The sequence below is a fragment of the Polypterus senegalus genome, chromosome 2, assembly GCF_016835505.1.
Source record: "Polypterus senegalus isolate Bchr_013 chromosome 2, ASM1683550v1, whole genome shotgun sequence".
Lineage (NCBI taxonomy): Eukaryota > Metazoa > Chordata > Cladistia > Polypteriformes > Polypteridae > Polypterus > Polypterus senegalus.
This window is the reverse complement of record NC_053155.1, coordinates 284,110,337-284,182,425: the sequence shown is the minus strand read 5'-3', so window position 1 is coordinate 284,182,425 and position 72,089 is coordinate 284,110,337. Positions and strand designations below refer to the sequence as shown.

Here is a 72,089-nt window from a genome sequence, read left to right as displayed (position 1 = left end):
TACAATTAAAGAATTTATAATTGGCGGAATTCCCGGTTTGGAGAGATATGAAAAAGAACTATTTTCATTCTTCTTGATTGTATTCATCGTAACGCTCCTAGGCAACTTACTTGTGTTTGCATTGATTGTCCTGGATCACAGACTTCATACTCCGATGTATTTTTTTATTGCTAATTTGGCTTTGGTAGATTTACTGACAACAACAACTATCAGCCCCAAAATGTTAGCCGTGCTTGTGGTACATGACAATGTAATTTCCTACCCTGCGTGTTTTCTACAAATGTACCTTTTTTTGTCATCCGAATGCACCGTTTGTTTTTTACTAGCGGTGATGGCTTTTGACCGCTACGTTGCGATATGCAATCCTCTCCGTTACAACAGCATAATAACAAGAAATGCATGTGTTTTGTCGGCTGCAGCGGCTTGGGGGTGTGGGTTTAGTTGTCCAGTTATATCGATATATCAGTCACTTCAACTGCCTTTTTGCGGTCCTAACAAAATACATTATTGTTTTTGCGATTTCCATCCAGTACTTATTTTGGCTTGCGCAGATACCTCCCATGTAATTCATCTGGGACTTACACTAGCCCTAATAATTATTTACGTACCTTTAATCTTAGTAGTATTTTCTTACATTAAAATACTGATAGCGATTTTTAGAATTGCGTCAAGTGACGGACGACGAAAAGCCTTTTCTACGTGTAGCTCACACTTATTAGTAGTTCTGACATTTTATATCGCGAGCGCGTTCGTTTATGTAATCCTTCTCACAAATGTCGTATCCCCCCAATCGAGAATGCTGGTGTCTCTTTTATACTGTGTGTTTACGCCAATGGTCAACCCTTTAATTTACAGCTTTAGGAATAAGGATATTAAAAGTGCTGTCCGAAAATTGATATGGTCAATTAATGTTCCGCCTGCATAAAAAGACTGATTCAGAATTCCAATTAATGACGAAACGGAACAATATTAAAAGCTCAGATTTTTTTCCTCTACAAGGTCAAGACGCCTTTCCTAACGTATTATTGATAACGCTTCTTGAAATAATGTTACCATATATTAAAACAACAGTTTATAATATAAGCGTGTTTAATTTTATAATATAATATGTTTAATTTAAAACGAAAAGCAAAATGCCTCTTAAATATAATGCAAGGTTAAAAAAACATATTTCAAATATGCTTTAATTTACTCAAACATCGTTAATATTATGCGTAACTGACAAACAGAAACGATCAATTAATACACTTAAAAAAAATCATTGTATTTTAACATTCTCATAACAGCCTTCTCAAACACGGTATTCAGCTACGCAGGGAGCCGCGGCTTATTGCGATATCATACCGCATAAACTATTGTTTTATGTTGCGTTTAATACGTGACAAGGCTGCAGAAAGAGACTCATCACCGACCCAAACCGCAATTTTCTTTAAATCTGATATATGCTGGAATATATTAAACGATTATGACAGTTATTTTTACATTTAAAGTGTTTTTTTTTTCATAATCCTGTACTGATATTGGAGGCCTAGAGGTTTACAATATTAACCAAAGAACAACAATAGCAGTTTTTTATATATCAAACGGATATTCATTTTATTATTACCATATATGAATTTTATTTAAACGAACGCTTCATTAGTTTTCTTGGTTATTAAGAGTAGTACTAGGGTGTTGTCCCGATTTAGCCATTATGGATGCAATGAGAAGTCAAGCAAAATTACAGTTTTTATTAGCTAACTAAAAAGATTACAGTTTGCAAGCTTTCGATGCAGCTTTGGCACAGACATACAGAAAGGTTACTAGCAGAAATACAAACGAGCAAAGTTAGTGATGTTAAAATCATAAAAGTTGACTGTAATAAACTTACTTAAAGCAAAATTGATGATTGATTGAGTTTTTTATAACCATAATAAATCGACTTTTAGATAGATAGATAGATATTTCTAGACAGATTACAATACATTGTCCGCATCCTAATGAAACCATAAAAAGTTAATAGCTTAAGATTACGAAAAAACCTTTGTGCCTATCTTTAGAGGCTGATTCAGTTACCAAAACGTTTTCGTTAATTAGTTTAGAATTCAGATGTATACGTAATATGCAAATTTAATTTAATAGCAGTTTCACCGATCTTTGTAATGCAAAGTTGAATATATCCTGTCTATGCTATGTGGCAGTCTTCCCAAAATAAAATTTGCCTTTAACTCCAGAGTGACTCGTCCCTTTGTGAAATTACGCAACATGTGACGCTTTTTCGATGGATTTATAATACAGTACTGGGCTTTTTTTATTGCTGTTCATGGCCGCGGAGTGCCGAAGAATATCTTCTCAGCTCCTAAAGACGTGAATGTTATTTTATTGACGATTCTAAATGGAGTCAGTAAGCTTGAGTGTGTGTGCTGGAATGGACTGACTACCTTATCCGGAATTCCTTTCTGCCTTGTGCGCAACGGCGGCAGATCAGACACAGACAACCCGCGGTCTTGAACTGGATAAATGGATGTGCATGGGAAGGGTGTATTGTGTATTGTTATTTTATCCATGTTTCACTGTGTATATCTATAGTGTATCTGAATTCAGGTTTTTTTTTATATATATTTTGCACTGTCATTTTACTTGCTTTATATTTATTTGTGTAATAGTGCTGAATATCTGCACAATAAATATTTACAATAATTGATTCTTTCTTATCATTTTTTTCGTCTTTTCTTTTTATTGTGCACATTAGAAATATCCTCATATATAACTCATATGCCATGTTAGTCATTGTGCACTCTCTTATAAGAGTGCAATGGTTTACAAGAGTGCAACGGTTTACACGTCACGTTCTGGGTCTTATGCGGTCTTCTTTTCATTGAGAAGTGAGCGTGTGATCACATGACTGTCTCCACAAATACAGGCGTTTCTTCGCTGCATAGTGCAGATCTACACATGGAAAATCTGCTGTAAATTAACAGACTGGCATGTTATAATGGCCTCACATGCCATCTGACACTGAATCCGAAACTCCAATGGGGCAGTAATCAAAGATCCACCAGAACCGATAACACGTTAAAATTATAATGCATTTATGGTGGTGAATGAACTCAGCCGCGAATTTGAATTGAGATTCCAAAGTACATTTTGAAGGCAGTTTTCATTGAAACCTTATGTGTCGGTGTCTTTCCTGCAGTCATCATTCGGTTCTCTCCAACTGCCTGTGCATTAAGAAAATATCAGCACAATGACTGCACATAAAATGTACAGTATATAGACGAATGTCCAGTGACAAAGATTATAAATCTTAAACTACAGACCAAAAGAACGGTCTTGACCCAGGAGTCGCTTGTTGTTTGGCGATACACTGTCAGGTCTTCTGTCCTGGAAATGGACTTGTGCGCATACACTGCACTGCACTTAAGGGCCGCGATCATGTATTACTTTTACATCTAAAGGTATTTATTGTTTTCTTGAACTGCCAAACAATAATGTACAGTATGTTCTTGACTAAACTTACATGAAAATGCATACTTGAACCTCTTAATGCATTTACTATATATATAATTGTTTCTTAAAATTTCATTATAAGGCAATCAAATACAACAACATGTGTAATGGATGTAATACTGAAATTGAGAAACTTACAGTGGGTATATAAAAGAATCACCCCCTTGGAAAATATTCACTTTTTGTTGTCCTACAACCTATATGAAAATGCACAAAAATATTGTTTAACTTTATTTACTCAATGTAATCCACAACATCACAAGTGAAAGTTATAATAGCAAATTAAAAAATGATAAAGTTTGAATTAGTAAAGGATCACAAACACACACACACATTCTCAAAATGTCAGCACTTGGTGGAATCATTTGCTTTAAGTATACTGTACAGCAGTGGTTCTCAACCTGTGGGGCGGGCCCCCCTAGGGGGGTGTGAAGTAACAAAAAGGGGGGCGCGAAGATCTGAAAAAAAGAAAACAAGAATCAAAAATATGAAAAAAACATCTGTTGAAACCAAAACAAATTAACTTAAACTACATTCTGATACTAGAAAAATAAATATAGAGTTAGATACATGTTGATAAAAGTTAAGTAGGTATAATAAAATATGCATCTACATTTCAAAAAAATGTTAGTGGGGAGATTAAAACTGTTATGAAAACTCGGTGGCAAATAATTAAAGGTTGAGAAACGCTGCTGTACAGCCTTGAGTCTCTTAGGATTCTTCTGCACCAACTTTGCACATCTAGACCAAGCAGTATTTGCTCACTTGTCTTTAGAGAATTGGTCTTTACAGAAATGATGACATTCAGTGAGATTGGATGGTGACCACTGGTGGCCCAAACTTCAAATCAGTCCACAGATTTTCAGTAGGCTTCAGGTCTGGGCTCTGCCTTTGCCACATAAGGACATTCTTTTTTCTCCTTCAGCCACTGTGTGGTCAATTTTGCTGTGTCCTTTGAGTCGGGAATTGTGTGTTTAAGGCGTTGGACTTCAAACTCTGTGGTTGTGGGTTCAAATCCTACTACTGAACCTATGTGACCATGAGCAAGGGACTTGACCTGTCTGTGCTCCAATTGGTAAACCAAAATTAATTTAAATAATTGTATCATAAATGTTGTAAGTCACCGTGGATAAATGTGTCAGCCATGTAAGCAAATGTAAATGTCATTGTCATGTTGAAATATGATGGTATTTTGCCCACTCAATTTTTCCTTCTAGCCGGAGAAGTGCCCCAGTCCCTCATCGAGCCCTAGGTTGTATCGATTAAATAAAGCTGAAAAAAATATTTTTGTGTGTTGCCCTAGTGTGACAGATCCACATTTTCTAATAAGATACTTATGCTTTTTCTGTATTTTCCTCAGACAAACAAGATAAACTAAACTTACGGGCGATTAACATCAAAGCATTTTATAGTCCTGAATTGTACCAGTAAACTATCAGCATAAAGCATATGTGTAAAGAAAGCAGAATACCAAGGAAATGGCTGTGAATGCCTCAGGTCATATTGATTATTTTATAACTTGGAAAATGGAGAAGCATTAAAAAATCAAAAACTATACTGATTATTTTATGGCTTGGGAAATGAAGAAGCTTAAACAAATCAAAAATGTTGGGCGAGTCATCCATCATATGGACAGCCAGCCAATCAAATGTTTGTAATATCACATGCTTTTGGAAACCAAAGTAATATTTAGGTCCAAAATATACCTAAGACATTATATATTGTCAATACCATGATAAGTATCTCTCTTAAAGTGCTAGGGAGTGACGGGCTGTGCAGGCATTATTCATACGGTGCTTGTGTGGTGTGTATGTGTATATCTATGTACAGTATGTGTTAATCTTAAGGTGCAAGAGTAGACAAATCCAGTAACGAACTGGGTGAGATCACTTATCCCTGGATAATATATCTAGGTCCAACAAGGAAGAAAGGGTAATCCAAGGGAAATGCCACAATAATACCGTGTGTTTTTCTAAAGAGGGTGAATCTTTTCCATATCCAATATAAACCTAATTAAATTTGATGTGGTTATAGCTAAGCCATATCACCTGCAATTAGGCGTTTTTGGCATTTTTGACACCAAGCTCAGCAAATTTATTGTACCTGTCACAGGCATTGTAAGAATGACAAAAAAAAAACAAGAGAAAGTTTGGGGGATCCACCCCCGTATATTTGAACAAAAAAAGAACGTTTGTATTATGCCAGAGTAATCACTTGAGACTGAGCCTAACATACAGAACATTTGACTGACTACTGAGAGGATATGGCAGTTTTTTTAGAGAGTCAGGAGGAAGAGACAGGTCCTTAAGACCAGAAGTGGAAGTGATGAAAGCCTTTGGGGTAGTTTTCTGGAGAAGGGACTGGAAGTGTCATTAGGTGAGTTTGGCTTGTGGGGATCTGCAGAAGAAGGAAGAAAGGCATTGTACACCATGTCAACCCCTGGTCCAGCATTATCACACTCTTAGTCGAGCTCATCGACTGCTTCTCAACACACGTGTGATATCATATAAAGCCTCCAATATGGTCTTAGAAGTGCAACCTACAACAGTGAAAGAGGAGCAAAGACTTTGTGGTTTTGGTCCCTGAAATAAAACATTGAACTTTTTAATTATAAATCTTTTATCAGATTAGGACAGCTAGATTTCATTTAAATAAAGAGAGGAAATTGCCCTATTTTGATGTTAAATATTTGTCACTTTGCAAAATCACACATTAAGAAACCTATGTTGTCTTTTTGTAGGCAGTTGCCTCCAATATTATCAGCTTATGAACAAAGTTGTTGAAAAAAAATATTTTTACTTGTTTTTCAATAGTGCCAAGCCACAACATCCAGATGAAACAAAGGACACCACTTGTTCAGTTTCACAAACACTGTTATATACAGTACCTGTAGCCCTTTTACTTACGTATTTAAAAATATTTTTTGTTTTCACATCCCATTTAAATTGTATTTCTTACAGAGGAGCTGGACGCTGGACATTAAGAAAATTCTTTCACAATTGTGTTATTAATTGGTTTAATAAGATATGGGAATAAACAAGGTTTTACCCAAGATGTAAAGCTTTCAATTATTGTTAATATAAATCTTTAATTATGTGTGAATGCTAAGATATACAAGAATTAAAAGAGTAAAAGCTATACATGGTCGCCACTGTTTATCTGTAAATCTGGATTTGCATAATAATCATGATAAGCTGATACAAGTTCTAGTTAACAGGATTTTCCAGACAGATCTCCAATCATGTAACTATTAAAACTGTACTGTTTCAGTTTTAATAGGCGACAGTCATTATATGCAATACTTCACTTTAGAAGATCATTTTTAAAACAAAGTTGATTTCTACAGTACACCATTACACAAAGCATGTAGTTCAAAATCACTTTACAAGTTGTAAAAAGAAAAAATAAATAAATTAGAATAAATGAGTATAATTAATAAATAAATTAAATATCAAAAATAGTTAATAAGAATAATCCAATACACAGTTACTTAAAACAGATAGATAAGTAATGAATAGTGTTGGGTTAAACTGCTTTTTTTTTGCGGTCAAAAAAAATAAAAAACATTGAGCAAACACGTTAGAGGAACTAACCGAGAAGAGACGTCAGTCAATAGGCAGGCAAGAATCAAAACCAGAGACGTGGCGACTAAACCAAAGGGAGAGGCAAAACTCGTAATTCAGAAAAGAAAACCAAGTAGGATCAAGATCGGAGAATAAACACGATTTTTTTTATTTTTAACAAAGATTTGTAAAGGTGGCCGGATATTTCTCCTGGTCGCTATTAGATAGATAGATAGATAGATAGATAGATAGATAGATAGATAGATAGATAGATAGATAGATAGATAGATAGATAGATACTTTATTAATCCCAAGGGGAAATTCACAATTCATTATTACAGTTGCGGAAGTGATGCGGGGGTTTGACCTACCAGGGGCACGACCCCAGCAACTGCCTAGCAACCAGTTACCAAAATTGCAACTTCCAAATAAAAACAAAATGGCGTCTCTGTATTTTTAAATACTAACATAAAAATAATCAGCAACTTTTTACAAGGCATCATATACTATTGCAATTCATAACCAAAAAGATTCCTAACAATAAATAATGTTAATACATCACAACTCCTGTTTAAGGAAAATGTATCCTTCCCAGGAATAATTAATAACAATATGGTTCATTACAGAGAAGTCTGATGCTATGATCAGATGGTCAGAGAGAACAAAAAATAAAATTAAAAATTCCAGCTGGCGAGATGCTGGAGAAAATAAAGAATCTGTTGGTCAAAAGACCACACACCCCTCACTGGGCAGTAAATGTTGTTAATTGTTTTTATGCTTTGTCCTATAGATACAATGCAATAGGGCTCATCAACGGTCACTTTTTTTTTTGTTTCCTAATTTCTCATTTAATGAGAAAAAGATGAAAGAGAATAACCATTGAGCAAGAAAAATGTTTAAAATAAAGAAAAGGATAATTTTTAAGTATTATCATTTTAATATACTATTGTATTGTACTATCACAAAAACTAAATAAAGAAATGGCAAGCATTTCTTTCACAGTATTTATTTTTAATTTTGCATTTTTTTTTACTTGTATTGTCTTGTTTTTGGTTACCATATTGTTATTATGGATATACTCTATTCTGGGCTGTGTGCCACTTCTGTAATTTGGTATCTGTTGGACATATGGTCTTCATCAGCAGCTGATGCCTTGTAGATCCTAATGTTTCACTTATGTCTTTTCATCCAAAATGAGACTAGAATTGACCTCTTCTCTCAGACAGTTTACTGGAGTTAGACAAAGCCTCTATTACTGGATGTTACCACACATTTAGTAGTGATGACATATGCAAATCCATTGTTACTAGTTCTACAGGTTAGGAAATTACTATGTGGTGCCTCAGTGACAATATTTTGTTCTTTTCAAAATGTCCAAACTTTTCATGACAAAACTGCAATGCAAGTCTTAATACTATTGTGCAGAAGAAGCTAAGTTAATAATAAGTAATCCTTTTGCACGTGACAAAGGACTCCATTGTTTGCAACTATCAACATTTTGCTTCTTTTTTTGCATTATTTTGACAAAGTATGGAGTTAAACATAACATAAAACATGATTTGTGTCTATATACATGAATGTGCTTCAAGTAAATGGCGACAGTCAGTTATGGACAGTATACTGAAAGTGAGAAGCAGCTGAAATATGTAGTACCTACATACTGAAGATAAATATCTTTTTTCTCTGAAGTATCTGAATTCAGCATATAGGTCTGAGTATAGAGAGTAACTTGTCTAGACTATTGGTGTAGCACTTATCAAAGTTTAGAAGCATCGACTAAATTAAATTAATTCAACAGATTGTAACTTCAATCAGCAACAATTACGACAACACTCTCAAAATGCTCACTCAAAAGCATCAATCTCAACAGGCCCATTCATGCATTATATTTTTCATTCCAACAGATACAACCAGCACTATAATCTAATAAAGGAAATTTTCAATAGAAAAAAATCCCATTGGACCCCAGTGATTACTACACACTGGAAATAAGTTAATAGTTTGACTATAGGGGTCTTAGATTTAGTCTTGAGTGCCCAATGTGCACTCTTTATAATTGTTCAAGGAATCTGTTGTTTAATTATATGACTGATTCCTGCTCTCATTTAACTTGATTTACAAGGGCAAACCCCATAGTGTTCAATGGGCTTAAACAAGATTAGTATAACCTATTTTATTCTTTATATTTCCTATATTTTTCTATTTAAACTTTACTTTATTAAGTTATAGTGTCAGTTTTCCTGTTCCTTTGGTTACACAGTATTTTGTGAAGGTTTCTCAACAGTAGTGCAGTGTCATCTGTTAGAATGAAAAATCTAATGTGTTTCGTTATAACAGGATTTATAAAATATACAACAAATTCATTGCAAACATTAACATTGAATACATGCAACAGAGTATAACTGCTAGCTGGAAGGAATTAAACTTGTAATATATTATATAAAAGAAAAATTATATAAAGACTGATAAAGTAAGCACTAATACCATTGGAGCTCACTGACTGTCTTACAGAGGGAATTAGCTGATGTCGTGACTGCATGGAGCTCAGACTATGGTCCTGGAAGGCCACCATGTGCTCTCTGTAGCTATCATTTTGTTATTTATCAATTTGTTATTTATTTCTGCTCCCTTTTAGTTACATTGAGGACAGATTACCAGAATGGTTAATGATCTTTTCTTTTTTATTTTCTATGTTTTTCCATTTAAATTTTCCACTATCAAATTGTAGTTTTAGTTTCTCTGTTGCCAAAATTATATGTCATTTGCTATAGGATTTTCAATTGCAGTGCAAATGTTTGCAATGTGCCGTCCTTTAGAATGAAAAATTAATTTAAGTTTATTATTAACCAATACATTCCGATAGATAGTGCATTGCAAACATTAAGGCTGAAGAATGTGACTGCTGGTCAGACAGAAATTGGTTTATATACTGTATATTCCAAACATTATCAAAATAAGAAAGAAGTAAAAGCAACTCTGACACAAAAAATACAGATAATTGTGGGAGTTCAAGTATACAGCATACTTACAGTATATTTTGTTGTTATTATGGACCACCTTGTCATATACTGTTAAGATGACTAATTCCTGCTTTTAATTCAGCAGTATGTTTCTAATAATGTTTTGTTTCTACGTTCAGTTTCAAAAGTCTGAACGCAGAATTCACTGAGCACTATTATGGACCTTAATGAACTGACTATTTATTCTTCTCCAATTAGTGGACCTAACATACACTGGAGCATCTATCCATCCATCCATTATCCAACCCGCTGTATCCTAACTACAGGGTCACAGGGGTCAGCTGGAGCCAATCCCAGGGCACAAGGCAAGAAACAAACCCCAGGCAGTGTGCCAGCCCACCGCAGGGTGCGGACACACAAACACCCACACACCAAGCACAATTTAGAATCGCCAATGCACCTAACCTTCATGTCTTTGGACTGTGGGAGGAAACCAGTGTACCCGGAGGAAACCCACGCAGGCACGGGGAGAACATGCAAACTCGAAGCGAATACTAGTCTCCTAACTGAGAGGCAGCAGCGCCACCCACTGCGCCACCATGCCGCCCCAGGAGCATCTAATTCTCTGTTGGTTCCACCTGTGAATGATCAAGTGCAGGAAGAGAGGTTTAAATTGTATTTTAAAATTTAAAAGATGCATAAAAGATGTAGAAATAAGAAAACAAAAGGCACACAGATAGATTTGTATATCTAACTTAAAATTCTTTGTGCAATCAATCTGATTAAACACAATATAAATAAAATGCAGAAGCTTCTATCTGATTATAACATTTCTTAATATGAAAACCTTAGTGATCTTTAAGTACAAAGGAAAATATTGCAATTCATAAAATGCAAACTTTTCTACAACTACAGATGTTTTCAGAGCAATCCTGTCCCAAATGAAATGATGATGATTAATCAAAGATTATCAAAAAAGATAGTTATTCCTATATACCCACATTTATTTATTTTTGAGTTACCATTTTATTTAAAAAACTAAGAATAAATGGCCCAGTGCGGCACAACTCAGGACTACATTAGGCAAAGAGTAAGTTGTGATAAACTGTGAATTTTGTAAAATATTTGAGTTTAACTAAAAATACATTTTTTAAGGCTGAATTTGCCACATGCGTCATCCAAATATTCATCAGTTTCTTGATCCTACTTGAATTTAGGGTTGTGTTGTTTTAGGAATGTTTTCTAACTTTCTTATATTTGTAGCACGGCACATACATCAACGGCTTCACAGATCCACCGTGCTGGGTTTGAATCCTGCACCAAGTCATTGTTTTTTATAGGAATTTGTAAGTTTCCCTCATGTCTGTGAAGTCTTTCTTTTTGGTTATCCAGTTTTCTTCCCACATCCCTAAAGTAATTAAAGTTTACAGATCATTCCAGACTGGCCCTGTTTGTGTGTGTGATCTCCTCAGGGATGTTTCCTATGGAGCACTGTTTGCACAAAGTTAAATAAACAAATAAATAAGTAAACAAACAAACAAACAAATACATAAAAGTAATGTGACAGTAAATACATAATAACAGAAAGATTGTGAGAATAAATAATTCAGTGTGTCACAAATTATGTTTATTTCTTTGTGTATTTAATTTCTGACTGAAACTGAAACAGCACGTAAAATGAAATAAGCCCTGGAATGAAAACCATCAGTTTTACTTGTCAAATTTGAGAGGGTGGGCTCTACAAAGTGCCGTTTATTGATTGGTGAATCACCTGCAGGGTGTATTTATACACTTTACTCTACTTAGGAATCTAGTGGCTTATAAGCATGCTTAAAGTTCTGACTGTGCATGTTGGATAGAAGTTGCCTAAAATTACTATGAGACTCTGAATTCATCATTGGAAGTTTGCATCTGAAGTGTCTGCTGTAAATATGGTCATTGACGATTGAAGGTTAACGTCCTCTCTATCGACGATTTACAAATCATAAAACAGTACTCGCTGGAACCCGCCTTCTCAACGCTGAAAAGTGAAACTGGCAGTTTTCATTTAACGTCTTATTTCATGTTGTGTATGTGTCCCTGAAATATTTCTATTAAGAAATAATTAAATACAGAAAGAAATAAGCAACACAAATATATTTTCGTGGCATATTTACTCACATTTCATGTTGCTATCGTCACATTTTGTAACTATTACTTGGGAAACTCCTTTATCCAAATCAACTTACAACATCAATCCATCCATCCATCCATTTTCTAACCTGCTGAATCCGAATACAGGGCCATGGGGTTCTGCTGGAGCCAATCCCAGCCAACACAGGGCACAAGGCAGGAACCAATCCTGGGCAGAGTGCCAACCCACCGCAGGACACACACAAACACACCCACACACCAAGCACACACTAGGGCCAATTTAGAATCACCAATCCACCTAACCTGCATGTCTTTGGATTGTGGGAGGAAACCGGAGCGCCCGGAGGAAACCCACGCAGACACAGGGAGAACATGCAAACTCCACGCAGGGAGTCTCCTAACTGCGAGGCAGCAGCGCTACTACTGCGCCACCATGCCGCCCGACTTACAACATTTCAGATGCAATTGGTTATATGTCTTTTGTTTGTCCAGTTGGAGCACATGCAGCTTAAGTGACTTGCTCATGGTCAAACATTAGCAGCATTTCAACCCAAAACCCCAGAGATGAAATTTCATATTCCTAACCTCTATGCCACACTATCAACCATGGCACACTTATTTATTTATTAGTCAATACTGTTCTCCCATAGCTTCCTGCCTTTTGCTCACAGCTGCCAGAATACGCTTGGGCCTCTGTGGCTCTGAATTGAATTAAACAGGTTTGAGTGTGTTACATTATTTTATAATATACTTTATTTAGTAGATTTAGTACATTTTACAGAACTGCTTTAAAATATATTCATCCCCAGTTTTTGACAGTTGATACCTTCAGTCCCAGTTTCCATTAAAGCTCAATGTTCTTGAGTTCTGTGTTGTTACTGTATCTGTCCCTGTTGCAGTCTATAGAATCTAATTAAGTCGGAATCCAACAGAGCGTTACAAGAGGGTAAAGAAGAAAAGCGAAGGGACTACCGTATATTCTGTAGGTGGGTGATACACACCAAAATGAAGGCTCGTAATGTATCGCGACCCCCATACTTGAGGAACGCCACTGCAGCAGATCAGCTGCATGTTGAGGACTCGGCCTTCCATGTCCCTGGTGTTCTACAGTCCACTCCACGGCCTCCCACAGTCCATAGGAAGAGAAGGAGAAGAGCAGTTGTATACAATGGATGTTCAAAAAGTATCTTTACTTTTTTAAACTCTATTTATTAAGAATTTCAAACATAAATCATATCACTTTCTACACAGTCACCTTCTTTTGCAATGCAATTTTCCTAGTGTCGTACCAACTTGTTAATGCCCAGTTACTACTCCTCCCGCCTTCACTGTTTCTAACAAAAATATAAAAGAGCGGAAACCTTTTGAACGTCCCTCGTAATTGATAGATTTTTGAATTAGAACTTTCCAAATACCTCGATAATCCTGGACTTTCCATTGTTTGGCAGGTTTTGCTATCTATAGATGCAACACAGGGTGTCTCACAAGTGACCATTTCCATTGTTGTTTTTGTTTAAAAGTAATTTTGAACAGTTTATTGTATATCTGTATTTAATCTTTTTCTTGGATTAATCTCTTACTCCTTGTATTAGGGCCTTCCAAGTAAAATTAATTTGTAAACATCACAAAACTATAAGCATAACCACCCATTTTATAAAAGATAAACTCAAAATACCTCACCCATACATACTATACATATTTATAAACTTAAAAGCACAAAAGTAATATCAACTTCTTGCAGGGTCAAAACTAGTGAGAACAGATAGATGATGACTTAAAAATGGCCAATGTTGGAGCCGACCTAATATAATAAGGCAAGGCATTCTGGAAAAAAAGGAGCAACCACCGCAAAAGCCTGAATCCCAACTTTACTTCAGCCTTGACCTCGGCACAACTAACTGCCTAGTAGACCGCAGTGTTCTTGTTGGCACATACATGTGAAGAAGTTCCAAAAAGTAAAATGGGGCTGTTGCATTCAAATATTTTAAAAAAAGTAATAGAATTTTAAAATCAATTCTGAAATGAACTAGAAGCCACTGAATAGAGGTCAGTTGGTCACTCTTACAAGAGCCAGTCAATAAGTGAGCAGCGATGTTCTGCATTAAGTTTAGGCCTTGTAACAAGCCTGATCAACACCTACATACAACGAATTGCAATAGTCCAAACGAGATATTATAAAAGCATGGACGGCTTTTTCAAGATCACTAAAAGAAAGAAAAGCCTTTACCTTATCTAAAAGTCTCAGCTGCAAAAAGTTGCATTTAACCACAGAATTTATCTTTTTGTAGAGTTTGAATGAGCTGTCAAAAGTATGACCAATGACCTAATAATGTTAATCTTATTTACAAAAAATATACCTCCATTTATCACATTTGTAGTTGTTGCCTCCACCCAAACAAAACATTTTTAAAGTTAATTTTAAAATCTGAATCAATATGTTACTTTAATGCCAAAATAAATTAAAGGCAGTCAGCTTTCAATAATGTAATTTTTGCATTTCTTTAGAAAAACATTTGCTAATATCTACAAAACAATTTAAGAGTAGGTCTGTGTCACTTTTTTCATAAGTACATAATAATCATTAAATACATTTGTTCAGTTGCATAACGTGCCTGGTGTCAACACATTTCAACATCCATTAAAAACTGGTTCCTACTTGTATTTATTTCATTTTTGAGTCAAAACCTGTATTTTCTGACTGAAGTGTGCCAGCCAACCGAGAGGCTATGCAAGTCCTTGATCTTCTGGCCAATAGGTGACTTAAGGCTGCTCTTTTAATTGGGTGCTTTCCGATTTTTCCAGATACACAACTCCTACATTTATTGGCAGCAATACTGGATAACTGGACAATCGTTGACACACTATTTCAAGTTCACGTCAATAGGCCATTAGTTTAATTACAGATGAGCAACATTACAGAGATGGCAACTTCAAGTGGAAGATCAGAAATCAAAGAAAATGTAGTCATTTCTTTAATGAATCATTTCATCATAAATAGTTTATATGAAGAAAAAAAAAGAAGATTAAGGAGTTTGGATCGGAACGACCTGACTTAAGAATTCAGCAGCAGGCAAGTGATTTAGGACAAGCTTACACACAGACTTTTCCCACTCTTGTTATGACAAATGGAGTTCGCTAACTCGATGTGGTGTAAGTAATGTCTTTTTTGCTGTCTCTGTTTGCCGTTTAAAAATGTTGAGGCATTGTGGACAATGACGGGGGGTATGAAAGTAGCCATAGTCACCTATCCATCCATCCATTATCCAACCCGCTATATCCTAATACAGGGTCACGGGGGTCTGCTGGAGCCAATCCCAGCTAACACAGGGCGCAAGGCAGGAAACAAACCCCAGGCAGAGTGCCAGTCCACCACAGGGCACACACACACACACACCAAACAAACACTAGGGAGCTAGACCAATGTTTTTCAACCAGTGTGCCCCTGCACAGTGCGCCGTGAAAATGATAGTGTAGCACACTTGGGTCTGAACCTGAGAGGGGCAACTCTGCAGGTGGTCGAGACCTGTCTGAGGAGGATAGGTCTACATGGAAAAGCTGGCATTAAAGCAGCTCCATGATCGCTATGTTGTGGACACGGCACTTTGAGCACTTTAGATGCGTCTCCAAACAGCTAGAGTCCATCTGCCCTGGGTGAGTGGGCAGCAGCGAGCCTCACAGCATTGATGGGTTGTGGACATACAAGTCGCCTCTGAGGTAGAGAGGAGTTAGCAAAAGGGAGAAGCAGCTTCGAGATGCCACCAAAATGATCTCTAAGTGTGGTGCCTGTAAACGCTGATCTCTTAGCTCTTTTTTTACCAGCTTCTCTGGCAGTTCCCCCCTTTCGGGCAGTTGAGCATGTGTATGAGATATAATGTATTTGTGGTTAGTAAGAAAGTGGTGTGCCTTGGGATGATTTTAGTTAAAAAAAAGTGTGCCACCACAGAAAAAATGGCTTAGAGAAATCACTCAATTTAATGAAAAAGTAGTTAAGAAAATGTCATGCCAGAAGGAAAAAAGGGTAAAATTTATGTTCAAGGAAATATAGGTATTATGGTCCCAAAGGTAGAATAAGATTTAGGTTGGTCTTCTTTAGGTATAGTACAACACAGGTTGGGGGGTAAGTTAAGTTTTAAGATGTGGGGGTCTGTGGATCTTACAGTGTGAGCATCTGGAATAACCAGGTAGATAGATAGATAGATAGATAGATAGATAGATAGATAGATAGATAGATAGATAGATAGATAGATAGATAGATAGATGTGAAAGGCACATTATAATAGAAAAGCGCTGCTTGAGTTCAACCCTCAATTTTTTTTCACCAGCCGGCACTATAAGTTAGGGTCCCAGTCTTTTTTCCTGTTAAACAGTTACACTTCACTACATGTGTGGTTTTTAAAAGTATAGTTTTGAGCATCGTTTCAGGCAGTGTACCAAAATCTCAAATGTATGTTTTATGCAATTATAGTAAAAGAACCGTATCTTATCTCACTCACTCAAGTGACATTATTTTAAAACCACTTACCAAATCCTTATTTATATGTAATATGTCTCTTTTGCTCCAATAATATTCACATGGAGAACAATTATGTACTAAAATTAAAAATAGGAAAACGTTTGAAAGATGAATAATTTCACTTAAAATTTATTTTTCATTTATAATTACAGTGTAGAACAAAACAATGGAGAATGAAGATCACCACGTAAGCTAGATCATTTCAAACATTTTACAATACAGTACAAACAATTTTTGAAAGTGTTTTTTTTTCTTTTACTAAGAGCTCAAAAGTTCAGACCTTCATTTTCGTGCCTGTTAATCATCCCTCATTTTGCACCATAATAAGTTAATGTCATTAACAGAACTTTCCCTTTTTTCAGCGATGTTCCAGAAATAATGTGAAAATGCATTTTTATATTCAGAATGATAGAATTCACTAAAATAAAAGTTATAGCAACCACTTGCATATTTATTATGGCGTTTCTGTAGTCTAAAAATAGGTTAGTCCTCTTTCTTTTAACTATTGCATCCTAAATCATATATTATAAAATTGATTTTTTGTTTCTAAAAAGAACTACGACAATAATATAAACAGAAACTCGGATTTGTTCCTCGTGATTGAAGGAATGCATATTAACAGCGACATCATCCTATTTTAAGGTTACGGGGTTAATCGGCGTTTCTAGTTCTGCAAAGAAATCAGTGTGACCGAGGAAGAAAGCTGAATGCTGGGGGCGTGGCGTGGAAGGCAGGGGGCGTGGGAGGCCGAATCTTCAACCTACAGTCGGTGGAAACTGTGCTGCAGCACCAAAATGCCGACGTGGCTTCCTCAAGGTCTGGGAGCTTGGGTTTGAATTAGGATACGATTACTACGCCAGGTGGGGTCAGCTGATAAGGAGCCCTCGGTACTTTAACAAGAGAAAAAGAGAGAGAAAGTATTAAACAAAAGCGTGATGTGCTCTATCTTTCCGTATTTCCTTAGAGTATGTATTAATTCATGCCGAAAACTCCTTTACACCATTTATTCAGTTTTACACTATCAAGGAGAAGAGGTTAATGCAAAAACTTTAAGTACAAAGCCAGATCACAGAGGATAAACAACGGACACTATTTTATCCATGAAGCAGTTCAGAGAATTCAGATTTAAATTTCAGGCTATAGCCAAGCAATCCTAAGAAACGTTAGGGAAAAGGACTTACAGATCAATACAATAGTTTCCTCATAGCCTTTTTAATTTCTTTATTTCTAAAGCTATAAATCAAGGGGTTAATCATGGGTAAAAATACAGCGTAGGACAGAGTGATGAGCGTTCTTGCCTGAAGAGAAACTGCTTCCGATCTGACGACTGCGTACATAAAAGCGCTGGACGCGTAACAGGTAAAGACCGAAAGCAGATGTGAGCTGCACGTAAGAAAGGCTTTCCGCCGACCATCTCTGGATGCAATTTTAAGAATCGAGATTAAGATTTTCGAATAGGAAACAATCACGAACACAAATGGGAAGTTAATTCCTACTAGCGCAAGAGTAAGTCCAAGCTGGATGACTGCGCTGGTGTCCGAACACGCCAGCAGCAACACGGGGGGAAAGTCGCAGAAGCAATAAGGAATCGTGTATGGGCCACAGAATTCCAGATGAAGAGTCTGATAAACCGAGACGGCCGGGTAGCTAAAACCTGACAACCAAGTACCGCCGGCTAGGAGAATGCATGTCTTATTAGTTATAATGCTGCTGTAACGCAAGGGATTGCATATTGCGACATAACGGTCAAATGCCATCACCGCCAGCATGAAACAAACCGTGCACTCCGACGACAGAAAGACATACATCTGTAGGAAACACGCCGAAAATGAAATTATGTTGTCGTGAAGCAGGAACGCGGATAACATTTTCGGACTCACTGTTGTCGTGGTCACTAAATCGACAAGAGACAAATTAGCGATAAAAAAGTACATAGGAGTGTGCAATCTGCGGTCAGCCACGATCAGCATGATAACGCATACGTTTCCTAATAAGGTAAATACATAAATGATCAAAAATAAAGCAAACAATTCTTTTTCATAACTTTCAAGACCAGGGATTCCACCAATAATAAATTCTGTAGCTGTGATTAAAGATCCGTTCATTTGTGGCATCTGGAGGAGATAGGAAGGAGCTGTCAGAGGAAATAATAACAAGGTTAAGGTGTAGTAATCGTAGAAAATAACTCTTCAAAGCCTGCATATTTTTCAAACGTATACCAGCTATAAAACAGTTAATCAAATTCAACATGTTGAATATCAGTAGTCGAGGGGACAATATCTAATGACACTTTACCGTTAACTGAAATCAATAGTCATGGAGTTATATTAATTTGCTTCTAATTTGTTAAGAGATCACGAATACCTCCCCCGTTTTACTCAGTTACACTGTAACTGTGAATTTCAACATTCATGACAAGCGAAGCAATTCAATGTGTCTGCCATCATGAATTACTTAACATGGAATCCAGACACTTCTTTGAAAGACTAGGTTTGCCAGACGTCCCTTATATACGGGTCATGTCCCATATTTGATCATTTAGTCCCCTGTCCCGTACTGACCTTTCAGGGACACCCAAATGTCCCTTATTTAGTTCATTTTCAAATTTTATAAAACTAATATATTTTTACTACCTTCTTACGGTACTTAGTTCTAACTTTATAAGTAATTATACTTTCTTTTCTCAGATACTCTTGATGAAAATAACCCAAATGTAGTGAGGAAACTAGTGTTAGCTGCCAGTTTGTGACTTGTTCAGTTGCTATGGTTGGCTGAGGACAGCGACACTCTTACCGTTTTGCTCTCCAGCCGCGCTGCTATGCAGTTCTGGATCAGCATTGCAACATACAGTGACCGTCAACAAAGTGTGGTGTTACTACTTGCCATGGCCCACTTTGTTTCTAACTGCCTGTATTAAATAATAATAATATTTCTCTGTTGTCTGTATTAAATAAATATTTTCAAATGATTTCACTTTTACAAATTTTTTTTATCTTGTATTAAATAATTTTACTTTTGTTTTCCTCATAACCCATTTATCTTTTTAACTTATGTCTCTACCTTTCTATAATATATTGGTCTGGGTGTGTAGGGGGCATGTATAAATTTATATATACAGTATACAGTAATATAGAGAGATTTTAAGAGTGTCCCATATTTCTAATTTTCTAATCTGGCAACCCTATGAAAGACTAACATTTTAAATTAAGCATTGATACTTTATGAATATCAAATATTGTTTGCTACCTTATATCATAACATTTAAGTCATGATTTACACTGAGAATAATTGTATTACTTTTTTAATTCATGCAGTACAAATTAATATTATGTCATAAATATGTTTTTTTTCTAAATTATTTCCTTTATATTATTAATGGAGTTATTATTATATGCTTCTTCTGCAACATTTTGCTGGTACACTAAATAACATATTTAAAAATATTCAAATGTAATTACAAATAAGATGTTTGTACCAATATAGAAAAAAAAAAAGCTTGTCTTTATTTATTAACTAAATGCCATGCTTTTTATAATGCACCAATTAAGACAAGGATAGACATATTTTTAAGGGAGCTGTTACTTTAGAATGGAGTTGACTCTTACCTGTGACTTGTTCTGTGACTTGGTTAAAACAAATTCATAAAAATGAATGCAGGGTGAAGACATCCTAAAAGCCCAAAAGCCCTTCTTATCTCTTTGTTGTGCTGTGGGCAAATGAGTGCCAGTCATCACTGGGACTGAAGATCTATCCATTTATTTGTAAACCCATTTATTCCAGATAGGTGTATTAGCCCTGGGATTTATTCGATTTAAAAAGTTTTGCTTGGGCTAATTTGGATGCTAGTAGCCATGTTACAGTCACATGAACACTAAGTATCTATTAAACCATTTATGCTCTAATATACCCATTTATTCCAGATATGGATTGTGGGGCTTGAGCCTAATGGGATTAATTACAGATTTAAAAAGTTTTTTCTAATTTGGATGCTAATAGACATGAATCATACAGTTAATGAACACATAGTAACTACAAACCAAAAATTACTAAATATATGTACATATTTTATGGTTGGTATATTTACCATCTGCCATTGACCAATTATTCAGATCAATATGTCAGTATTTATTTTGTCAGTACAAATTAAGAGCATGAATCATCACAGGTAAAATTTACTCAGTGAATAAGAGGATCTACAGAAAAATCTAAAGGACTAAAAATTCATGCCTTTAGAAATGAAAATGGCAGTATTTACAGACAATAAGAGGATCTTCAAATCAAACTGAATTTTATTTGTCACATACAAATTTTACATATGGTACAATACAAAGTAAAAAGGTTTGTTGTTAAACTCCAGTGACTGTGCATCTAAGAAAAATCTAAAGGACAAAACATCAATTCATGCCTTTATAAATAAAAACAAAAATTACTATAATTAAAAATATGTGATAAATAATAAAGATAATTTAACTTAAATAACTTAATGTAAGAGAGTTAACAATAGGACACCATGTAGTTACTTTCCTTATTCAAGATGAGGATGGACTATAGATGGAAGCTCCTCCTCAGTCCCTCTGACCTGGGCCTTAGGGATATGTACAGTTTTCCTGACCGCAGCACAGAGAAGAGGCCATTGTTGGGATGGCTGGTATCACTGGTCATTTTCTTTGTCCTGGTCCTACATTGCTTGGTGTAGATGTCCTGGAAGTTAGGGAGTGCACAGCCAATGATGTGTTCAGCAGATCCTACCACTCTCTGCAGAGATTTGTGGTACCTTTGCATGCTGCTCTCAAACCAGTAAGTAACGCTACCTGTCAGGAACCTTTCAATGGTGGATATGTAGAAGTCCTTTATTAACTGGGAGAGCAACCTGAAATCCCTGAGGAATCTAAAGAGATAAAGACATTGTTGAGCATTTTTTACCAAAGTGTTCATATGTTTGGATCATGTTAGGTTCTCTGTGATATGGACAGCAAGGTATCTGATAGCACCGGAGTGCTATTAATACTGAGGTGATGGTAGTGCCTCTGTTGTTTTTTCACAAGCTCCCCAATTAGTGTTAGGGCTCATTTATACTTCACCCTCAGAACGTGTTCACATATGCATCATGGCTGCCACGCGTTCCCGGGGTTCTTTTGATGGGTTCTCTGAGCAGGTCCTCAGATATTAACGCGACGCGTGTGCAAGTTGCTGTCCCAGCAAAAAGTCGAGGGCCGCAGTGGGATAAAACTTGGAATGTGACGTCAGAGTCTCTGTTTACTATCTACATGTGACAGAAAGGTACTTTGAGGATCCTCTGGGATCGATGTGCCTGCTTCGATGTTTGATGGATGGTTCGATGTGGTGAAGCAAAATTCCAACATACAAATGCATTCGTGGTGCTTTTATATTCAAGCGTCACATATTCCCCATTGTAATGACACGATACATTTTAAAAGTCTCAGATACCATCTTCTGTGCTGTCCTTTTTTGAACCTTCACAACAGCAACAGAATGTACAGCAGTGTATCTGAGCCACAGAGAAAAAAATTAAGGACATGGTGAAAAGGTGTATTTTGTGGTTAAAGTGGAAATTTCGGCTTTAATCTCTTAGTTTAGTTTATCATTAAAGTAGGCCATCGTAAACGCAACTTAAAATCGACCCAGTTGTTAATCACTATGTGCTTCTGGGGCTTCCTCCTGACCTGACAGTAGTGACAAGCAGCAATAGATCACCACACAAAACACATTAAATGCATGATATTCCAACTCTCTGCACATTTAGAATCCTTAGATTTATACTTGATATCACTTTCATGATGAAATGCATTAAAGTATTTATGTTACATTTTAAAGATAAATCATTAGTTTCATTTAAATAATAAATACTGTTAATAATTACACACATGGGGGTGACACGGTGGGAGAGCGGTAGAGCTGCTGTCTTGCAGGGAGTCACGTCGCTGGTGTTCCCTGCTGGGTTTCCACATTGTGCTCCGGTTTCCTTCCAAAGATATGCAGATTTGGGGATTTGGTAACTCTAAAATGACGCCAGCGTGTATATGAGTTCTTGTATTAACCTTGCGATTAGCTAATGCCCCGTCCAGGGATTGTTTCTGCCTCGTGCCAAATGCTAGCTGGAATGGGCACATCCCTGGATTGATGGATTTAATCATTAAACATCCTTTTCAGAGAGGATAAGGTGTCCTCCGAATTTAATGGATGTTCCAGGCAATCTCACCATGATGATATCTCACACGGCCACCTGGTGGAATCTTTCAGGTTTATGAAAAGTATGAGCGCAAGTATGAACAGTAAAACACTTGTGTAGCAGTAGCATCCACTGGAGCTGTAAGCTGGAAGTACAACAGAGGACTTAGAACACAACCATATTGAGTGCATGTGTTAAAGGTGAATGAAAATGAATTGCAACCACCCAGTTGAACCACTTGGGGTCTGTCTGTCAGGAAGTTAAAAACCCAGTAACACAAGCAAATGTTCAGACACAGGATCTTGAGCTTGGTGATGAGCTTAGAGGAGTTTATTGTAAGTAGAAGTAAGTTTCAAGTTTGAAAAACACATGTGTGAAGGATACTCAAGAACAGAATGTAACAATAAACAGTTCAAAATAACAGAAATTGAGAAATTATGTGTATATCTTTCATGGCTAGAAAAGTATTAGCAATACAATGTTGTTGAAAAGCAGGGAAGTCATACTAGAGCAAAGGGAAAATTAAATTCCATGTTGTTAATGTCTTCTTAATACAAGGGTTCTCAACGTCAGTCCTGGGGAACCCCTGTTGCTGCAGGTTTTTGTTCCAACCAGCTTCTGTTTTTAATTAAACTCCTGGGCTAATTAAGTGAACTGATATTTGCCAAGTTCTGTGTTTAAGGATCAATATATTAATTAGAAAACTAAGTTTACTAATTAGTGCGTCTGACTCTAAAGTAGCTGCAGCCTTTGATTATTCAGTGTTGTTTGCCTGGGTGTCTGCTCTGCTCGTTTAAGTTGTCATTATTAAGATACAATGAAGGGGGAAAACTGCACAGAGAAAGGGCCAAAGTATAATGAAATTAACAAAAGAGAGTTAAGCATTTAAATCTAGAGCAAAAGCAGAAATATTTATAAATGTCTTATAAATGTAGAAATCATGCTGCTATGCTTTTCTGAATGTCGAATAAAAGAAAAAAAAATAATTAAATGAGATCAGTGTTATCAGGTGTTGTCACTGATTAGGAAACCTGCAGCCACAGGGGGTCCCCAGGACCGACGTTGAGAACCCCTGTCTTAATAGAAAAGAATCAAATATTTACATTAAAAACAATACATATTACATACAGTATGTTATACAGCATATGTAGTATTCTTTGGATTTATTTTACACTTTTTCTAAATATTTCAAATAAATGAAAAATAGGAAACATTTTTACTTTACAGTTTATATTTACTAATACTTAATAATATTGTACACACTATAGAATTTTTTATGAGGTCCACAACTATTGCATATACGGTACAAGTGACTTCTAATTTATCCATTTAAATGTGAAAGGCCTGAACTCTCTTGTCAGGCCTTGTTTTTGCCGAGTACCTTTTTTATACATATTATTACTACATCTGGTATTGTACTCATCCAGTTCCTTTAGCAAAGCCTATTCTCGCATCAACGGGCATAAGTCATCATAGTACTCTTGGTGAGATGCCAGTCCTTCTTATGGTAAACATGTACACAAACCTTTATTCAGGTCGAGGTAATTTCAGTTCATCTGTACATTCTGAAGCCAATTTCTTCCTTTCTGGGAATCAATGTCTAAACTACCTGCATCAGCACCATAGGAGTAGCTCCATTAGAGGGAATTTCAAGGACCTCCCAAAAAAACTTCGATATATAGTCTACTCATGTCCTGAGTTTGTCCCTGTCTCTCTTCAAGTTTAACTGAGCCTGGGGAACCTCAGATGTGAGGTGCTTAGGACCCAACCATAGTAAATTGCTAAGTAATCTCAAGTGGTTCAAATTACTCTAGTCAATCAGAAGCCATAAACCAATATTCTCCAATATTACCAAGCATATCACCTTGTCATAGAAAGTCGGACACTCCATAACATGAGGGATAAGCCAATCAACTTTTACCCAAGAACTTGCCTATTCTATACTTGCCTCCACTTCACTGTTTAAACCTGAGCAAGTCATTTAACCTTTCCAGGTGCCAAGTCTGAAAAAATATATATAATCCACTGTATTACAGCTCTGTAAATGTAAGGTGTCTCGGGATCATCTTCATCATGCAATGGCAATTTATAATAAAAGCTGCCATCTAAAGCTTATGGCTATGATCCTAAGTATTGGAGCAATATATTCCACCTCATGTAAAGACTGTAAGCCACTCTTTTCCAGGAATGGACAATAATGTCAGATTTGGAGGTATGGATTCATATTCCAGCTTTATGATACTTATCTTCAAACCATTTACATGCACTTTAAACAGAACGGTCACATTCTTTAGCAGACATGGATACTCATAATGTTGTTGGATAATTTGCTAGACTCAGGCATATAATAGATAGATAGACAGATAGATACTTTATCTTTAAATATTAAGCATATGTGCCTTTGTTTGGGAGACATATATGATATGTGTGCATCCTGAGAGCTGATGTTTCCAAAAGACAGACATCAAATAGAAAACACACTGCCTATAATATTTTAGAAAACAGAAACTGTCACTGAAGTCATACATAAAATTTGCAGCATTTCTGGAAATTAACTATGTATAAATATGACAGAATCAGAAAAGCACCACTGATCATCAACCTCAGCTCCAACATATTTGTTGGATTAACTTCCATATATAATTCCCCTTTAAATGTACAGGTGAAGATAGTTTTGTTTTCCTTCTGAAATCAATGTCTGGCTGTTTTATTTGTTATGACCACTTTAAATTGAATGGACTTATTGAAAACGAAGATACACTGGGCTCAAGCTAATAGCCAAGAGCATTGCATCGAGCTACTAGTTAATGCTGCAAAACTGTCTCTTAAATGATGCCTTCAAATCCGTACTAATCAACATGATTGACTATTAGCAACCTTTCCCCATTTTTTGTTCTTGTTGTAACACTTGGTACCATCTGCTATATTGTCAAAGCTTTTCCTCCACTTCAGGAAATGGTCAGAATGGCCAGAGTCTGTTTTAAAACTGGTAGGTGGCCACTTACACTAGATAGAACAGACTTTGACTACATAAGAAGGGCAAAACAATAATGAACTGATTTTCATGTAATTGTATTCTGGTTTGTTACTTTGTCTTATTTATTTTGCCCTCTGATATTAAACAGTTGACATGCAGTGTTACAGATTTGAAATCAGAGCTGGAATTTATTTTATACAGTATATCATTTTTCTGTTGTATATAATTAATGCATGTGTTTTATAATTTATTGGTGTTGCATTTGGTGCTAGTTTGTACATTTTTCTTATTTTATGATTTTTGTTTTTTATTTTCTTGTAGCCATTTTCTTGTCAATTAATCCATTTTGCTACTCTTTTTCCTAGAATCAGGCCACTTTCATGTTGCTAATATATTTTGCGCCTCCCCACAATGCCATTTTTGTGTATATTGGTTTGTTTAGTAGTTGTTTTATGGTTGCTATGAGGTGACATCCAAGACTGCACACTGTGTAACATCACGGGTCATTATGTGTAAAAGTTGAAGGTTTCAATTTCTAAATGATCCTTGTTTGTAGGTGTTTCTAAAGACAAATATAATCACATGTAGGTTTTTGGGGTTTGGGCAAAATTTAGTTTCTGAATTTGGGTACCACCTTAGATTTTCAGTTTTGACGCTAGGTTTCTGAATTTGCTGAAACGACTTCTGACTTAGTGACGACTCCTATTTATCCTTCTTTTCTTTGCCCTTGTGGCATGCATTTCCCCTCATGTGGCACAGCAGTTGATTTATAAGACATTTATCATTTTTTAAAATATCATTTACACACAAACGGGTCTTTGTACCATTGCAGGTATGAATCCCCACTGGAAAATGATGTATCAATTATAAATGTTCTCTTCTTCATTAACTAGTGTGCCAAGAGATCTCAGATTTATTTCATACTGTAGTAAAATGAAAACAGAAGTGTTATCTTTTCAACATAAAGGTGTGAATGCTATAAAATATGTATTTTCCAGAAAATGTTTATCAGGTAAATGTAATTTTTAAGCAAATTGAAAACAAATATTACAACACCTTATTAGTTAAGATAGAGTACTCTTTTAAGAGTATTACTATTATTTAAAGATCCATCCATAAAGAGCCAATCCCAGGGCACAAGGCAAGAAACAAACCCCAGGCAGTGTGCCAGCCCACCGCAGGGTGCGGACACACAAACACCCACACACCAAGCACAATTTAGAATCGCCAATGCACCTAACCTTCATGTCTTTGGACTGTGGGAGGAAACCAGTGTACCCGGAGGAAACCCACGCAGGCACGGGGGGAACATGCAAACTCCACGCAGGGAGGACCCAGGAAGCGAATCCTAGTTTCCTAACTGAGAGGCAGCAACACCACCCACTGCGCCACCATGCCGCCCCAGGAGCATCTAATTCTCTGTTGGTTCCACCTGTGAATGATCAAGTGCAGGAAGAGAGGTTTAAATTGTATTTTAAAATTTAAAAAGTGCATAACAGATGTAGAAATAAGAAAACAAAAGGCACACAGATAGATTTGTATATCTAACTTAAAATTCTTTGTGCAATCAATCTGATAAAACACAATATAAATAAAATGCAGAAGCTTCTATCTGATTATAACATTTCTTAATATGAAAACCTTAGTGATCTTTAAGTACAAAGGAAAATATTGCAATTCATAAAATGCAAACTTTTCTACAACTACAGATGTTTTCAGAGCAATCCTGTCCCAAATGAAATGATGATGATTAATCAAAGATTATCAAAAAAGATAGTTATTCCTATATACCCACATTTATTTATTTTTGAGTTACCATTTTATTTAAAAAACTAAGAATAAATGGCCCAGTGGGGTACAACTCAGGACTACATTAGGCAAAGAGTAAGTTGTGATAAACTGTGAATTTTGTAAAATATTTGAGTTTAACTAAAAATACATTTTTTAAGGCTGAATTTGCCACATGCATCATCCAAATATTCATCAGTTTCTTGATCCTACTTGAATTTAGGGTTGTGTTGTTTTGGAATGTTTTCTAACTTTCTTATATTTGTAGCACGGCACATACATCAACGGCTTCACAGATCCACCGTGCTGGGTTTGAATCCTGCACCAAGTCATTGTTTTTTATAGGAATTTGTAAGTTTCCCTCATGTCTGTGAAGTCTTTCTTTTTGGTTATCCAGTTTTCTTCCCACATCCCTAAAGTAATTAAAGTTTACAGATCATTCCAGACTGGCCCTGTTTGTGTGTGTGATCTCCTCAGGGATGTTTCCTATGGAGCACTGATTGCACAACGTTAAATAAACAAATAAATAAGTAAACAAACAAACAAACAAATACATAAAAGTAATGTGACAGTAAATACATAATAACAGAAAGATTGTGAGAATAAATAATTCAGTGTGTCACAAATTATGTTTATTTCTTTGTGTATTTAATTTCTGACTGAAACTGAAACAGCACGTAAAATGAAATAAGCCCTGGAATGAAAACCATCACTTTTACTTTTCAAATTTGAGAGGGTGGGCTCTACAAAGTGCCGTTTATTGATTGGTGAATCACCTGCAGGGTGTATTTATACACTTTACTCTACTTAGGAATCTAGTGGCTTATAAGCATGCTTAAAGTTCTGACTGTGTGAGTTGGATAGAAGTTGCCTAAAATTACTATAAGACTCTGAATTCATCATTGGAAGTTTGCATCTGAAGTGTCTGCTGTAAATATGGTCATTGACGATTGAAGGTTAACGTCCTCTCTATCGACGATTTACAAATCATAAAACAGTACTCGCTGGAACCCGCCTTCTCAACGCTGAAAAGTGAAAGTTTTCATTTAACGTCTTATTTCATATTGTGTATGTGTCCCTGAAATAGATCTCTTAAGAAATAATTAAATACAGAAATAAATAAACAACACAAATATATTTTCGTGACACATTTACTCACAGTTCATGTTGCTATTGTCACATTTTGTAATTATTACTTGTGAAACTCCTTTATCCAAATCGACTTACAACATTTCAGATGCAATTGGTTATATGTCTTTTGTTTGTCCAGTTGGAGCACATGCAGCTTAAGTGACTTGCTCATGGTCTCACATTAGCAGCATTTCAACCAAAAACCTCAGAGATGGAATTTCATAGTCCTAACCTCTATGCCACAATCCTAACCATGGCACACTTATTTATTTATTAGTCAATACTGTTCTCCCATAGCTTCCTGCCGTTTGCTCACATCTGCCAGAATACGCTTGGGCCTCTGTGGCTCTGAATTGAATTAAACAGGTTTGAGTGTGTTACATTATTTTATAATATACTTTATTTAGTAGTACTTAGAAAAATTGCACAAAAGAAACTACTGAAGACTTAAATTTCAATTAATCATTATACATTTCCAATAAATGATGATAAATTTTATTTAGCTAACAACGTACACGTTATTTTATTTGTTACACATATTAATAAATAAAAACCTTGGGTGAAAATCATTAAGTGACAGCGTTTCATTTCCAATGTAAAATTCTTGACTTATAATTCAGCCCATATACATTTTACAGAACTGCTTTAAAATATATTCATCCCCAGTTTTTGACAGTTGATACCTTCTGTCCCAGTTTCCATTAAAGGTCATATCGCTCAATGTTCTTGAGTTCTGTGTTGTTACTGTATCTGTACCTGTTGCAGTCTATAGAATCTAATTAAGTTGGAATCCAAGAGGGTAAAGAAGGAAAGCGAAGGGACTACCGTATATTCTGTAGGTGGGTGATACACACCAAAATGAAGGCTCGTAATGTATCGCGACCCCTATACTTGAGGAATGCCACTGCAGCAGATCAGCTGCATGTTGAGGACTCGGCCTTCCATGTCCCTGGTGTTCTACAGTCCACTCCACGGCCTCCCATAGTCCATAGGAAGAGAAGGAGAAGAGCAGTTGTATACAATGGATGTTCAAAAAGTTTCTTTACTTTTTTGAACTCTATTTATTAAGAATTTCAAACATAAATCATATCACTTTCTACATAGTCACCTTCTTTTGCAATGCAATTTTCCTAGTGTCGTACCAACTTGTTAATGCCCAGTTACTACTCCTCCCGCCTTCACTGTTTCCAACAAAAATATAAAAGTGCGGAAACCTTTTGAACGTCCCTCGTAATTGATAGATTTTTGAATTAGAACTTTCCAAATACCTTGATAATCCTGGACTTTCCATTGTTTGGCAGGTTTTGCTATCTATAGATGCAACACAGGGAGTCTCACAAGTGACCATTTTCATTGTTGTTTTTGTTTAAAAGTAATTTTGAACAGTTTATTGTATATCTGTATTTAATCTTTTTCTTGGATTAATCTCTTACTCCTTGTATTAGGGCCTTCCAAGTAAAATTAATTTGTAAACATCACAAAACTATAAGCATAACCACCCATTTTATAAAAGATAAACTCAAAATACCTCACCCATACATACTATACATATTTATAAACTTGAAAGTACAAAAGTAATATCAATTTCTTGCAGGGTCAAAACTAGTGAGAACAGATAGATGATGACTTAAAAATGGCCAATGTTGGAGCCGACCTAATATAATAAGGCAAGGCATACTGGAAAAAAAGGAGCAGCCACCGCAAAAGCCTGAATTCCAAACTTTACTTCAGCCTTGACCTCGGCACAACTAACTGCCTAGTAGACCGCAGTGTTCTTGTTGGCACATACATGTGAAGAAGTTCCAAAAAGTAAAATGGGGCTGTTGCATTCAAATATTTAAAAACAAGTAATAGAATTTTAAAATCAATTCTGAAATGAACTAGAAGCTACTGAATAGAGGTCAGTTGATCACTCTTACAAGAGCCAGTCAATAAGTGAGCAGCGATGTTCTGCATTAAGTTTAGGCCTTGTAACAAGCCTGATCAACACCTACATACAACGAATTGCAATAGTCCAAACGAGATATTATAAAAGCATGGACGGCTTTTTCAAGATCACTAAAAGAAAGAAAAGCCTTTTCCTTATCTAAAAGTCTCAGCTGCAAAAAGTTGCATTTAACCACAGAATTTATCTTTTTGTAGGGTTTGAATGAGCTGTCAAAAATGATGTCTACATTCCTAATTGAAGCTTTATGATATATGGCAAGGTCCCCAAGAGCAACATCAGAGACACTCAAAGTTTCTGAGCTTTTGAACACCACAATCTCAGTTTTATTATCATTTGGTTAACGAAAATTTATTGCCATCCAGGTTTTAATATTATTCAAGCATGCATGGAGCATCTGTATTGTCTCACTCGGCTTTGATTTTAGTGGCAAATAGATTTGAGTGTCATCAGCACAGCAATGAAAGGAGAAGCCCTACTTCTTCACAATGGCCTAAAGGTAACATGTATATCAGAAAGAGAACTGGTCCAAGAATGGGGCCCTGCAGAACATTTGCGGAACTCTGTAAGCAAGTTTGGCTAAAGATGATGAGAACTCACCCAAGTGAGTAGAAAAACTACTATTGCTTAGATAAGATTTAAATCATTTAAGGATTTTACCTTGGATGCCTACATACTTTTCAAGGTGGGAAAAGAATCCCATGATCCACAGTGTCAAAAGCAGAGGCAAGATCTAGCATTACAAGAATAGCAGAATCTCCAGCATCAGTAGTTAGGAAGAGGGCATTGTAAATCTTTAACAAGGCTGCTTCAGTGCTGTAATAAGATGTTAATCCAGATTGGGTTTTTTTTCCAGAATACTATTTTCATCCTAAAATGTTTGTAATTGAGTAAGAACAACTTTTTCTAAAACTTTTAGGCGGAGTGGTGGCTCTGAGGCTAGGGATCTGCACTGGCAATTGGAAGGTTGCTGGGTCAAATCCCATAAATGCCAATAGGGACTCTGCTCTGTTGGGCCCTTGAGCAAGGCCCTTAACCTGCAATTGCTGAGCACTTTGAGTAGTGAGAAAAGTGCTATATAGATGCAAAGAATTATTATTAAAGAATTAAAAAGGGTAGCTTGAAATTTGACAAATTACAGGGGTCCAGATTTTATTTGTTTTTATTTTATTTGCATGTTTCCTGACAGCAGAAACACAACCAGAAATCAAGCTAGTGTTTATTAAGGTAACAATACTTGGTCCGACAAAATCAAAAACCTTCTTAACTAATAAAGAGAGGACACTCTAGAGAGGGTAATTCACAGGACACCGGCATTGCACCAAATCAGACAAGAGAGACAATGATACCAGCTCAGGTCAGAGACAGCAGAAGACAATCTGGGAAGAAATGGCTCCTAGGCAAGGCAGTATGACCAATGACCTAATAATGTTAATCTTATTTACAAAAAATATACCTCCATTTATCACATTTGTAGTTATTGTCTCCACCCAAACAAAACATTTTAAAGTTAATTTTAAAATCTGAATCAATATGTTAGTTTAATGCCAAAATACATTAAAGGCAGTCAGCTTTCAATAATGTAATTTTTGCATTTCTTTAGAAAAACATTTGATAATATCTACAAAACAATTTAAGAGTAGGTCTGTGTCACTTTTTTCATAAGTACATAATAATCATTAAATAAATTTGTTCAGTTGCATAACGTGCCTGGTGTCAACACATTTCAACATCCATTAAAAACTGGTTCCTACTTGTATTTATTTCATTTTTGAGTCAAAACCTGTATTTTCTGACTGAAGTGTGCCAGCCAACCGAGAGGCTATGCAAGTCCTTGATCTTCTGGCCAATAGGTGACTTAAGGCTGCTCTTTTAATTGGGTGCTTTCCGATTTTTCCAGATACACAACTCCTAAATTTATTGGCAGCAATACTGGATAACTGGACAATCGTTGACACACTATTTCAAGTTCACGTCAATAGGCCATTAGTTGAATTACAGATGAGCGACATTACAGAGATGGCAACTTCAAGTGGAAGATCAGAAATCAAAGAAAATGTAGTCATTTCTTTAATGAATCATTTCATCATAAATAGTTTATTTGAAGAAAAAAAAAAAGAAGATTAAGGAGTTTGGATCGGACCAACCTTACTTAAGAATTCAGCAGCAGGCAAGTGATTTAGGACAAGCTTACACACAGACTTTTCCCACTCTTGTTATGACAAACGGAGTTGGCTAACTCGATGTGGTGTAAGTAATGTCTTTTTTGCTGTCTCTGTTTGCCGTTAAAAATGTTGAGGCATTGTGGACAATGACGGGGGTATGAAAGTAGCCATAGTCACCTATCCATCCATCCATTATCCTACCCACTATATCCTAATACAGGGTCACGGGGGTCTGCTGGAGCCAATCCCAGCTAACACAGGGTGCAAGGCAGGAAACAAACCCCAGGCAGAGTGCCAGTCCACCACAGGGCACACACACACACACACCAAACAAACACTAGGGAGCTAGACCAATGTTTTTCAACCAGTGTGCCCCTGCACAGTGCGCCGTGAAAATGATAGTGTAGCACACTTGGGTCTGAACCTGAGAGGGGCAACTCTGCAGGTGGTCGAGACCTGTCTGAGGAAGATAGGTCTACATGGAAAAGCTGGCATTAAAGCAGCTCCATGATCGCTATGTTGTGGACACGGCACTTTGAGCACTTTAGATGTGTCTCCAAACAGCTAGAGTCCATCTGCCCTGGGTGAGTGGGCAGCAGCAAGCCTCACAGTATTGATGGGAGCTTCTGGAATAACCAGATAGATAGATAGATAGATAGATATGAAAGGCACTATATAATAGATAGATTTGAAAGACACTGTGTAATAGGTAGTTAGATGTGAAAGGCACATTATAATAGAAAAGCGCTGCTTGAGTTCAACCCTCAATTTTTTTCACCAGCCGGCACTATAAGTTAGGGTCCCAGTCTTTTTTCCTGTTAAACAGTTACACTTCACTACATGTGTTGTTTTTAAAAGTATAGTTTTGAGCATCGTTTCAGGCAGTGTACCAAAATCTCAAATGTATGTTTTATGCAATGACAGTAGAAGAACCGTATCTTATCTCACTCACTCAAGTGACATTAGTTTTAAAACCACTTACCAAATGCTTATTTTTATGTAATATGTCTCTTTTGCTCCAATAATGTTCACATGGAGAACAATTATGAACTAAAATTAAAAACAGGAAAACGTTTGAAAGATGAATAATTTCACTTAAAATTTATTTTTCATTTATAATTACAGTGTATAACAAAACACAATTCAAGACAAACAATGGAGAATGAAGATCACCACGTAAGCTAGATCATTTCAAACTTTTACATTACAGTACAAACAATTTTTGAAATTTGTTTTTTTTTCTTTTACTGAGAGCTGAAAAGTTCAGACCTTCATTTTCGTGCCTGTTACTCATCCCTCATTTTGCAACATAATAAGTTAATGTCATTAACAGAACTTTCCCTTTTTTCAGCGATGTTCCAGAAATAATTTGAAAATGCATTTTTATATTCAGAATGATAGAATTCACTATAATAAAAGTTACAGCAACCACTTGTATATTTAGTATGGCGTTTCTGTAATCTAAAAATAGGTTAGTCCTCTTTCTTTTAACCATTGAATCCTAAATCATATATTATAAAATTGATTTGTGTTTCTAAAAAGAACTACGACAATAATATAAACAGAAACTCGGATTTGTTCCTCGTGATTGAAGGAATGCATATTAACAGCGACATCATCCTATTTTAAGGTTACGGGGTTAATCGGCGTTACTAGTTCTGTAAAGAAAGCAGTGTGACCGAGGAAGAACGCTGAATGCTGGGGGCGTGGCGTGTAAGGCAGGGGGCGTGGGAGGCCGAATCTTCAACCTGCAGTCGGTGGAAATTGTGCTGCAGCACCAAAGTGGCCGACGTGGCTTCCTCAAGGTATGGGAGGTTGGGTTTGAAATAGGATACGATTACTACGCCAGGTAGGGTCAGCTGATAAGGAGCCTTCAGTACTTTAACAAGAGAAAAAGAGAGATGGAGTATTAAACAAACGCGTGATGTGCTGTATCTCTCAGTATTTTCTTAGAGTATGCATTAATTCATACCGCAAACTCCTTTACACCATTTACTCAGTTTTACACTTTCAAGGAGAAGAAGTTAATGCAAAAACTTTAAGTACAAAGCCAGATCACAGAGGATAAACAACGGACACTATTTTATCCATGAAGCGGTTCAGAGAATTCAGATTTAAATTTCAGGCTATAGCCAAGCAATCCTAAGAAACGTTAGGGAAAAGGACTTACAGATCCATACAACAGTTTCCTTATAGCGTTTTTAATGTCTTTATTCCTAAAGCTATAAATCAAGGGGTTAATCATGGGTAAAAATACAGCGTAGGACAGAGTGATGAGCGTTCTTGCCTGGAGAGAAACTGCTTCAGATCTGACGAGTGCGTACATAAAAGCGCTGGATACGTAAAAGGTAAACACCGAAAGCAGATGTGAGCTGCACGTAAGAAAGGCTTTCCGCCGACCATCTCTGGATGCAATTTTAAGAATCGAGATTAAGATTTTCGAATAGGAAACATCCACGAACACAAATGGGAAGTTAATTCCTACTAGCGCAAGAGTAAGTCCAAGCTGGATGACTGAGCTGGTGTCCGAACACGCCAGCAGCAACACGGGGGGAAAGTCGCAGAAGCAATAAGGAATCGTGTATGGGCCACAGAATTGCAGATGAAGAGTCTGATAAACCGAGACTGCCGGGTAGCTAAAACCTGACAACCAAGTACCGCCGGCTAGGAGAATGCATGTCTTATTAGTTATAATGCTACTGTAACGCAAGGGATTGCATATTGCGACATAACGGTCAAATGCCATCACCGCCAGCATGAAACAAACCGTGCACTCCGACGAAAGAAAGACATACATCTGTAGGAAACACGCCGAATATGAAATTATGTTGTCGTGAAGCAGGAACGCGGATAACATTTTCGGACTCACTGTTGTCGTGGTCACTAAATCGACAAGAGACAAATTAGCGATAAAAAAGTACATAGGAGTGTGCAATCTGCGGTCAGCCACGATCAGCACGATAACGCATACGTTTCCTAATAAGGTAAATACATAAATGATCAAAAATAATGCAAACAATTCTTTTTCATAACTTTCAAGACCAGGGATTCCACCAATAATAAATTCTGTAGCTGTGATTAAAGATCCGTTCATTTGTGGCATCTGAAGGAGATAGGAAGGAGCTGTCAGAGGAAAGAATAACAAGGTTAAGGTGTAGTAATAGTTTAAAATAACTCTTCAAAGCCTGCATATTTTTCAAACCTATACCAGCTATAAAACAGTTAATCAAATTCAACATGATGAATATCAGTAGTCGAGGGGACAATATCTAATGACACTTTACCGTTAACTGAAATCAATAGTCATGGAGTTATATTAATTTGCTTCTAATTTGTTAAGAGATCACGAATACCTCCCCCGTTTTACTCAGTTACACCGTAACTGTGAATTTCAACATTCATGACAAGCGAAGCAATTCAATGTGTCTGCCATCATGAATTACTTAACATGGAATCCAGACACTTCTTTGAAAGACTAGGTTTGCCAGACGTCCCTTATATACGGGTCATGTCCCATATTTGATCATTTAGTCCCCTGTCCCGTACTGACCTTTCAGGGACACCCAAATGTCCCTTATTTAGTTCATTTTCAAATTTTATAAAACTAATATATTTTTACTACCTTCTTACGGTACTTAGTTCTAACTTTATAAGTAATTATACTTTCTTTTCTCAGATACTCTTGATGAAAATAACCCAAATGTAGTGAGGAAACTAGTGTTAGCTGCCAGTTTGTGACTTGTTCAGTTGCTATGGTTGGCTGAGGACAGCGACACTCTTACCGTTTTGCTCTCCAGCCGCGCTGCTATGCAGTTCTGGATCAGCATTGCAACATACAGTGACCGTCAAGAAAGTGTGGTGTTACTACTTGCCATGGCCCACTTTGTTTCTAACTGCCTGTATTAAATAATAATAATATTTCTCTGTTGTCTGTATTAAATAAATATTTTCAAATGATTTCACTTTTACAAAAATTTTTTTGCTTGTATTAAATGATTTTACTTTTGTTTTCCTCATAACCCATTTATCTTTTTAACTTATGTCTCTACCTTTCTATAATATATTCGTCTGGGTGTGTAGGGGGCATATATAAATTTATATATACAGTATACAGTAATATAGAGAGATTTTAAGAGTGTCCCATATTTCTAATTTTCTAATCTGGCAACCCTATGAAAGACTAACATTTTAAATTAAGCATTGATACTTTATGAATATCAAATATTGTTTGCTACCTTATATCATAACATTTAAGTCATGATTTACACTGAGAATAATTTTATTACTTTTTTAATTCATGCAGTACAAATTAATATTATGTCATAAATATGCTTTTTTTCTAAATTATTTCCTTTATATTATTAATGGAGTTATTATTATATGCTTCTTCTGCAACATTTTGCTGGTACACTAAATAACATATTTAAAAATATTCAAATGTAATTACAAATAAGATGTTTGTACCAATATAGAAAAAAAAAAGCTTGTCTTTATTTATTAACTAAATGCCATGCTTTTTATAATGCACCAATTAAGACAAGGATAGACATATTTTTAAGGGAGCTGTTACTTTAGAATGGACTTGACTCTTACCTGTGACTTGTTCTGTCTTTTGGTAGCCTAAAACAAATTCATAAAAAATGAATACAGGGTGAAGACATCCACAGTGTAAGCCCAAAGGTGTATTAGCCCTTCTTATCTCTTTGTTGTGCTGTGGGCAATGGAGTGAGTGCCAGTCATCACTGGGACTAATTATCTATCCATTTATTTCTAAACCCATTTATTCCAGATATGGATTGTGGGGGCTTGAGCCTAATGGGATTAATTACGATTTAAAAAAAGTTTTTTTTCTAATTTGGATGCTAATAGACATGTTACAGTTAATGAACACATAGTAACTATTAAACCAAATGCTCTAATATACTGTACATATTTTATGGTTGGTATATGGCTTTTACCATCTGCCATTGACCAATTATTCAGATCAATATGTCAGTATTTATTTTATGTAGTGCCATTAAGAGCATGAATCATCACAGGGAAATTTACTCAGTGAATAAGAGGAATACAGAGGAAAAATTACTAAAAATTATGACGAAAAGAAATGAAAATGGCAATATTTACAGACAATAAGAGGATCTTCAAATCAAACTGAATTTTATTTGTCACATACAAATTTTACATATGGTACAATACAAAGTAAAAAGGTTTGTTGTTAAACTCCAGTGACTGTGCATCTAAGAAAAATCTAAAGGACAAAACATCAATTCATGCCTTTATAAATAAAAACAAAAATTAATATAATTAAAAATATGTGATAAATAATAAAGATAATTTAACTTAAATAACTTAATGTAAGAGAGTTAACAATAGGACATCATGTAGTTACTTTCCTTATTCAAGATGAGGATGGACTATAGATGGAAGCTCCTCCTCAGTCCCTCTGACCTGGGCCTTAGGGATATGTACAGTTTTCCTGACCGCAGCACAGAGAAGAGGCCATTGTTGGGATGGCTGGTATCACTGGTCATTTTCTTTGTCCTGGTCCTACATTGCTTGGTGTAGATGTCCTGGAAGTTAGGGAGTGCACAGCCAATGATGTGTTCAGCAGATCCCACCACTCTCTGCAGAGATTTGTGGTACCTTTGCATGCTGCTCTCAAACCAGTAAGTAACGCTACCTGTCAGGAACCTTTCAATGGTGGATATGTAGAAGTCCTTTATTAACTGGGAGAGCAACCTGAAATCCCCGAGGAATCTGAAGAGATAAAGACATTGCTGAGCCTTCTTTATCAAAGTGTTCATATGTTTGGATCATGTTAGGTTCTCTGTGATATGGACAGCAAGGTATCTGATAGCACCGGAGTGCTATTAATACTGAGGTGATGGTAGTGCCTCTGTTGTTTTTTCACAAGCTCCCCAATTAGTGTTAGGGCTCATTTATACTTCACCCTCAGAACGTGTTCACATATGCATCATGGCTGCCACGCGTTCCCGGGATCTTTTGACGGGTCCTCTGAGCAGGTCCTCAGATATTAACGCGACGCGTGTGCGAGTTGCTGTCCCAGCAAAAAGTCGAGGGTGCAGTGGGATAAAACTTGGAATGTGACGTCAGAGTCTCTGTTTACTATCTACATGTGACAGAAAGGCACTTTGAGGATCCTCCGGATCGATGTGCCTGCTTCGATGTTTGATGAATGGTTCGATGTGGTGAAGCAAAATTCCAACATACAAATGCATTCGTGGTGCTTTTACATTCAAGAGTTACAGATTCCCCATCGTAATGACACAATACATTTTAAAAGTCTCACATACCATCTTCTGTGCTGTCTTTTTTTTGCACCTTCACAACAGCAACAGAACGTACAGCGCTGTATCTGAGCCACAGAGAAAAAAATTAAGGACAAGGTGAAAAGGTGTATTTTGTGGTTAAAGTGGAAATTTCGGCTTTAATCTCTTAGTTTAGTTGATCATTAAAGTAGGCCGTCGTAAACGTCATCTTAAAATTGACCCAGTTGTTAATCACTATGTGCTTCTGGGGCTTCCTCCTGACCTGACAGTAGTGACAAGCAGCAATAGATCACCACACAAAACACATTAAATGTATGATATTCCAACTCTCTGCACATTTAGAATCCTTAGATTTATACTTGATATCACTTTCATCATGAAATGCATTAAAGTATGTATGTTACATTTTACAGATAAATAATTAATTTAATTTAAATAATAAATAATGTTAATAATTACACACATGGGGGTGACACGGTGGGAGAGCGGTAGAGCTGCTGTCTTGCAGGGAGTCACGTCGCTGGTGTTCCCTGCTGGATTTCCACATTGTGCTCCGGTTTCCTTCCAAAGATATGCAGATTTGGGGATTTGGTAACTCTAAAATGACGCCAGCGTGTATATGAGTTCTTGTATTAACCTTGCGATTAGCTAATGCCCCGTCCAGGGATTGTTTCTGCCTCGTGCCAAATGCTAGCTGGAATGGGCACATCCCTGGATTGATGGATTTAATCATTAAACATCCTTTTCAGAGAGGATAAGGTGTCCTCCGAATTTAATGGATGTTCCAGGCAATCTCACCATGATGATATCTCACACGGCCACCTGGTGGAATCTTTCAGGTTTATGAAAAGTATGAGCGCAAGTATGAACAGTAAAACACTTGTGTAGCAGTAGCATCCACTGGAGCATGCGTTGCGTCACGTGAAGTAAAAACCTGGCCTTAGAGTCTTGTGCAGCCTTATATATATAGAAGAAGTACAACAGAGGACTTAGAACACAACCATACTGAGTGCATGTGTTAAAGGTGAAGGAAAATTAATTGCAACCACCCAGTTGAACCACTTGGGGTCTGCCTGTTCAGGAAGTTAAAAACCCAGTAACACAAGCAAATGTTCAGACACAGGATCTTGAGCTTGGTGATGAGCTTAGAGGAGTTTATTGTAAGTAGAAGTAAGTTTCAAGTTTGAAAAACACATGTGTGAAGGATACTCAAGAACAGAATGTAACAATAAACAGTTCAAAATAACAGAAATTGAGAAATTATGTGCATATCTTTCATAGCTAGAAAAGTATTAGCAATACAATATTGTTGAAAAGCAGGGAATGTTTAAAGTCATACTAGAGCAAAGGGAAAATTAAATTCCATGTTGTTAATGTCCTCTTAATACAGGGGTTCTCAACGTCGGTCCTGGGGACCCCCTGTTGCTGCAGGTTTTTGTTCCAACCAGCTTCTGTTTTTAATTGAACTCCTGGGCTAATTAAGTGAACTGATATTTGCCAAGTTCTGTGTTTAAGGAACAATATATTAATTAGAAAACTAAGTTTACTAATTAGTGCGTCTGACTCTAAAGTAGCTGCAGCCTTTGATTATTCAGTGTTGTTTGCCTGGGTGTCGGCTCTGCTCGTTTTAAGTTGTCATTATTAAGATACAATGAAGGGGGAAAACTGCACAGAGAAAGGGCCAAAGTATAATGAAATTAACAAAAGAGAGTTAAGCATTTAAATCTAGAGCAAAAGCAGAAATTTTTCTAAATGTCTTATAAATGTAAAAATCATGCTGCTATGCTTTTCTGAGTGTCGAATAAAAGAAAAAAAAATAATTAAATGAGATCAGTGTTATCAGGTGTTGTCACTGATTAGGAAACCTGCAGCCACAGGGGGTCCCCAGGACCGACGTTGAGAACCCCTGTCTTAATAGAAAAGAATCAAATATTTACATTAAAAACAATACATATTACATATGTTATACAGCATATGTAGTATTCTTTGGATTTATTTTACACTTTTTCTAAATATTTCAAATAAATGAAAAATAGGAAAAAATTTTACTTTACAGTTTATTTTTACTAATACTTAATAATATTGTACACACTATAGAATTTTTTATGAGGTCCACAACTATTGCATATACGGTACAAGTGACTTCTAATTTATCCATTTAAATGTGAAAGGCCTGAACTCTCTTGTCAGGCCTTGTTTTTGCCGAGTACCTTTTTTATACATATTATTACTACATCTGGTATTGTACTCATCCAGTTCCTTTAGCAAAGCCTATTTTCGCATCAACGGGCATAAGTCATCATAGTACTCTTGGTGAGATGCCAGTCCTTCTTATGGTAAACATGTACACAAACCTTTATTCAGGTCGAGGTAATTTCAGTTCATCTGTACATTCTGAAGCCAATTTCTTCCTTTCTGGGAATCAATGTCTAAACTACCTGCATCAGCACCATAGGAGTAGCTCCATTAGAGGAATTTCAAGGACCTCCCAAAAAAACTTCGATATATAGTCTACTCATGTCCTGAGTTTGTCCCTGTCTCTCTTCAAGTTTAACTGAGCCTGGGGAACCTCAGATGTGAGGTGCTTAGGACCCAACCATAGTAAATTGCTAAGTAATCTCAAGTGGTTCAAATTACTCTAGTCAATCAGAAGCCATAAACCAATATTCTCCAATATTACCAAGCATATCACCTTGTCATAGAAAGTCGGACACTCCATAACATGAGGGATAAGCCAATCAACTTTTACCCAAGAACTTGCCTATTCTATACTTGCCTCCACTTCACTGTTTAAACCTGAGCAAGTCATTTAACCTTTCCAGGTGCCAAGTCTGAAAAAATATATATAATCCACTGTATTACAGCTCTGTAAATGTAAGGTGTCTCGGGATCATCTTCAACATGCAATGGCAATTTATAATAAAAGCTGGCATCTAAAGCTTATGGCTATGATCCTAAGTATTGGAGCAATAGATTCCACCTCATGTAAAAACTCTAAGCCACTCTTTTCCAGGAATGGACAATAATGTCAGATTTGGAGGTATGGATTCATATTCCAGCTTTATGATACTTATCTTCAAATCATTTACATGCACTTTAAACAGAACGGTCACATTCTTTAGCAGACATGGATACTCATAATGTTGTTGGATAATTTGCTAGACTCAGGCATATAATAGATAGATAGACAGATAGATACTTTATCTTTAAATATTAAGCATATGTGCCTTTGTTTGGGAGACATATATGATATGTGTGCATCCTGAGAGCTGATGTTTCCAAAAGACAGACATCAAATAGAAAACACACTGCCTATAATATTTTAGAAAACAGAAACTGTCACTGAAGTCATACATAAAATTTGCAGCATTTCTGAAAATGAACTATGCATAAATATGACAGAATCAGAAAAGCACCACTGATCATCAACCTCAGCTCCAACATATTTGTTGGATTAACTTCCATATATAATTCCCCTTTAAATGTACAGGTGAAGATAGTTTTGTTTTCCTTCTGAAATCAATGTCTGGCTGTTTTATTTGTTATGACCACTTTAAATTGAATGGACTTATTGAAAACGAAGATACACTGGTCTCAAGCTAATAGCCAAGAGCATTGCATCGAGCTACTAGTTAATGCTGCAAAACTGTCTCTTAAATGATGCCTTCAAATCCGTACTAATCAACATGATTGACTATTAGCAACCTTTCCCCATTTTTTGTTCTTGTTGTAACACTTGGTACCATCTGCTATATTGTCAAAGCTTTTCCTCCACTTCAGGAAATGGTCAGAATGGCCAGAGTCTGTTTTAAAACTGGTAGGTGGCCACTTAGACTAGATAGAACAGACTTTGACTACATAAGAAGGGCAAAACAATAATGAACTGATTTTCATGTAATTGTATTCTGGTTTGTTACTTTGTCTTATTTATTTTGCCCTCTGATATTAAACAGTTGACATGCAGTGTTACAGATTTGAAATCAGAGCTGGAATTTATTTTATACAGTATATCATTTTTCTGTTGTATATAATTAATGCATGTGTTTTATAATTTATTGGTGTTGCATTTGGTGCTAGTTTGTACATTTTTCTTATTTTATGATTTTTGTTTTTTATTTTCTTGTAGCCATGTTTCTTGTCAATTAATCCATTTTTGCTACTCTTTTTCCTAGAATCAGGCCACTTTCATGTTGCTAATATATTTTGCGCCTCCCCACAATGCCATTTTTGTGTATATTGGTTTGTTTAGTAGTTGTTTTATGGTTGCTATGAGGTGACATCCAAGACTGCACACTGTGTAACATCACGGGTCATTATGTGTAAAAGTTGAAGGTTTCAATTTCTAAATGATCCTTGTTTGTAGGTGTTTCTAAAGACAAATATAATCACATGTAGGTTTTTGGGGTTTGGGCAAAATTTAGTTTCTGAATTTTGGGTACCACCTTAGATTTTCAGTTTTGACGCTAGGTTTCTGAATTTGCTGAAACGACTTCTGACTTAGTGACGACTCCTATTTATCCTTCTTCTCTTTGCCCTTGTGGCATGCATTTCCCCTCATGTGGCACAGCAGTTGATTTATAAGACATTTATCATTTTTTAAAATATCATTTACACACAAACGGGTCTTTGTACCATTGCAGGTATGAATCCCCACTGGAAAATTATGTCCCAATTATAAATGTTCTCTTCTTCATTAACTAGTGTGCCAAGAGATCTCAGATTTATTTCATACTGTAGTAAAATGAAAACAGAAGTGTTATCTTTTCAACATAAAGGTGTGAATGCTATAAAATATGTATTTAACAGAAAATGTTTATCAGGTAAATGTAATTTTTTAAGCAAATTGAAAACAAATATTACAACACCTTATTAGTTAAGATAGAGTACTCTAAAGATTTGAAGTAAAATGTGGCTCTGAAAAGATAAAAACAACTATTTTAAAAACATTTTATAAATAAAACTTTGAAAATTGTATAAAAAATTGTAGATAGCACTCAGTTTTATTTTGGGTGATAGGTGGCATAGTGCTGCACGTGATAGTAAGATTGCCTCGTACTCCTGGCTCTCCCATTCAATTCATAACTGAGCATGCAGCATGTAGAGTTTACATATATTTTTGTGTTTTTCATCTGCACTGCAATACATCCATCCATCCATCCATTATCCAACCCACTATATCCTAACCACAGGGTCACGGGGGTCTGCTGGAGCCATTCCCAGTGCGCAAGGCAGGAAACAAACCCCAGGCAGAGTGCCAGTCCACCGCAGCACTGCAATACAGAAATGTGCTATTAAATAGACTGGTAGTTTTTCATTTCTGTAATGGGTAATGTGATGTTTGGTGATGATATCACTCCGTTCAAGTCTGGTTCTGGCCTTATGTCTAAGGCAAGCAGAGAGATTCTACCTTCCCACAATTCTGATCAGATTAAAACAGCTTTGAAAAATAAGAAAATAGTTGGTGGATGTTTTTTGCTATTACTATTTACCTTTTAGAAACAATAAACCTAAGAAGATTGCTAAATTTAATCATCTTACATTTGCTTTGGCATTTCCTGTATATAGGAATCAACCAGTTCTCTAACAATTTGTGATCAGTAGTATGGCTTGTTTTATGTTAAAGAGCTGAAAAGTCAATTATTAGCTCAATCACTCCCAAATTGTATTTGGTGAAGACAAAAATAAAATTAAAGCAATAATAAAATAATAATAACAAACATAATACGTATTTTCACACTCTATGCACAATATTAATACAAAAACATGGCTAAATATTTGCCTTTCTATTAATATAAAGTATGGAAACAATTCCAATGATGCTTCATGACATCAGCCAAATCAAGAGATACTTCTAAAAGCAGTACAGCAGCACAGGGACATCATTATGCATCGCGTGAAGTTGTACCTGTGAGGATTTTCATCAGGCAGTAATTGCTTCAAAAAAGCACTCATTATCAATTCTTTAGGGGCACCCTAATTAAATATATATCTGTGAATCTACAAAAGGTCTTTGACTTTCATTCTCATTCTAACACCAGCACCAGCAAGTTGGGTATGTGTGAATTTTTATTTTTAAATTTGTAAGAAATGTTGTTATATCTTTATAGTTTCAGAAAAGTAGGTTGTTTTTATTTAGTATGACAGAGTTGTCATGAAAATTTTTGTTAAGCAGGATGCATACTAAGATACATTAGTAAAGATTAAATAGATTAACAGGATTTATTTGTTAATGTGTAATCAACTGTTCTGTCTACACAATTTATTTTACACATTATGATCATTATTTTGGCCTGATTTCTTGTTTCTATTTGTATGAAATTGTACATGTTTAGCAATACTCTTCCATCTAATAATGTATATCACAGCTCACTCTGTCTCTATTTCCTCGTAACAAATGCTCCAGAGACAGGGAAGAGTGAAATAAAAAGGGCAGAGAACTTCCAACACATCCATGCACAGAAAAGAGGATCAGCTCTGAGACCGCTGGGGTTATCTCCTATGTGCGTGGAGTTGTACAGCACAAAAAAAGAGTAAGTTGTAACATTGATAATATAAAAATGTTAAGATATTTTTTACAGTTATTTCCCAGAAAAACATTCTGATCAAGCCACTAAAGTCTGTTATTGTGTTTTTTGGCTGTACATGTTAATAGGTGGAACTGTGGACACCACAATGAAACCCATTCAGTTGTTACCACTGCACACCATGTGACTCTAATTGTATTACTGGTCTGTAATTCGAAAGTGCCTTGCAATGATTTTAAATTACATGTATTTGACTTTGGATCTTTTGTTTATTTAAACTAAAGACTAGCAATTGTATTGCAACAGCTTTAGGATTTATGAACCATCAGAGATTAGTTTATTCAGAGATATAAATCAAATTACCAATCTCTGCTAAATTTTCAATAGCAAATCCAACACATTTATTATTTTAATGAAAAGCTGCCTTTGGATTATGTGAATATGATGCTTGAGAATCAACTAGGCAACTTATTATCTTGATCACATATATTATTTAAAATTCTACACTTTAGTTCTTTTTCATCTATTATTCTTTCAGCTCCCACTGGGTGGCAAAACTTTTGTGAACATGGGATCCTCCAATCAAACAGTCACCACCATTTCCGAATTTATCGTCAATGGATTTTCTGGACTGCAGGATGAACAGTCCCAAATCATAATTTTTGTGTTACTTTTTGTCATTTATATAATTGTGTTACTGGGAAACCTCTCAATTTTAATCCTAATTAAACTGGACGAGGCTCTTCATACACCCATGTATATGCTTATTAGTGTTTTAGCATGTGTGGATATATGCATTCCTTCTGTGACTGTGCCAAAAATGCTGACTAATTTTGTATTCCACACCAAAGCCATACTTTTTGGAGCCTGTTTCACTCAAATGGTTTTCTATATTGGCATTGGTACAATGGAATCCTTTCTACTTATGGTCATGGCATATGACCGGTATGTAGCAATATGCAATCCCTTACACTATCCAACCATAATGACCACAAATCATATTGTGAAATTATGCTTCTTATGTTGGATCGGTGGTATGATGACCCCAATGGTGCCTTTGTATCTTGCTCTAAGGTTACCCTTTTGTGGACCCAATATAGTTTTGCACTCATTTTGTGATTATTCAGCAGTGGTCAGGCTAGCTTGTGCTGATGTCACTTTAAATGCCATTGTTTCATTGACCATAGCCATGTCAGTGTTGTTAATTCCTTTAGCTTTTATAGTCTTTTCCTATTTTAAAATAATTAGGTCTGTTCTTAAAGTGGCCTCTTCCGAAGGACGCCGAAAGGCATTTTCCACTTGCGCTGCCCACTTGTTTGTTATCACCCTTTTTTACCTTGTTGCAGTGTTTGTCTTTATTTCTTATAGAATCTCAGGGTTCTCTACTGATGCACGCATTATGGCAGCAGTGCTCCAGAATCTGATACCTCCCATGGTGAACCCTGTCATCTACTGCCTGAAAACAAAAGACATTCAGAAAAGTTTTTTCAGACTTCTTCACCGAAGAAAAGTAACAAAGAATGATAATTAAGGTACAAGTTGCTTCAAAATAGAGAGTGTGTTTTGATCTTAGTTGACAATGCCTGCATGATAACCATACTTGCAATTTTTACCACAACAGTTTGAGTCTGTGTTGGAGAATTGATTTTGGATAAACAATTTAGGAAGACAAACCGGAGTTGTTTTTAAGGTCAGCACACTTGAATTGGGGCCATAAAAACCTGGACTGAGTCTGTATTTCTGAAAGGCCACCTCTGGCTTATGTTCATATTCTTTATGGATGATATAAAAAGGTTAATTTACAATGAAAGAACACTGTGATCTCATTACATTTTATGATGAATAAAGGATTTTTTTCGCAGCACACTGCACTCATACCTTTTCTACTTTGAGTAATTATTTAGAAACAACCATTTATCTAGATAGGTAGCACAGTGTTGCATTAAATAAAAAAATGGGTATAAAAAACCAGCCTCAGTAAATCATTTAATAAGCCTATGCTCTAATTCCTAAACAGAATATGAAACCTACTATAATATATCCTGATATTCTAAGTTAAGAAGAGGAATGTATTGAATTAACAGTAATAGTAAAAATAATATATCCACATCTCAAAACAACTTATTCCTGTTCGGGGTTGAGAGGACTCGAGACCTATCCCTGAAGCATCTGAAACACATACAATTTTAGAAACAAAAGGAGACCAATCAGTCCGTCAAGCCCGTTTGTTTAGCTACTAACTAAGCTGCCCTTCTGGTACATGACCTAACCCAGATGAGATACTGTAACACTTTGTCATGAAGTTTAAATTTAAAACTGGAAAAAAAAAATCATCCTGATCATAACTTAAAGCCAACTGTTATTTATGTAGGTGGTTACACCACTAAATCTATTATACTAAATTTTCTCTGAAAACAAATTTTAAAAACTTCCTGTTCAGCAGAGCAGAATATGTTTGGATTTCCATCAGGCTGGGTGAGGTGATGTGCAGAAGCTTTAAAAGATGTTTTTGATTTTAATCTGTTTTTATCAAGTGTACATTGTATATTGTGTAATTATTAATGATGCACTTTTTGTTGCATTATTTTTATCACTATGTAAAGATAATAGACTCTAAGAGTTTAAATTGCAGTGCATTAAGGTACTAGCCTGCCATAAATGAACTGTGCACAACAAATGACACGGTGCTCATCTTACTAAAATGTATGAAGTTCAAATGCTTTAGGAATTTTGCATTTTACCTTCTTTAACTGCCTAATGCCATTTTTTGTGAAACCCATACCTTTGTGTTAATGTGTATTTTTATAATTTGCAAAATAAATTGTATTTTGGTATTTAACAAATACATTTTCTGTTTCTGTTCTAATTTTAAATATCTAATCATGTTCCCTACATGTCTATATCACATATTTTAGCACCTCATTCACTAAAAGTTTATTACTAGTTCTGATCTGTTTTTTGATGAATGAAATTCAAGTGAAAAAGTTCCTCCATCCATTTGTTTTCTGAGCTGGCTTTTCCACTACAGAACAATGGTTACCTGTGGCCTATACTGGCAACACTGCAGCCACTAACCTATTTTGGGATGCCAGTCCATCACAGGTCATACACAGTATAGAATGCGAAGATTGGGCCTGTTTTGACTCTTCTATCAAGCTTCTCTAAACTCAGGTCTTTGGGTATGTGGAGGAAATTATGTGAAAGAAAACAAATTGACCCCCCACTACAAGCCACCTAGCCAGAAGGTCAGTCTAGCATTTTGATGCAGTAGGAGGAGGCACTGTTGTGTTGCCTTGTCTTGCAGTGCACCATATTAAACAGTAATGGAACTGAAAAAGTTGGCTTACAAGTGTTTGACAATTTAGAAATCTTTTCTGAATGCTAATTATATTTCACACATGCTGGAGCTCTCCGGTGCAGTGCAAAGGCTTTCAGAGAAGCAGGTAACAATGTGAACATCTCCTAAAACAGTAAAAACATGGTGTGTTTTCACTGCTGGGTTTGTTTTTTCATAATGGAAAGATATCAAAAGTAGTGTCAGTGAAGATATCCAACCATCCATGGTGTCAAAAATCATATTTGTAAATGAAGGCTTCATTTATTCTGTAATAGCATGCTAGTCAGTGTAACCTTTTTTTTTTTTGCTTTATGATTTATTCATGTACAATATATTCATCAGATCTTGATGTCTACATTTCCAATGAAAATCAGCATTATAATATGTAAAGGTTCACCCAATTATAATACATTTTTATTCTCAAAGTTAAAATAATTTAAAGTACATCTCTGAACAGTGTTGAGTATATATATATTTTGAATATCTATATATATATAAAAGTCAATGTGTGTATGTATGTACGTTCCAGCATCACTTCCGAAGGGCTGGAGTGATTTTTAAGAAACTTGGTACACATGTTCCTCATTGGCTGACTGAAGATGCTGTAGGGTGAAATCAACCCTAACCCACCACCTTCTGGGTAGGGTGGTGGGTAATCTTGCGATCATGTATGCATGTTATCATTCACTTGACACATTGAATGACCACCAGAGAGCAAACTGGAGGTGACTGCCAGCATTCTTTACGTAAAAGCACCACCGCGCCCCTGTTGCTTTGGAAATTAAATAGAGTTGGCTGGTTCTGAGCATCCACTAGATGATAACATACATACAAAACCACACGACAAACACATTAGTGAGTCTTCATTATTTGTTAATTGATTTTTATTTTTAAAGTTCTGTTTTTTTTAATTATATATTTCTCAAGCAATTACAAAAAAAAACAACTCCTCCTGGGCAATGCCAGGTATTTCAGCTAGTCATTTAAATAAATAATGCCATCCAATCAGGTTGTGGAATTGTCTTCTAAAAATTCAAGGAATAACAAAGAATAGAGTTCCAGTGTGGTGCAATTTATCTTCACATTAAAGTCAATTAAAATATTATTTTGCTTTAGAATGTATTAATTTTATGCTAAATGTAAATCAATTTAACAAGATTTTTTAAAAATATTTATAGCAAAAGGAGCAAATGTATGGCACAGTGTGATGTACTAAACTCAAGTATACAAGTCAATTAGAGTCACTGTGTTCCTTTAAAGTCCCTTAAGATAAATTAAAAGCTGACGCAAGTCTATTCAGAGTTTGTAAACACAATGAAGTCCTTAAGGGACAGAAACGGCTTTGTTGACTCCTGAAATAATTCCTTGAGAATTCACTGAGACAGAAGCTCGAGTTCCACACAAAATGTCAAACAGCAGTGGGGCAAAGTAGCTGTCACATCTGAAGACATTTTGAGACTGGCATTGGTCCCTGGTGATAAATCTGGTAATGTCAGTTTGCAGATTTGAAGTTACATAACTGAATCTAGGGGTACATTTTCCTCTAATGCTTTGGCAGTAAATCACATATTATATTACCCACAAGTTTTATTTTTATTTAAAATGTTCAGGGCACACACTATACCGTACCCTTCCAATGAGTGCCTTTATATAATAACATCTCTGTAATTTCATGTATATTATTCATTCACGTTTGCTTTATTAAGTAATTTTTTTTAATTTGCAGTACTGGGAATGCAGTATTTCAGTTTCTAATTATACAAATAATCCTTAAACTCTGAACTAGAATTAGGTTTACTTGCTGGCTGATGTGTAGATTAAAGACCCCAGTATAGAGAATGGGACTGAAGAAAAGAAACTTTTCATATAAAAAAAGAACAGTGTTGTCAATGTTGTATTATAAATTAATAAAACTTCAACACATCCATTCATCATCCAACCCGCTATAAACTAACTACAGGGTCACGGGGGTCTGCTGGAGCCAAACCTAGCCAACACAGGGTGCAAGACAGGAAACAAACCCTAGCAGAAGCCAGCCCACCGCAGGGCACACACACACACACCAAGCACACACTAGGGACAATTTAGGATCTCCATACCATACCAAATTAAATTTAGATAAGAATAATAACAAATAAATAGATTTCACAAGATAAATCAATAATGCATACATACATAAGAAAGACATATAATTAAGATAAATACGGTGCTTAAAATACAGAATTTTTTGGAAGTTTCTAAGCCAAGGAACAAAAACAATCCGCAGGAGTTCCAGGCTAAAAGACCCCCAAAGGCCCCCACAGAGCAATATACTGAACATAAACGTTCTTAAGTAGTTCTTTATTATTTTTTTTGTTAGGCTTCATCTTAGAGGATTTGACAAAGTGGGTCTTGTGACAAGTTGAAGTATTCGCTTTTATTCAGGCATCTCAGGCAGCTGCATGGAACTTTGATCAGGTGGTGGTGTCACAGAACCAGAAAAGAAAACAGAGGAAAGTAAAGATTATTAAAGATTGCAGATTCACTGAAGAGAATGATAATTCTATATATATCTAGGATATTAAGAGCTGAAGTAAACTGCTGCCATGATAAAACAATATTTCAAAAATAGGATTTTTGGAGTTTGTTACAATGATCCATAGTATTAGTCTTTCGAAACTCGTTTGGTAACATATTCCAGATTTTTGTTGCATAACAGCAAAAGGCTGCCTCCACACTTCTTTTATGCTTGGCTCTTCAAATTATAAGCAGACCACCATTAGAAGATCTCAAGTTACAACTTGGAGTGTTGGAGGACAGGTGCACCAAGATGTAGGAAACAACAAGGTCATTTAAGGCTTGATACACCATTAGTAGTATTTTAAAGTTAGTTCTAAAGGACAAGGGTAGCCAGTGTAGCAACGCCAAAATTAGAAAGAAGTGCTCAGATTCTCTTTTTTCTGGTTAAGATTCTTTCTGCTGCATTCTGAACTAAATGCAACCGATTGATATCTTGATATGTGATTAACACATAGAACTTTTTAAAAAATATTAGAAATACTCTGATATTAACCCATCCTTTACTGCAACATCTTCTTCAAAATCAGAGTCCTTGAGGCCCAGAGCTTGCCTGGAAGGGTCCAAGGACAGGCCAACCAGGTCTATGTCAGGTCATGTTCATGAATAGACCTTCAATTGGCCAGTTTAGATTCACCAGTTAATATAACATGACTGTATTTGAGATGTGAGAAGAAAACCAGACACAGACTTTAGGAGAACATGCAAATTCACACTTACACTTGAACACCAGCAAGACCAAGGAACTGGTGGTGAATTTTAGGAGGCACAGGCCCCTCATGGACCCCGTGATCATCAGAGGAGACTGTGTGCAGAGGGTACAGACCTCTAAACACTTGGGAGTGCAGCTGGATGATAAATTGGACTGGACTGCCAATACTGATGTTCTGTGTAAGAAAGGTCAGAGCCGACTATACTTCCTTAAAAGGTTGGTGTCCTTCAACATCTGCAATAAGATGCTGAGGATGTTCTACCAGACGGTTGTGGCAAATGCCCTCTTCTACGTGGTGGTGTGCTGAGGAGCCAACATAAAGATGAAGGATGCCTCACACCTGGACAAATTTGTTAGGAAGGCAGGCTCTATTGTAGGCATGGAGCTGGACAGTTTAACATCTGTGGCAGAGCGATGGGTGCTGAGCAGGCTCCAGTCAATCATGGAGAATCCACTGCATCCACTAAACAGTATCATCTCCAGACATAGGAGCAGCTGCTGTCACTATCCTGCTCCACTCACAGACTGAGGAGATCGTTCCTCCCCCACACTATGCGACTCTTCAGTTCCACCCAGGGGGGTAAACATTAACATTATACAAAGTTATTGACTGTTATACCTGCATTTTTATCACTCTTTAATTTAATTTTGTTCTTTATGTATGCTGCTGCTGAAGTATGTGAATTTCCCCTTGGGATTAATAAAGTATCTCTCTATCTAGCTATCTAAATTCCTTTTATTCCTCAAACCAGGAATTCAACCTCAGTACTCTGAAGCAGAGAGACAGCAACACTAGCTGTGACACCACCATGTTATCCACCTCTTAAAAATAACTCCTTTAAACATCTGAGTGTTGATTTTTATTAATTTTAAGTAGATTATAGTACTAGGGTGTTGTACCGTGTTATACAAAAGTTATGCATGTCCTGGAAGTCAGTATTCAAGTCAGTTTATTTTTACTGCTGCCTGATTCAGGAAACTGTATCATGGTGCTGTGAAACTATATTGCTTGTTATGTACTGCTTATTGTTTGTTGCTTATTCATAGACCTTCTGACTGATCACAAACAAAGTTTACAAAGTGGAATAGTAAATCTACAGTAAGTGGGGACATTTATATAACTACAAAGATAAAGATAATTAAGCTTAAGCATTTTGTTGCCATATTTTCCAAAAGTAGTGTAAGAGGAAAATAAAGGTATACTGAAGAGCAAGCAAATGATTTTACACCTGAGAATGCAAACAGGAGATGAGAACCAAACTAATCAAATATTGTGGTAAGGAGAGAATTGTACAGTGCATGTTCCTTGGTTAAATTCAATTGTTTGTTTTTTATTAGGATGATTCTGAATATTTTTGGGCAGCACAGTGGTGTAGTGGGTAGTGCTGCTTCCTCGCAGTAAGGAGACCCGGGTTCGCTTCCCAGGTCTTCCCTACATGGAGTTTGCATGTTCTCCCAGTGTATGGGTTTCCTCTGGGTGCTCCAGTTTCCTCCCATAGTCCAAAGACGTGCAGGTTAGTTGCATGGGTGATCCTAGTGTCCCTAGTGTGTGTTTGGTGTGTGTGTGTGCCCTGCAGTGGGCTGGCGCCCTTCCCGGGGATATGTTCCTGCCTTGTGCCCTGTGATTGCCTCCATGACCCTGTAGTTAGGATATAGCGGGTTGAACAATGGCTGACTGACTGAACATTTTTGTTCAGCATTCTTACTAAATCAACAATTGAGTATAATAGCTTCATCTGATGCCCATTTGAATTCAAGTAACAGGGCCCGTTAGTTTTGCAATATAAATGTTGCATAATATCATTTCAGCAATTTAGTTATTTAATTAGACTCAATAACCCCTTTAAAATGGCACTGAATAGGTTCATCTGTGCTGTCATATATTAATTACTGTGTGGACAATGTCACTGTCAACAAAAGGATTAAGATCTACCCAAATGAGAAACCATGGATGATTAGTGAATTCAAACAGCTGCTCAGGGAAAGGGACAAAGCCTTTAAATTAGGAGACACCTCAGCCTATAGAGATGCGAGAGCTAACCTTAAGAAGGGCATCAAGTCTGCTAAACTAATGTTACAAACAACAGATTGAGGACGACTTTGACAATAACTCAAACTCACAGCGAATGTGGCAAGGCATCTGATTAATCACGGATTACAAAAAGAAAAATCACATGCAATACACACTGGCCAATAACAATGCCAACCTAGCAGAGGAACTTAACAGTTTCTTTGCACAGTTTCTTTGCACAATCAATGCAGATGCTGTTTAGAGAGTTTCCAGCTTTCAGTTTCTAGGAGTCACCATCTCAGAGGACCTGTCCTGGGCTGACAACAACTTGGCTATAATAGGCAAAGCATAACAACGCCTCTATTTTCTCAGGAAGCTAAGGAGAGCTGACCTCCCCCAGAAGCTGCTGGTTAATTTCTATAGATGCACTACAGAGAACATCTCAACTAACTGCATGATGGCCTGCAGGTACAACAGCTGCACCAAGGCTGTTAAAGAAGCCCTGCAGCGGGTCGTAAAAACAGCAGAGGCCATTATTGGGACTGAACTGCCATCACTTGAACTCTTGTATAAGACTCGCTGTCTTATACACACTCACACTCGCTGTGTGAGAAGGGCCAAAAACATTTTCAAGGACAAAACTCATCCTGGAAATTCTTTGTTTGAGCTCCTCTCGTCAGGAAGACGCTTTAGGTCAATCCGTGTATGCACAACTAGTCTAAAAAATAGCTTTTTCCCATCTGCCACAAACTTTCTGAACTCTGAATATCTTCAGTCTGAGATCATTTTTAATTGAACATGTGCAATGAGCTATTCTGGTAATGTGTAATATACTAATGTATTACAATATAGAATATGTAATGTACTATTCATTAACAGGTGCAATAATAATTTGCTCAGGTTACTTGACCATTTAACACTGTATACAACATATTTGGAATTATTTGACTTTTCTTTAAATGCACCTTGGGGCTGTCACTAAAAGTAATTTCGTTGTGTTACACAATGACAATAAAGTGCTTGAACTTGAATTAATGGCCGCAATTACTGCCATCAGTTGTACAACAAGACAGTTGTATACACTAAATTCAGCTATACTACTGAGTTTGGAGTGTCCCCTCAACATTTTCTTTCCAGCCTCCATCTGGCCCCCCTGCTAAACATTTTCTGGAGGTGCCACTGTTCCAATGACCCTGCGAGTTTCAAAGAATAATGAGGAACCCCGACATAACCCCGCCCCCCCCACAGACAGACTCTCATATATGGATTTGTATTCTTTATTGTTCATTTATAGAAGACCATATATTAGTACATTGCATTAATTTGAGGTTATTTAATGTAGACAAACAAATGTAATATCCTGTGCAAATGTCATTCACTCTGACTATAAGCATGTCTCAAAGTCAGGCAACTGAAGCAACAGGCATTATTAGCTTTGACAATTTCTGAATGTTGGTGGGTGCTGGCAAACCCGGGTCTTGTTCTTATTTTTACATTTTCTCTTTTCCATAGTTGACAGTTTGTGTTTTATTTTTGAAAATTTATTTCTGTGAATCCTAAATGTTCTCTTGTTAAGCTTCAATGCAAAACGGTTTACAAAAAAGAAAACCAATGCTTTCTGCACAGAAACCTCCTCAAGATTGAACATACCAGGAACTTTATTAATTTATGCACCGGCGGGCAAAACCAAAAATTACTGTTTTATCAAGAAGTATTGAAATAGTAGTCATGCTGCAACATTAGAAATATAAATATTAAATAAATGTAAAACAATTTGATAAATTGTATGGATTTTAACTTAATGTAAATTTAAAAATACAATATGAACTAATCAACACAGTTTGATGTTTAAATTTCAAGAAATCAGCATCCTGTAAGTTTCCATAAACTGTGTCACACGTGTGTGGATCATTCTCTGGGCTCATCTGAGGTAGGTACTACCACTTCGGATTGAGATGGGGAGCTCACGCTTACATTCACCTCTAATGTTCTTCTACAGTACAGAGAAGACACCCAGTGAGGGAAAATGACTCCTCCCCTTCCTGTCTCCTGCCTATAAAGCCTGCAGCTGCCAGAAGAAGGTGTTCAGACTTGAAAGAATGCACCGCAGGACACCCAGACCAGAACCAAAACGATTGCCTAGTCTGATGGCTTTCTTATCTTGATTATTTGAGTTCCTGTATTGGCGCGTGTTGTGACACTTTTTTGTTACTTTTACGGAGAAAATTAAACACGGATAACCGAGTGGGCAACCCAACATCTTTTACCAAACTTACAGTGCTTTACTCTACCACAATTGTTATAAAACAAATAACAATGAGTACTTCAAATTAGTAAACGTATAACTATTAGAAGGGCAATAAAAAAAAAGCAGTAAATCCTCAAAGCAGATATTTGTGAATATTATACAAAAAAGATTAGTGTGGTCTTCCTGATGATATGGTTATTCCACAACCCAACTACCAATCCTTTAATGTCAAGGGGATCAGAATCTTGGGATGGGTACTGCCTGTATATCTGATATTTATTGTACACAAAATGATGTCATTACTACATAAACTTACAGTTTTCATGTATCTGTCATCATCTTATATGTGGAAAATGCTATTTGAAAGTAGATAGGTATGTACTGTATATGATTTACCAAGCGGTCTTGAGTGTATGAAAATTAGAGAGAGAAAGGGGGACTACGACAGATTTAAGTGAGTTTGAACATGGCATGGTAAAGGATGGTATATATGCTGATATGATAGTATCAGAAACTGCAACCCTGGTCTCAGATATAACTGTATCACTGGGGTATTGAGAATGGGCCATTACTCAAAAAATCAATTCATCTATGGTGGTCCTGATGTCAGGAATAGACTCCTGATTAAAATTCTTGGCAGAAGATGACACAACTTGCTATGAGTAATAGGCAAACTACCTAACGGTAGAGCATATCAAAAGTGACAACCGTAGGAATTATGGGGGTGACTAATTACGTGGCAAAGAGTTGTACAGCGCCAGGACTGTGATTCTGGATGGTCAACTGTGGGCACAGAGGGCACAGTGTGACAGTTTACAATGTGATTTGATTTTCTTAAGATTATGTAAATAAAGACTAGAACTGAAAATAATAATAATATATTGAAAAGGTTAATAGTATGATGCTGGCCTAATTCATCACACCTTAACGTGATATCAGGCAAATTAGTTTCATACTAAAACAAAGAGATGTAGTTGTAGTGGGCTAATGAATACAATGGGCAATGGAATAAGATAAAAAAAAAACTCTAATGCAGAGGTCTGATGATTCCTTAGTGTTTGTTTCACAAAAACATTTGCAAAATGATTTGTGTTCACTTCTGCAAAAATCGTGCCATTGACACAAAAAGAAAGGTATTTAATTCTTGTCTGGAAGTACTTTCATGTTTTAATTCTGCATGTCATTTAGTACAGTCTGTTATTTTGAATCTAAATTAAGATCTTTACTGAAAAAAAACAAACCACTCGAAGTGTGCATACCCTCGACTAGGATAAGATGGTTGCTACTGTAGGTAATCAGCTTAGGCTTTGGTAGCAGTGAGTTTCTGTGTACTGAGTTTTCTTGTAGGAAGTTTTGGCATATCTGTGTGCGAAATATGAGGCATGTCACATTTTAAAAAATCAAATATTCCTTTCTGCAGTAATGTGATTGAGAGGCACTAACAGAACTGATTTAATTAGTGTGATATGAATTACAGACTTTCCACCACTGTGGAAAAGATTGCAGGCAAACACAGAAGTATTAGTGAGGCTTTAGGAAGTAGAATATCCCTTTTTAATACCCCTAAAAACCTTAGAAACTCCAAATCATGCTTTAGTGAATTATGTGTTTGCCAATTGCAAAATTGCCTACAAAATCAATTTTAATGTCAGTTTTGTGAAACTGTATGTGAACTAAAACTTGCCTGTTTCATTCACTATCACTAAGAAACTATTTGGAATGCAGCTTCACCATCAGGTGTGATGAACTAAATCCATGGAACACACTCCTATGCCACAATTTTAATATTTTGTGGAGACCATACCCCAACAGAGATAGTGTAGTGGGTTTTTTTCCCCACATTCCCAAAGTCATGCATGTTATGTTAATTGGTGATTCCAAATTGGCCCACTGTGAAAGTGTGTGTTTGCATGTAAGTGGGCCCTACAATTAGCTGGTGCTCTTTTTTACATTTTTAGATATAGGAATGTTGAAGAAAGGCTTTTTGACAAGAGTGTAGCTTCAGCCCAAGGCACATAATGCCCACATCACTTAACACCCACAATGTCAGTCACTTCGCCTGTCAATAGAGTCTCCATTGAGGAGATTGTCAATGTTAGGTGGTGCACCCAGTTACATTATGGTTAACATTATGGTTATGGGAGGGTTTTCTCACTCAAATAATGACCACTGTTGAGTAAATGAACTGACATAATGATATCTTCAAGGGTAACATTATGGGGTATTTTGAGATTAAGGTTGTGGATGTTTCTTGATGTTGTGGGTGTTAAATGACTCACATCATAGACATTGCAGGCTTCACTTAGACCCATCTCATAATTTTCATTCACTTGAATTTCTTCTGCATTTCCACAGATGACAAGCCACTAGTGCTACTAGTGCTACACAGAAGACACCCAGTGAGGGCAACAAACTCTGTCCCTTCCTGTAACCCACCTATAAAGCCCTCAGCTGCCAGAAAGATGTAACCTGTAGAATGGAGCTCTTTCCACCCTGACCAGAACCCCACAGTTTCATTAGTCAGACTACTTTCTTATTCTTTTTGAACATATAGCACAGTGGCCCTTTTTTGTTATTTTGTGGACTGAATTGAACAGGAATGATCGGATTGGCGACCCAACATTTATCTGTGGAACTTGCAGTACTTCACTTGATCACAAACCATATTAGAAATCCTCAAGTTTGTTACAGTGCAGCTCATGGCTCCAAAGCAGCGAAAGACACTACTTTTGTGCAGTGTACCCTTAATGTCAGTTATTAGTATTAAAAGAAAAAAAATATATCACACTTGAAAAGTTCTTTTGTTGTTTATTTTCAAAAAATGGAACAAATATATTCAGTGAAAGTCTTGACTTACATATAAACTGTGGTTATGAACATCAGCATGAACAGGACTCAGTCATAACCTAAGGGCAGGGCCGGATTTAGACTTGATAAGGCCCTAAGCTATTTGAGACATGGGGCCCTTTATAAGTCCAGATATTCTATGTAAGTGCCAAATATGATTTGTTTTGGGGGCCCCCAAGAAGGCGGGGCCCTAAGCTATAGCTTGTGTAGCTTATACGTAAATCCTGCACTGCCTAAGGGCCACCTGTAATCCTATTTGGTATATCTTAAGGGTTTAGCTGGGACTTGAGAGCAGTAGCTGCATGCTGTGGTAGAGCAAGACACACAAACATGTGGGCAGGAGACTGCAGAAATCTTAATTCTTTCAGAGGCTGAAAATTAAACTGGAATTTAGACCAGTGTTAAATATTTGACTCAGAAATGAATGAATAAGAGCAGTTCCTTTATTTGTTATGTACTAAGATTGATTGATTGGCTCACCAGCACAGTGACAACACATATACTACATATGGACATGTCTGGCTAGTTTTTCAGACCTAGTTAATCTTGTTGGATGCATATGAGAAACCAAACTTCAATGGAGCATTTAAGTTAAGAGGACTTAACATTGAGTCCATTGTTGTTGGTTGTTGAGGTGTGGGGAGATGCTGGGGCAGGTAAGCACCTGCATTTATTTTGAAACAAATGGTAAAAGAGGGAGATATTTTTACCCCACTTCAGAATTAAAGAGAGCCATTCTTTTTATGGTGTCAATTTTTAAAACCAAAAAAAATGGTCACATTAAGAAAAAGGTCAAAACCCCCGATTTAAGCAAATTTGCCACTTTGAGGATACAGTACAGTGGAACCTCAGGTCACGAACGCCTCGGACCACGTACAAATCGGGTTAGGACCAAAAAGTTCGCCAAACTTTTGCATCTGTTCACGACCACACACTCGGGTGACGAACAAGCCAGTTTCCCTTCCGGTTTGTGCGCGCCAATGATTTCCACACGTGTTCAGTCTCTCCCTGTGCAGCGAGAGAGAGAGAGAGAGAGAGAGAAGGCAGTTAAAGAATGCACCGGGCTTGTTTTTAAAGAGACTGATTCGAGCATTCTCTGTTCAAGGTTTTCTCATTGTTATTCAATGTTTTTACATTTAGTTTACTATTACACTGTGTATTCTATGGCATAATTAACTATTTTTGTGCTTAAAAATCTTTAAAAAAAATATATTTACATACAGCTCATTCGGTCCGGAACAGATTCATTGTATTTACATGCAATCCTATGGGGAAAATTACTTCGGGTCACGACCAAATCGTGTTGCGACCAGAGTTTTGGAACGAATTACGGCTGTGACTCGAGGTTCCACTGTACTTGACAACAGTGGAAGTGAGTGGAACAATTATTGACAAGGATGCTAAAAGCAGTAAAGTTCAATGTAAGGGTGAGAAGGAATATGTGTTCTCAGGTGTTGAGCAGATGCAGCATCACTGCTTTTCTGTCAGGGGTTCCCAAGGGATATACGATAGGTAAGTTACTGCCAGTAAGGGCAAATTCATAGAATTTACAGAAGTGCTTGCAAGGTTTGAAAGTATCTTTGGAGCTCACTCTGTTATTATCTGTGTTTTCTGGAATTTTGACATGTAGCAGTTTATATGAAGTGATTCTACAGTATAATTGCTACTGATGCTACGGTGCAGGAGAAAACTGTATTATTGCAGAGTTTCATACAATGACGGTGTGCCATAATATTGTATTATTTAGTCTTTAAGGTAAAAACATGCATTGTTATGCCTAACATTTTAAGGTTAATAGGGATTTTATTGTCAAAGTACAGAGTACAGTAAAATTCTTACTTGCATGTGTTAATCAACAGGCATCACGTTGCCATTGTCTGGTGCCATAATTAGCTTGAAACTTACTGTACTTCTTCCTTACCTGAAAAAACACAGAACACAATTTACAAAACTATCTACCTTTAGGTCTCATACATAAGGACATTGTATAAAGGTCAGGTCAGGTTGGGGAGCATGCACTGGTACAACACTGTTTGTCTTGGTAGAGTTCTGTATTACTCTAATTTCCTTTTTGTGTTCTTTATTGTGTAGCCTTTCTCTGAATGCCTCAAATCTCATAGACTTACAACTCTTTATAAGGCATTGTCCTTTATAACTTCTCCCCACCTTCCCTTCTACATCTATAACCTCAGGCAATTACATAAAGTAAAAGACAAACAGGAGTAAAGTTACAACTTTAAATAATAATAATAATTATTGATAATATTTGTAAAATAATAACAATAAGCAAAGTAAATTTGAATATTGGCAACCATACAACCTGATAAATGCTGATGTGTAGTTTCAGGTGGTGCACAAACTTATTAGTTACTGAAATGCCTTTAGTTATGTCATCATTTTTAGTCAGCTTTCTTAAGAACAGGCCACATGCCTATCTCATTATGGCTTCCGCATTGTGCTTCTTAGAGTGGTCTTATTTTCAGACCATAATGTGTGAGATGCTCCTTTATGGTGAAATAAAGAGGGGTAAAGCAGCCAAATGTATACATTCTTTGTCTAACACTTTAAACCAATTGGGCATCATGCTACAGAATGGCCTCTGATTCAAACCAATCGGTAAAACAGCCATACTTCAGAACTATAGGGTACACCATACCTTTCACACCTGCCCCCAAAACCATTTGCTGAGCTGATGATGCCAGCTATGTAGTCTGGCTTCCCTGTGGGAGTTGATTGATTGAGAAAGTCCTGCAGAGAATCACTTGCCATACTAGTTTTAGGCAATTCCCCCCGACTCTGTCATAAAATTACAAAGACTTAGTCCTAAACGGGGTTGGTTAGCCAAAATATCAAACACTACTGTTCCTATCAGTGGCATAACACTAATATTACATTGCTTTATCTAAATTACAAATAAAGACATTCAAATATGTATCAACTTATACACAAAATTTCATACCACAACAATAGAAAGAAAAATCCTGCTTGGTTGAAGTAATAAGTTGACACTTGTTTTGTATATTAGATGCAATGTTACATATTGCATCCAATTCTAGAATATACTGTAGTTGCTGGTTGTTCCAAACATTACAAGAAAAACTCATTGAGACTCATTCTGCTTCATTGAACATACAGTGCAGGTAAGAAAGTTGTAATTGTGTACACGCTTGTAAGCAATTGTGTAAAAGCAACTGGGCAAGCATGTTAATGCACATTTGGTGCCTCGAAATCTGGATAACTCGATGATTACCCAATTCATAAGAGAAGTCATGGAGCAAAACATCATGAAGAAGAAACAAGGTTAGATACGCTAATGCTAAAAAATAAAACAAATGTACCAGAGATGGGTCTGTCATGAAAACATGACCTCTAATTATTGTAAAGGTAATTCTGTTAGTCTTCACAGCCTCCATTGCCCAGAATATGGATGAATAAAGGCACACGCAGCTAATACAGAGACTAACAGTAAGTCATGTATGTCTTTTTCATACTTTGGTAATATAATAGGTAGCATTATGGATATTTTTACAGTTTATGCTGTGCCTTATTTCTTTTTTTTTTAAGTCTTCATTTGCCCCTCCAGCCATCTACTGTGCTGATAATGTGCTAGACCCTGGCAGGAAAAGGAGCCTGGAGCTGCCACTCCTTGAAATGCTTTTATGGCTTTCTTACAAAATCTTTAAAGCACAGTTTCAGACAACCCATTAGTCTTTTTCTGGTGACAAGTTCTCTGTAAGTAATGATTTTTAGGATTTCCTAAATGCACCTTAGCCACCAGAAGCAGTATGTTCGTGCTTGAGATACTGGCCTGTGAGAGAACCTAAATTTTGAAAATATTGTTTGTCGTATAAAATCCAGGGGATAAGAGAGTATTGTAAACTGTCATCTTGAGCTGCATTGTAAACCTGTCTTTTTCCCACATGCACGAGAAGAACTAAGAAAAGAGGCAGATTGCATTTGTTATACAACTAGGCTGACCCACCATTTAAGCTTTTAAGTTGACCACTTCTTAAGGCAATTCAATATGTAGATCAATTTGATATTTTATACAAACTCATTAATTTGGTTATATTGCATTTGAGCGGTATTACATTAATACTCGTAGTTTCTGTTATTTTTGTGATGAAATTTAAACTTTTTTTCTATATTGAGGTCACCCTTTTGAACCCCCCTGATATTTACTATGCGGTGAGGCATTTGTACTCCATCAACATTAATTATTTCCAGAGACATAATTTTGTCCATTGTTCCAGCGCATCGCGCACACAAAAGCAAGGGAACGATGGGAGCACCAGAACTCTGCTCACATCATGTCGCTTCGTACCGCAAGCTGCAAGTAGTAAGTCTGTGATAAGCGGAATACCGCTACGCTTTCCACTCACGGGATGGAAAGACAATCCCGACCGCTTTTATATAGTAAGAAAGAAGAAGAAGATATCGCACAGTCTGGAGTAGAAAATCATCTTTTACCTGAAAAAACGAAACTACAAAATGGACGGGGCGTGTGTGAATCTCTGCACCTGCGTAGCACTCACGGGATGGAAGGACACCCAACCGCTTTTATATAGAAGGATTGTGTGCCTCTGTGCCCAAGGAGAGATTGTGACTTTTTGATCCATGATAGGTGACCTGCTTAATGACATCAGTCAGTGGTAATAGCTGGAGGCAAATCAAGAGCCAGTTCAAAATCTCTGCAGGCCTGAGACAAACAGTCCAGCTGTATCTACAGATGCTCTGTATTACGAGTTACACAAACTCTGGTCTTAGCTCTCAGTAGACTCAATAGCCCTCTGTCTGATCTTTCACACAGGCACATAATGAATCCTCAATTGATGATCCTAATGCCCGATTCAGTAGCAGGGAGAATAAGATTCCAAAAAGGGTGGGTACAAGTAAGATGACTTTCTGTAGTCTGTAACCTGATCGATTGACAACATATACACAAGACGAATGTTGTAAAGATGTGTAAGGTATCACAGTACAGCAATACTAATTTGTAAAGATTCAATTTTTCATACGATTTTTACATTTGGTTTTTGCAATAAGACGTTTGTTGCCTTAACGTCACTGAAATGGCAAGCAGTTTCAGAATAGATTAAAAAAAAATGCAGCAATGTTTTTAATTTCTCATAAACTCCGTCCTTTCATTCTGTAGCCATTAATGTGCAAGGCATAAACTTTATGGCAAAATTCATGATGAAACATAACATGCAAGCTTCAAAACTGCATTAGTGTCTCCCAAAGCTTTATAACAAGGCAATTTAGAGCAGCAGTTTGCTAAGAAACCAAAGACACGCTAATTGCTCTGAGTTACATTGTAGCCGCCTTATAATTAGGCTGAGAATAGTTAATGAGAACTGTGGAAGGCAGCCTCAGTCACGTTGGAGCTTATTAGTTCTATTGTTGTTTTTGCTATTAATGGTAATCTGGGACTAACAGGATTGCAAGTAAATACTGAGGAGTGATGACTTGAGGTGAACATGCTGTATACTGTAGAATAAAAACTGATTTATTTTGAACATTATCTGATTACATTTTTGGTCTTAAGTAGAAATTACGGCATACTGAACTTGTAACAAAGGACCACTATATCTTTAGTATGTTCAGGACTTATTGTGTTCACTCCGGAGCGTCGATCAGGACACTGGTAAATGATGCAGAGAATTCCACACAGCAGCTTAGATTGAAATTGAACTCATTTATTTGGAGATATACACCTGTACTCGAATAGGTATAGGTGGATTTGTATGTGTGGTCTCTGGTCATCAACGCACACTTATCTTAACTCGGTACACTGCTGATTCTTACTTATATCAAACAAATGCGGAATTGACTATTGCGGCACTCGTGCACCTTCTTCGCCTTTTTAACATCCCATAATAGACACTCTCGTGCCTGCTGGGAGGTGCACCTTTTAATGTGATTTGTGTCTCTTTATAATTAATATCTCTCTAACATTGCCGCCCCCAAATATGCTATGCATATTTGCTATTTATTTCAAACAGAGAAAAAAAAAAAAATATTAAACTTATGATTTATTAGTATCAGAGTCCTGATGTTCAATGTCCGGAAGGGGAATAAGACGAGCAACAGGCCTAGTATAGAGTCTATCCTTCACCTTCACCTCTACAGCTCTTACATGACCATCTGGGCTGGGGAAGGTTCTAACAATTCGGCCTATTAACCAAAGTGCTCGAGGAAGCTGAGGATCAACGAGCATGACCACCATTCCTTCTCGTAGGTTTTGAGGCTCCTTATGCCACTTCTGTCTGGCCTGTAAACTGGGTAGATAGTATTTGACAAAACTTGACCAGAATTGTTCAGTAAGCACTTGACTCTGTCTCCATCTCCGCCGCCCCATCAGCTCATTAACGGGATAGACAACCTGTGGTAGAGAACTATCAGGCCGCCCCATCAACAGGAAATTAGGTGTAACTGGGTCCAAGTCGGCAATGTTTGATGACACATACCCCAGAGGCTTACTGTTCAAGATTCCCTCTATTTCGATGAGAACGGTTTTAAGTACTTCTTCAGACACCGACTGTGAACCTACTGTGGTATAAAGGGCCTGCTTCACAGACCGAATTTCTCTCTCCCATGCGCCACCAAAATGTGGTGCTCCTGGTGGGTTAAAACGGAAATTGATTTTTTGCTTTGCAAGCAATTTCTGAAGCTCTGAACTAAGGGTGGAAAATGTTTCTCTTAACTCCCTCTCTCCACCATGGAAATTTGTGCCTTGGTCAGACAGTAGCTCGTAGGGTGTGCCCTTCGAGCTATGAACCTTCAGGGCCATTAGGAAGGAATCTGTGTCAATACTATTGAGAACATCCAAATGCACACATCGGGTAGTGAGACACTTAAAGATAATGCCCCATCTCTTCTCACAACGCCTACCTATCTTAACCTGAAACGGTCCAAAGCAGTCCATGCCAGTGCTGAAAAAGGCAGGCTTTTGAAGCCTCAATCTTGCTAGGGGTAGGTCTGCCATTTTAGGGATAAGGGGCTTTGCCTTCTGTTTACGGCAATCAGTGCAAGTATGTTGGAATTTGCGAACTGCTTCTCTGCCTCTTAGGATCCAGACATTTCTCCTTAATTCGGCAAACACTCTCTCGGGACCTGGATGATGAAGTTTGGCATCATATTCTTGAATAATTAATTTAGTTACTGGATGGTGAGGGTCTAAAACAATAGGATGAATTGATAACTGCTCAATCTCTTCAATACGGCAATCGCCTCCAACTCGGATAAGCTGACATGATGTGTCAAACTCTGGTGCTAAAGTAAGAAGTCGGCTGGTGGCAGGAACAGGCTTTCCATTCTTCAGCAACATATATTCCTCAGGAAAACTGTCTAACTGTGAATTTTGAAAGATAAGAAATTCTGACATTCGATAGTCTTCAGCGGTAGGACTAGTTTGATCACCCCTTCTTTGAACTACAGCTTCTACTAGTTCCCTCCATGTATGGTATTCCTTAGGGTTAGGAATTAGAGGAGACGTCACCATACTACCACAAAAGACACTCTTCCGTTGCTCTGCTTCAACTTCTGGAACCGTAATATTCGGCCTTACTGGCCATTCTGACTCAGGTTCATAAAGGAATAATGGGCCTTGATTCCATCTGTGTGGTACAGACAATTCAGCTAGTGTTCGACCCCGTGTGATATCATCTGCTGGATTCCTGTTGGAGTCCACATACCTCCAAGAATGGCGATCAGTTAATTCTTGGATTTTGGCTATTCTGGTTCCCACAAATACTTTAAAGCGGCAGGATTCAGACTGAAGCCAGGATAACACAGTTGTGGAATCAGACCACAGAACCACTTGGTTTATTGTTAAAGTAAGCTCATTTTCTAAGAGTTTAGCTACCTGTGCTCCATTTAATGCAGCACACAGCTCTAGTCTTGGTATGGTTTGTCGACGCTTTGGTGCAACTCTAGATCTGGCCATAATGAAGGTAAGATGAATATTACCATCTTTATCTTCGGTTCTTAGGTAAGAAACGGACCCATAAGCTTGTTCTGAGGCATCACAGAATATGTGAATCTGTCTGGTAATAGGGAATAAGTCCATATCAACAGGCGTATAACATCTTGGGATACTAATATTATTCAGAGCGTGAAGTTCTCCTTCCCATTCATTCCAGGCTCTTAATAGATCTTCAGGCAACATAGGGTCATCCCAATCTCTTTGTTTATCCCACAATTTCTGGACCAGGACTTTGGCACGTGTGGTGAATGGAAGAATATACCCCAAAGGATCATACTGACTGGCGAGTACTCTGTATATGTGGCATAGTAACCGTTGTCTTCTGCACTGGATGAGACTTGTACTTGAACGTGTCTGAGGAACAATGCCACTTCAAGCCTAAAGTGGATTCTGTGGAATCTGATCGATCCTGAGACAACCAGAGTTCTGTACTGATTGAACGAGCTTCTTGTGGCAGATGTTCTAGTATCTTGGGAAAATTGCTAGTCCATTGACGAAGGTCAAATCCACCATTTAACAAAAGATCTCTTAGTTTGTCTATCAGTTGCTTTGCCCTCTGGGTTGATGGTAGACTCTGCAAATAGTTGTCTACATAGAAGTTCCTTTCAACTAAGGATCGGATCTCATCCCCTGATTCAGTGTTGTCCATTATATGTCGTTGAAGAGCAAAAATGGCACAACAAGGACTACAGGTGGTGCCAAAGGGAAGTACTTGCCATTCATAGATAAGGGGGGAAATGCTACTTTCCAAATTACGCCATACAAAACGGAGAAGAGGTTTATCTGCAGGTAAAAGGCGGATTTGGTGAAACATTCCTTTAATGTCGCTACCTACTGCTACAGGATGTTCCCTAAAACGTAAGAGCACTCCTAATAGGGACGGACTGAGGGCTGGCCCAGGGAGCAAGTATTCATTCAGGCTATGTCCATGATATTTAAAGGAGCAATTGAATACAACCCGGTTCTTACCATTATGCTGAACCAGATGGTGAGGAATAAACCAAGATTCTTCAGAGGAGGTGATTGTTTCTGCTGGTAACTTAACAACATATCCAGCCTCCTCCAATTTTTTAATTTCTTCATTGTATGCAGCTGCCTTTGTAGAGTCCTTTGACAGACGTCTTTCAATGCTTCGTAAACTCGGCATAACAGCTTCTTGGTATGCTTGTAGACAAGGCATATCTTTCTTGCGTAACAGTGGTGTGGCATAGCGGTTTACACCATCTACCATTACCTTTATCGTTTTCGCATGCAGTAGATCTATGGCATCTTGATCTTGTTTAGACCTTGTTAGGAGTCTCTCATTTCTGTAAGGTATGATGTCTGTTTGCCAGAGTCTTTCAACATTTCTGAAAAGTTCAGACATTGAAGGGGTGAGGGTAATATGAAGGCATTGCTGTGGTTGCAGGTTCTCCTTAAGTAGTTGCGCTGGACCTTGTAATGTCCACCTAATCTGGTCTTAACTGCTGCAGGACCCCCTGGTGGTCCAAGGCGCACAGGTGCAATAGGGGTGATCAAGTGTGGATGATCAGCTCCAATCAACAAGAGAGGGAATGCTTTATGAACAGGTTGTAGTGGAAGACCCTTTAAGTGGTTGTATCGTTGCTGTAGGTCTGCTATTGGGTATGAGTGTTCTGCCAGACTCAGTTGATCAGCTGTAAAGGCTCTCGTGATAAGATAATTCTTGTTAGGTTGCGAAACTGAAGCTATTCTGAAGGATACTGAAGCACCATGCAGTGTCTTCACATCTTGTCTAATGGTCCTTAGTATTAGATCCTCTGGTTCTCCCTTCAGACCTAGTTTCTGGGTAGCATCAGATAACAGGATTGTTCTCTCTGATCCATCATCAAGAATAGCATAAGTGTCTAAAACTTCATCTTGGTGTTGTAGACGAACTTTGATTATTTTAAGGAGGACGCGGCTGGAGCCTTCGGTTTATCTAGGTACAGAGTTTCACTTGTAGAACTCACTAAACAAATTTCTTCCTTTGGTGATCTATCGTTTACTTCATGCAGGATTTGAAGATGCTTCCTGTTACAGAGATGACATGGTTTCTTCAGTGTGCACTGAGCAGCTTGATGGGCTCGTCCACACCTCCAGCATCTATTTTTAGTTTTAATCCAGTTGATTATCTGCTCCTTATTAAGCTGTTGAAATTGAGAGCATTGACTCAGGTAATGCTCAGTGCTATCACAGTATGGGCAGAAAACTTTGCTCTTCTCAGGCTTCTTACTTGTAGAATGTGACACGGATGCTGATGATGTCAAAGTAGGTGACACTGAAGACTGCTCTGTGCCATGAAAGATAGTGGTCTGTCGGGTTTTAGCTCCTATATCTTTTCTGTTGTCTGGTCTGTGCATCGCTCGATCCTTGTGTCCTTTGCCTCTGGTTTGGCCTTCATAGTTTTGGCACCAAGATTCAAATTTAAGCCATTTTGCTAGATCCAGAAGGGTATAAATAGTGCCCGGTTGGTAGCACATTTGTCTTCTAAAGGATGATCGCAACTCCGAAGGTAATTTGGTTAGTAAACGAGCGACATGTGAGCCACAACGTAATTCGATATCACCTTCTGGACCTAAAGTTTGGAGTAGGCCCACTAAGGCTTGTATCTGAAGGGCAAACTTTTCAAATCCTGCTGCATCACCAGGTTGAATATCAGGCGAGTCCATAACTGTGGCTATTTTACTCAAAGCTAGGTGATGAGGTTGTCCAAATCTTTCTGTTAATGCTGCCATTGTGTCTGTATAGGGAGTAACCGAGTTCAGAAATGAGTCAGCTATTAGACGTGCCTCTTCTAGCTTCAGATGATCCAACAACACCTGATATTTAAAGAGCTCGGTGGCATCTTCTGGCAGTAGGTTCACCAGAGCTAATCTGAGACGGGCAAACTCACTGGGATCCCTATGACTGAAAGGTGGAATTGTTGGTTTTGGACCTCTATACGTCATTTCTTGCTTAATAACCCTGTGCTGCTGTCCTGTTTGAGCAGAATGCAACATGGGAGGATAAGAACAGTGCTGTTCGTGAGGTATTGAATAGGTTTGAGTCAGTTCTAGTGGCTCCGACTTCCGAATATCTTGATATTGTCTAATAGGAGTATGCAACAAATAACTTGGTTGTGGGAACAATGGTTTACAGATCCATACATAGAAGAAGATTCTTCACATACGTATTGAATGCCTGGGGGTTCTGGAACCATAAGAGCTTGCTGCTCTCCTGATGGTCTATGATGAATGAAGTTTCGGCCCGTACTAGGTTCACTGTCATCAAGAGAGGTTTTTTCTTGTTTATCTGCCACTTGTCTATGCCGCGGAGCGGTAGTGGTGGAGTATTTCGATCAAAGTTAAAGGCAATCTTCTCAGCTGATCTAATACGAGTTCTGGGTGCAGGCACGGGGGGAACTTGATCTTGGGTCAGTTGCCTTTGGGTTGAGGGCAGTTGTTGATTTATTTTTAACTGCTCTTGAATGCCTACTTGCATCTCCCATAAGCGCCTGATCTCCTCTCTCATGGACTGTGTAGTCTGTCTTAACTGTTGATTCTCAAGTTCAAGGTCGTGAATAACTAAGTTGTATCTCAGTGGTAAGAAATCAGCATCTTCTGTTTGAAGTAAAGGTGTTTTCACATCTTGTACATCCCACCGATCCACTGTAGTGTGCAATCTATTCTCTCCTCCATAGGAACTGTACTGACTGGTAGGAGATGAGGCTGCAAAGTGATTTGTTGACTTCATTGGGATGTAGTATTTATTGGTATACTCTTGATACCTTTCCTTATCAGGTGATGGGCGTGCTGTATGGGCCACAGATGGTAATGGAACTTGACCAGGATACTGAACTTCAAATTCTTTAAGATAGGCTGGTGGACGGGTCAAGCGTCGAGGACGGTTACTGTAGGACTGATACTCTGACATCTTTCTTCCGTTGTAAACACACTTTCCGGCTCGAAGGACCAAATTTTGTAACAAAGGACCACTATATCTTTAGTATGTTCAGGACTTATTGTGTTCACTCCGGAGCGTCGATCAGGACACTGGTAAATGATGCAGAGAATTCCACACAGCAGCTTAGATTGAAATTGAACTCATTTATTTGGAGATATACACCTGTACTCGAATAGGTATAGGTGGATTTGTATGTGTGGTCTCTGGTCATCAACGCACACTTATCTTAACTCGGTACACTGCTGATTCTTACTTATATCAAACAAATGCGGAATTGACTATTGCGGCACTCGTGCACCTTCTTCGCCTTTTTAACATCCCATCATAGACACTCTCGTGCCTGCTGGGAGGTGCACCTTTTAATGTGATCCGTGTCTCTTTATAATTAATATCTCTCTAACAGAACTACAATATGATATTTGTTGATCAAATATTAGTATTTATATATAGTAAAATATTATTAAGTTATATTATATATTTTGATAAATGTAATATGTTATTTCAGTTGGCACAATAGCACAATGAAAATATTGTTTATTAACAGGAAATGAGACCATTGATGTTTTCAGAACAACAGAAAAGCAAAATTCATTTTGTAATTATTGAAACTTGTTTGTTATGCTAGTACAGTAGATGAGAGTATTGTCAAGGCTTGTATTGAGACTGGTGTGCTTTATGTATGGAGTTTGCATGTTTCTCATTTTCTTCATGATTCCAAAGGCATGCTTTCCAGTTGACTAGTGTTTCTAAAGGTGCTCACACTTCACTAAAGCCTGTTATG

General features: G+C 37.1%; 4 protein-coding genes across 4 annotated transcripts in view; 2 read left to right on the top strand and 2 right to left on the bottom strand.

Annotated features, from left to right (window-relative positions):
• The window catches only part of LOC120524567 (olfactory receptor 5V1-like), a 951-nt gene extending 26 nt beyond the window's left edge, over nt 1–925 (top strand). The window contains exon 1 of the mRNA XM_039746399.1: nt 1–925. This exon is cut by the window's left edge and continues 26 nt beyond it. Within this exon, the coding sequence (XP_039602333.1) occupies nt 1–925 (925 nt within the window).
• Nucleotides 926–17,842: 16,917 nt separating this feature from the next.
• LOC120524566 (olfactory receptor 6Y1-like) lies at nt 17,843–18,763 on the bottom strand. The gene has a single exon (XM_039746398.1). The coding sequence runs from the start codon at nt 18,761–18,763 to the stop codon at nt 17,843–17,845; it is 921 nt and encodes a 306-aa protein (XP_039602332.1).
• Nucleotides 18,764–35,006: 16,243 nt separating this feature from the next.
• Nucleotides 35,007–35,948, bottom strand: LOC120524565 (olfactory receptor 2AT4-like). Its single transcript, XM_039746397.1, has one exon. It carries the CDS (start codon nt 35,946–35,948, stop codon nt 35,007–35,009), a length of 942 nt encoding a protein of 313 aa, XP_039602331.1.
• Nucleotides 35,949–46,236: 10,288 nt separating this feature from the next.
• On the top strand, nt 46,237–47,199 carry LOC120524564 (olfactory receptor 6N1-like). The gene has a single exon (XM_039746396.1). It carries the CDS (start codon nt 46,237–46,239, stop codon nt 47,197–47,199), a length of 963 nt encoding a protein of 320 aa, XP_039602330.1.
• The last annotated feature ends 24,890 nt before the right edge of the window (nt 47,200–72,089 follow it).

Coding starts and splice junctions, on each gene's coding strand:
- LOC120524566 (XM_039746398.1), bottom strand. CDS start 18,763: ATGAACGGATCTTTAATCACAGCTACAGAATTTATTATTGGTGGAATC.
- LOC120524565 (XM_039746397.1), bottom strand. CDS start 35,948: ATGAACGGATCTTTAATCACAGCTACAGAATTTATTATTGGTGGAATC.
- LOC120524564 (XM_039746396.1), top strand. CDS start 46,237: ATGGGATCCTCCAATCAAACAGTCACCACCATTTCCGAATTTATCGTC.